At 44.6% G+C, this 72,089-nt stretch overlaps 1 non-coding gene and 1 pseudogene across 1 annotated transcript; both read right to left on the bottom strand.

The window, feature by feature from the left end:
• Positions 1 to 41,793: 41,793 nt before the first annotated feature.
• On the bottom strand, positions 41,794 to 71,661 carry LOC113197430 (ADP-ribosylation factor-like protein 8B; annotated as a pseudogene).
• Trnaa-ggc (transfer RNA alanine (anticodon GGC)) lies at positions 67,808 to 67,880 on the bottom strand. The gene has a single exon. It is a non-coding gene; the product is annotated as a tRNA-Ala (tRNA).
• Positions 71,662 to 72,089: the final 428 nt, after the last annotated feature.

Here is a 72,089-nt window from a genome sequence, read left to right as displayed (position 1 = left end):
GCATACTGTGTATTTATACACTGACATTCTCTCAAATAGGGTATGTGAGGCATACAAGATGATCCACTGGGATGGAAGAATATTTGGATTCGTGTTTATGGTTGTGTTTATTTTAAAATAAGACAGACATTAATTTTTACTAGTATTTGCTACGTGGCACGATGTGTGTTGGGGTCGGTGAGCTTGGGTGGAAATGCCACAGAGCAGTGGACTATGGCCCTCTGACGCCTTTATTGGCCTTCGCATATCACCAGGCACTGCATTTTCCTTGCTGCAGAAAACCATCAACAGGGTGCATTTAGATTTTTACATGGTAAATTTTTTACCATACCTTAAAAGTTGGCTGTATATTCTTTCAGATTTTTTCCCTAAGCTCTACTAACAAATGGTTATTTTTAAAAGCAGAAATAGGTTCATATCTACATATGCATCTTTTTTTTTCTCCTTAACCATATGGTTTGGGCATCTTTTCGTGTCAGTATATATAGCACTACCTTGTTTTTTCAAAACTTATTCCTTTAATATTTGCATAGAATAGTCTTCATGCTCATTATGAGGTTAAGTCATTCCTAAAAATATTCAGATGGGGAATTTTTATAAATGGAAAAGATAGTAACTATTTGAACCTGATGGTAACCATTACTGCAAGAAATCATAAGCAGAACATAAGTATGATTCTTTAAAGTTATGATATTAAAAACATTTAGAGTAACAGAGACAAAGGAAACAATGCAAGTAATGTCTAGACGTTGTCACTACCACAACCAGCAACTTAACTGCAAGCCCCTCCATGCACTCCTGTGGAGATGACTGCATAGTGGCTGCTCTGGAGGTGCCATATTGGTCCTTGTCAATGCAATGGAATTCCTCAGAAACCAAAGAGAGGCTGTAAATTGAAACTCTTCATCGAGTCAAAATCTTGAACTTCTGTAGGTAGCTCTTGGGGTAAGACTTTTTTTTCAAGGAAATAAATACACATAATTTATTTCCCAACTATCTATTATCTGGGCATTTGAGTGTGATAGTCAGAGAGGGTTGCCAAAACAAAACCCCACTGTCTGAGTGGCTAAACACCAGAAGTTTACCTTCTCACAGTTCTGGAGGCTGAAAGGCCAACAGCAAGGTGTCAGGTTTGGTTTCTCTGGGGGCCTTCCCTGCAGTTTGGAGATGGCCACCTTCTCAATGTGTCCTCACATGGCTTTTCTCTGTGCAGGTGCATCCCCAGTATCTCTCTCTCTAAGGACACCAGTCATATTGGATTAGGTCAATATGAGGTCATATGAGCCATGACCTTAACATATCTTTAAAGGCCTTATCTCCAAACACTCACATTCTAAAGTACTAGAAGTTAGGACTTAAACATATGAAGAAGGAGGGATGATTCCATAACAGGAATGTGCAAAGACTATGTTTCTCATAATGTTCACTAGGTGTTTCCTTGCCTCCCACACCCCTCAGTCCACACCAATCTCATTTCCATCCTCAGCACTCCACTGAATACTTCCATCCTCTGAATTCCACCTGGTCCAATTACAGTTGTCCTGTAGACAACTACACTAGTCTCTGAAGTGGTTTGGTGGCATTTTCCCCTCACATCCACCACCCTAGATCTCCTCTCCACATAGGTATGGTAAAAATGTATTTCTAATCTAATAATGCCATTCCTTATCTTAATACCCTTCTCTAGTGTGTAGCTTTTAAATTAAAATGATGGACAAGGTCTTGCAGGTTCAGACTTCTGTCTACCTCTGTCACCCTCCCCCAGCCCACTGCCTTCCAGCCACACTGGCCTGCCTCCAACCCTCAAAAGAGCCAAGTTTTTCTCACTTAGGGGCTTGGGTTGTTTCCTCTGCCAGGAATAACCTCCCACATACTTCACATCTCAGGTTAAAAATCTATCCTCCAAGAAGCCCTCCTTGACCCCCACTGGTCAGGTCGCCATTGTCCCAAGTACCCACAGAACCCTGGGGATTACTTTGCAATGGTTATCACACATGACCCCAAGGAACATATTCATTCCCACATCCATTTTGTTGCTGTTGTTTGCTTGTTTTGGTACCTAGGTTGAACTCAGGGGTGCTTACCCACTAAGCCACATCACCAGACCCCTTTCTTGTTTTGTATTTTATTTAGAGACAGGGTCTCACTGAGTTGCTTAAGGCCTTGCTGAGTTGCTTAACCTGGCTTTGAACTCGAAATTCTTCTGTCTCGGCCTCCCAGAGCCGCTGGAATTATAGGCATGCACCACCGCACCTAGCCTCACACCCTTTGTTCCTGGTGCAAAGTAGGCTCTCAATAAATATTTACTGAATGAATAAATAACTCAGTTTGCTGTTCCCTCTATCTAAGAAGTTTTTTTCATTCTTGTCATCTGTCAAATTGAGGTCAATAGCTCCCAATCTTTCTGATTAGACCATGAGTTACTTCATGGCCAGGTCTCTGTACCCAGAGCACAGTAAGCAGGTGTGGTAGTACACAATAATCCTGCCAATTAAAGCAGAACATTTTGACTTTGCCTTGTATCCAGGCCCTACATTATCACCCCATTGAAGATCTTTGAGTCAGGAAGTAACTCAAAATAGTATCGACCTTCTATCTGATTCACAATGACTACCACTGGTAGAAAAAAATCATAAAAAAAATAAAATTGACAATGGCTAAGATTGCATCTGCTAAATTTGTTTAAAAAACTCAGAAGAGTCACATCTTGAGGGTAACATTACAATTTGCAAAAATAGGGAAATCAGAGATAGTTGAAATAATCATACAAATTAAAACAGACTGCTGATATTAAACATCTACAGACCTGAAAATTTTTACCAGAGGAAAATGGAACTTACTAGTGCCAACTCTCCCCAGCCTAAGACCACCAGGAACACACTTGTAGTTGAACAAGTTGAGTTTATTACTTGTTACTTGGAGAGTGTACACCAAAGACAAACTACAGAGTGTCTCAATATAAAGGTGTCAGAAATTATTATTGAGTGTGAGCTCAGTTTGGGTAAGCAGGAGAGGGTCTTATGGAAGATGGGTTGGGTCTAGATTGGATGTTGTCAGGAAGCAGAAGCAAATCCATTCTTGTGAATCTAAAAAAAAACCTAATCAATAGGAAAATGGACTAGAACAAAGATAAAATTGTAATTGGGAAAAAAAAATTGGTAAACTGCTGGTGAAAATGAGGTTCCAGCCGTCACTCATTTTCACCAAGAGAGGGGGATGTTTGATATTTTGTGGGTGGCCCAGTGACCATGATTTTTGTCTGTGGTTAAACAAAATTACAAAGTAGACTTGTTTTTTGGTAATGCTGGGTTTGGAATCCAGGGCCTATCACATGCTAGGCAAGCCCTCTCCTACTGAGCTCCACCGGCAGCCACTGCTTCTTCATTTTATCTTGCCCTTAGAATAACCTTGCCTGAGGTTGGAATTCTGTGATGCTGTTTATGTCCAAAATAACATGGCTGAGCTGAGGCAGGCCAGCTTTGGAATGCCAGAGTTGCTCTTTCTCCTTAATTTTTTTCAATAAAATGAGGGTGAAATAAGAAACCTCATAATGACGGAAACCAAAGTAAAATTCGACATACAAATTACTGAAGAAATAAAACTTCATTATGAAACAAATGGGATTGGATAGTTTAACGATGTTGTATAAAATACTGATCAAAGAATTAAATTGGCTTAATGACATTGGCTCTGGAAAATTCTTTCTAAGTAGTTCATCACTGTTGATATAATCCTAATTAAAATTATTGGATTCCGGTTTTGGTGGAGATGTAAATTTGTTAGTGTCTTTGGAGAGCAATTTGGCCATATCCGTGAAAATTAAAATTGCATTTGTCTTTTGACACAGTAATTTTAGTCTTGGAAATTTATTCTACAGAGAAAATTGCATGTGTACATACAGGTATATACAAAGATATTACTATATTACACTAGTACCATTTGTAGAATTGAAAGATTGGGGGGGAAATTAACGTCCCCTAGTTAAGAAATCAGTTAAATACTTCATGACATATCTGTGCTGCATTAAACTAAGCAGTCTTGAAAAGGTCAGGGAGACGTTTGCGCCGAGACCTGACTACGTTCACCCTGTTGCAGATCCACCCAGCAGTGCGAGGCCGGGAGGTGAAGTCACGAGGGACCCCGGGAGGCAGCCCCCAACCGGCTGTCCTTAAAGTTTCCGTGGGGCCCCAGTGTAACGCTTCCGTTGCGGTCTACCACCCACAGCAGGTGGAAAGGGTGGCGGCGTGGGCGGCCACACCACTCCTGACCCGGTCCTCTGCCGCCTGCGTCACCATGGCAACCGGGGGCTGCCAGGCACTGAAGTGGGAAAACGAGGACCAGAGACAGGCAGCTTTCTGCCCTGTCCGCCCTCGAAATTCTAAGCGCCCAGGGAGCATCTCTGCGAGCTCGAGCCCCGACTCCTCGCCGGTCGGTGGTTGGGGTCAAACAAGAAGCTTCCCCTCGCCTCCGAGGAAACCGAAGGCGCCTTGGCGGGGGCACAAGCGCCAGATGAGGGAAAAGGGCTCCTAGTCCAAAAAGGCAGGTTAAGGGAAAGCGAGGAGTTGCCCCCAACCCTAGGAGGCAGGCGGCCCGACGAGGGCTGGGCAAGACCCCGCGCGGCCTCGGACCCCGCCCCTTCCGGCGCTACTCCGCGGGTCCGCATCACCATGGCAACCCGGGAGGCGGTGCGGCTTTCCCGCTCCGGCAGCCGTGGTCCCGCCCCTTCCGGCACTTCTCGGGGTCTCGCCTCGTCTTAGCAAACCAGCGGCTTTCGGCCCGCTCTAGGTACCCGAGGCGCGTGCCTGCAGTCACGGGCCCCGCCCCTTCCGGCGCTTCCTCCGCCCCCCCGCGTCCTTCACCATGGCAACCGGGGGCGGGTGGCTGGGATGCTGGCGCGGGATGGGTGGGGGGCTGTGGGGCTGTAGCTCTAGGTCTCCTCGCCAGGGAGGCAAGCGGTGGGAGGCTGGGGGTGGGGAGGGACTCGAGGGCGAGAAGAAGGGTGTAGAAAGTGCTGGTGCCTTCCGCCTGCTCCTGCGGGGGGCGTTAGGTGGCCGCGGCTGTACTGGGCAAGGGCCTAGCGGCCCCAGGCCCCAGCTCCCGGGCGCTGTCTGGGAGAGGGCCCACGCGGGCTGCGGCTCCCGTTCAGAGTCGCGCAGGCAGCAGGGGGCGGTAGCGGCTCGCTGGGCGGAGAATCCCGGAGCAGGATGCAGGACTGGGGCGCCAAGGTCTGGGCAAGTCGTGGGCTTGCTCACATTCAGAACTGACCTAAGGCGCGGCCCTTGCTGAGCCGCCGACAGATCTCTACCCAGTTCCCGGTTCCATTCGCGGGAAGCCTGTGTCTGCTCCCCTGCACTTAGCGATGTCGCTAGTGATTTAGAGCAAGGGCTCTGGACTCGGGCTGCTTGAGCAGGCCGCCTTCTCAGAGCCCCGTTGGCTTCGTCTGAAAGTGGTGATAATAATAGTAATTAGCCTAGGGTTCCATTGAGGATTAAACGAGGTGATGGGACCCAGTGTCGTTTCTGGCCTTGATTTCTGGCACGTGGCAACTGCTCGATAATGTTAGTTGCTATTAGATGACCATGGCCAAGTTAGTTAACCCCTCTGTTCTTAAGGTTAACCTTGCCTCATTGAAAAATGAGGGTAATAACAGAAACCACCTGGCACTGTGGTGACTTATTTTTAGAGTTAATATTTGTAAAGCTGCTGGAATGGTGCTAGGCCCATAGTTAGTGTCATAGAAAGTGCTCTGTTATTACTCAGATCATAGTGTTATCACTCTGTTTGCCTTGTGAATTTAAAGGATTGATTTTTGTCCTGCAATCATATGGACTTTTAGCCTCTTTCTGGATTACATAGATACTTGCCTACATTTCTCTTTTTACCTCTCAAAGTTTTCCAGCCTTTTACATGGTTAGAAGAGGCAGTATAGTGTCTTTAAGAGATCTCTGGGCTTTGAGTCAGGTGGACTTTGAACTTATGCTACTGGTTCTTCATGTGACCTTGGGCAGGTTACTTGGTGTTTTCTCATCTATCTCTAGGGTGCCTGGTATCATCTTTCATGTATTTACCTCACCTGGTAAAGTAATGTATTCAGTAAAGATAGCACCTATGCCAGCAACTCTCTTAGAATAGTGAGATAAAGTGGCAAGTGCTTTGAGGAAATTATATGAGGTCCTATGGGATTCCAAGGAGGGAGAAGAAATTTCTTAATGTCTCATAAGTAGAAATACCAAGATGTTTGGGGGATAAGTGAGAATGAGTCCACCCCAATAAAATGATGAATTTCCCACCCTGAAGCCATCTTATTTCTCATTTGACAGCTGTGAATCTATATGCATGGTGGGGCCCTGAAGGTTCCCAGCCTTGGACCCCGGAAGTGACCTCCTCACTAACTGGAACAGGAGTATCTGCTAATAGAATTTTTTCCTTTTGTTTTTAGAAACCCTCCCTTGAGTCACCTTCCTTAAGTCTATTTATCCTCATGTTAATCCACTAGGTTAAAGGATAAGCAGTGTTTCCTGGAGGTGATGGGTATTAGCTTTGAGAGAGGGCATATAACCCTAGTGTGACCTGAGATAAATATTTAAGCATCAGTTTTTCCTCATCTCTGAAACAAGTATAATAGTACCCAGGGCTGTTGTGATGATCTGGTGAGATAATGCACTTAAAGGATCAACTTGGTGCAGAGCAAATACTTAAAAAAAGGTTCCCTGTTCTTTTTGTTACCATGATGATGACTATTGTATTACCAGCTTACAAAAGAGAGAGTAATCTTTCATAGTCTTTCTATTCTCTTTATTGCCTGGCACATTATAGGGGCTTAGTAAGTTTTTGTTAAATGAATGAGTGAATCCACTCAGGAAGCTCAGATAACAGTGAATTTCATACTGCAGCTAACATTTATTGAACACTTGTGCCAGAGATTATGGTAAATCTCATAACCTCCTTTAACACTCAAGTTCAACAACTTTATGTAGCCTTCTGACTTGATTCCCGAAGCATGTGTCACTGGTTTACAGAATGTGCGAGTCCAGATGCTAGGAGTGATGTCTGCTACAGAGTTCTCTATTATTTTCATAATGAGACTATGTGTTAGCTTTTCATTGCTGGAAACAAAATACCTGACAAGAACAACTTAGAGGGGGAAAAAACGTTCATTTTGGTTCATGGTTTCAAAGGTTCAGTCCACAGTGGGCTGACTTCTTTGCTCTGGGCCCAAGATCAGGCAGAACATGATGGGAGAAGGACATGTCAGAGAAGTGCGGCTCAGTTCATGGTGATCAAGAAGAGAGAGCGTTGCCAAAGACATGCCCCCAGGGACCCACTGCTCCAGCCATTCCCCATCCACCTACAGTCACTACCCAGTTAGTCCATTCAAATTATCAATCCATCAAATGGACCAATCCACTGATTAGGTAACAGCTACCATAGTTCAGTCATTTCACCTCTGAACATACCTGCATTAACATACCTCCATATCAGAACCATAACAGGTCAAGGGTACCATGATGCCTGTTAGCCTCTGGTAAGACAGGAGGCTGGTATCATGCGACATCAGGCACTGTGTTCTCATCTCCTGAGGATGAGCTGCTTTGATGCACTTTCTCTTTTCTGGACATTGCACTCCCGGAGCAACAAGGATCAGTCAGAACTTGGGAGGGCCCTGCTCCTCAGGGTGATGATGTTACATAGCATCGGCATCACATTTGTCTGTCCCTTCTGTGGCCACTTTCAGAGGAGTAGCAGCTCTAGAGTAAGAACAGGGAGGGTCTTTGTGCTGCTTTTGATCCCCTCCCTGTATTTGAGTTTGGGGTTAGAGAATCGTTTAGGAATCATCTATTAGGATTCTATGCGGTCTCAGGGTTCCAGGGCCCCATCCCTCATCAAGAGCTGCTCTGGGAAAAGAACCACCTGAACACACAGAGCTTGGGTGGGGCATCCTGGTTCAACCAGAGAGAGCTCTTTAGAACATTGATGAACATGTTTCTCTTTATCCTCAATAAGAATTTTGAAAGCAAGTCGACACTTTGAACAAGTCATCATTTACTGAAATGTATGCAAGCATTTGTTCATTCACTGATTCAGCACATTTCCAGACACTATGCTAGGGCACTGGGGATCCATCACTAAACCAAATGAAGATCCTGCCATCAAATAGCCCATATTCTAGGGCAGCCTGTGCCATGCAGTGCCTTTCCAGGGAGGTGACATTGGAGCGGAGAACTGATAAATGATGGAAGAAGGTTCCAAGCAAAAGGAATAGCTGTGCAGAGTTTCTGAGGAAAAAGGCTAAGGCAGCTGTGGAAGAGCACCATGGAGCCGGTGGAAAGAGAGAAGAGGCGGGGGTCTAGATTACTAGGACCTGGGACACCATGGAAAGGGCTTTAGATTTTATTCTGAGGAAGATGGGAGGACGCTGGAGAGGTGGCAGAACCTAATCGATAGAAGCATTCTGGCTACTGGATGGAGAACAGAATTGAGGAAGTAAGAGTGAAAATGGGCCAACTAGGAGGCTCAACAAAGACTCCAGGTGGGAGATGATAAGAACTTGGACTTGGGCGGTAGAGAAAAGTGAGAAGTACTTGGCTTTGGGAGAAATGTTGAAGGTGGAGCGGATGAGTTCCATGTTGGGTGGGAGAGAAATGAGGAATGACTCCAAGGCCTGGGACCTGGGCACTTGGCTAAGAGGTGCTATTTCCTGGCATAGCAAAGGAAGGAGGGAAAATGACTGATGTCTGTCACAGTTTGCCAGATCAACTATTTTTCATGATGGCAGAGGCATCACTTGTTAGATGGAATGTTGGAATATCTGATGTCAAAAGGTTGTTTCAGCTGAGGTTTTCCCACAGTAATGAGTTATTTGCCCAAGGTCACACAAGTTAGCATGGAAGCTAGATCAACTGATCGCCAGTGCTAAGGCCTCATAGTGCCTATTAACATCAACAAAATTTCATTTCTATTGGCTCCATTTCAGGTTCAGGCAGCTGTGCCCAGAGGCACTGGTGGTTTTTGATGTCTAGGTGGTTTACTGCTCCACGGGGAGTTCATGTAGTGCAACTGGACTAGCTCTTCTCCCAGTAGCGTACCTGAAGGAGAATTCACAGACTGGAGTGCATTCCAACGAGATGCTCAGAATGCCCTGGGCACTGAGCAGCAACCCTGCCCAGGGGCAGCTGGGAAGCTTACCTGGGGGATACCTCAGGTGGGACTTGAGTGGTCCTCTGAGACTGATGGGCTCTCCAAGGCAGTATCCCTCTTGATCCTGTGTGTTGACTGGCTCAGATTGTATATCATTTGTGGTTTTCATATAATTAAAGTATTATCCCGAGGCTCTTTATGGGTTTGGCCACTTCCTCTTGGAGAGGGAGGTGGATGCCCTGGTATTGAGGTCAGCTTTCTTGTCGCAGTCTTGCCAGTGTCTGTTTAAACTGGAATTTGAAAGTAGCTAAGGTGGTGGGTGTGGTGGAGGGGTCTCAGAAGTTTTTTTGTTTCCCTTTCTTTCTTTTTTTCTTTTCCTCTTCTTTTTTTCTTCTTTTGGTATTTGGGATCAAACCCAGAGCCTCATGCATGCTAAGCATGAGCTTTACTGCTGAGCTTGAACTACAAGATGAAATATTGTTCACATTGACCTTGAACTAGGGTGGGCTCCTTGCAGGAGCTGGAGAGGAGTTAGGGAGAAGAACCTGGAGGAGGCTGCATGCTCATTGGCTTTGGGCCTGAGGGCTGTTGTGTGAGGAGCACCTACAGCTTCGAGTAACAGAATACTACCTACAGTGCCTTTCAAAGAGCAGGGGTTTATTTTTCTCACATACCAAGAGATCTAAATTGGGCAGCTGCTGGTATTGGTTCAGGATCTCTGGCCTTTACATCTTCCCTTCCCTTGGCAGGGTGGCTTTTGTTCTCATGGTCACCAATCGTTTGCCTCAGCTGCAGGCATGGAACCTTCATTCAGGGCAAGAAGAGATAAAAAGGGGCAACTAGCCAGTGCCAGCTGTGTCTTTCTCTTTGTTGATTTTTTTTTAGTTTTGTTTTTCTTTTAAGATTTTTTTTTCCTTTTTGAGCAGTTGTTCATTCATAGCAAAATTGAGTGGAAGATACAGAAATGTCCCTTATATTCCCAGACTCCCTCCCGCAACACACATACATAGCATCTCTCGCATCAATATCCCCTTAGGGGTGGTACATTTGTTATAATTGGTGAACCTACATTGATAACATCATCATCACTCAAAGTCTGCAGTCTACATTAGGGTTGTTGTCTTTGTGTTGTCTGGTCTATAAATTTGGATGAATGTAAAGTGACATGTATACATTATAGTATCATTCAGGGTATTTTTCACTGCTTATAGCTCCAGCTGCTTGGAAAGCTGAGGCAGGAAGATTGCTTGAATCCAGGAGTAGGAGACCATCTTAGGGATGCCTGGGAAAAAAAGTGAGACCCTGTCTCAAAAACAAAAGAAAACCATAAAATCCTCTGTGTTCCATCTGTTCATTGGTCTCTCTTCCTTAACCCCTGAAAACCACCCATCTTTTTTTTTTAACTGTTTCTATATTTTTGCATTTTCCAGAATATTATGTGGTTGGAATCATACAGTGCATAGCCCTTTCAGATTGACTTATTTTGTTAATAATATACTTTTAAGGTTCCTCTGTCTCTTTTTATAGCTTGATAGCTTCTTTCTTTGTAGCACAGAATAGCATCCCATTGTACCACAGTTTATTGAACTATTCACCTAATGAAGGATGTCTTGGTTTGGGCAATTATGCAGAAAGCTGCTTATGTGCACATGTGTCTGTGTGAACATAAGTTTCCAACTCCTTTGGGTTAATATCTACGAGTGTGATTGTTAAGAGTAGATTTAATTTTGTGAGAAATCAATCACCAAACTGTCTTCCAAAGTGACTGCACCATTTTGCATTCCCACCATAAGTGAATGAGAGCTCCTGTTGATCCACACCCTCCCCAGCATTCCATGGTGTCAGTGTTTCAAAGTTTTGCCATTCTGATAGGTGTATTGGGTCTATCTCCTTTTACTAGAAGAGCAAAAGCTTTCTCAGAACCCTGACAACATTCTCACACTAGCCACCTTCACTTCACCTTCATGTGACTTGGTTTCCACTATGCCGTGTGACCATCCAGGATGAAAGACAGCCTGGAAGATGAATACTGTATTTAGTTTTGTAGAGAGATTACAGGCCAGAGAGAAAAGGGCAGCACCGTTTAATGGGATATGGTGGAGCTACATATATAATTGTATTTCTTTATTATTTTAAATTTTTTTTGGTACCGGGGATTGAACTCAGGGCACTTAACCACTGAGCCACATCCCCAGCCCTATTTTGTATTTTATTTAGAGACAGGGTCTCACTGAGTTACTTAGTACCTTGCTTTTGCTGAGGTTGGCTTTGAACTTTCGATCCTCCTGCCTCAGCCTCCTGAGCGTCTGGGATTACAGGTGCAGGAATGCACCACAGCACCTGGCTACATATGTAATTTTAAATGTTCTATTAGTTACATTTTAACTAGGTAAAAAGAAAAAAAAAACAGTAAATAAATGTTTAAACTGTTTTATTTAACCTAATATAGCTGAAATCATTTCATCATGTAGTCACAATATAAAATTTTTTAATGAGACATTTTGCAGTTTTTTTTGTATGAAATCTTCAAAACTCGATATATATTTTATATCAACAGCACATTTCCATTTAGACCAGCCACATTTCAAGTGCCTAGCAGTCACATGTGACTGTGACTGCCATATTAGCGGTATATAAGACAACATGTAGGATGAGAAAAACGACAATATCCTGCCACAGCTATTTTGTTGCTTCTAGTGAGGGAGTAGAAATATTTTAGGTCAATTTCTGTATATTTTTTTCTTGTTGAGACTTTGTGCTAACTTGGGCTGCACTACTAAACATGTTGTAGGAGAGTGCTCATGTAATGAGAGGGATCTTACTAACAGAGTAGCCAAAGAAAGAATAGGAGGCAACAAGTTTTCTGCCCTGAGGATTGTTCAAGCATAAGTGAAAGCCATGGTCTCAACTCTTCCTTACTAACATAGACGGGGTTATGATGACTTAGGAGAGGAGTGAGTTGCTTTCTCTTGTCTGCTCTCTGGACATAGCATAGCTAGATTGCTTGGTGGAAGAAATAGTGTAGAAAAATGTTATGTAGACCCAGGAGTAGGAATGATCTTTGTTTTATTCTGATCTTATGAACCCATTATAATACTTATATTTTTCTGACTAGTAGACCATATGAAGTTTCTATGTTGATTCTGAAATGTATTCTGTGCTATGCTTGCCTGTGCTCTTAGGAGGCAGAGACATGGTGATTTTCCTCATTTTCTCAAAGAATAAGTTCTTCTGAGGTAGACGAGATTCTCCTAAAAGATGGAAAATGTGTTTTAAAACCAACATCATGTTGTTTAGATCTTATATATCCATACTGATCTCTAGTAGTTCTACTGATTGCTGTCAGTGAGGCTACTGAAGCCACCAAATGTCATGGTGGATTTGTCTTTTTCTTCTTTTGGCACTACTAGTTTGTGCTTCTTGTATTTTTAGGCCCTATTGTTTGGTGCATATATAGTTAGAATTGTTATGTCTTCTGGTTGGTTGATTCTCTTATCATTATGAAATGTTCTTCTTGTTTCTAGTAATTTTCTTTGTTCTGAAGTCTAACTTATCAGATATTCTTTTAGCTCCTCCTGATTTTTTAAATTAATGTTTGCACGGCATTCTTGTTACATCCTTTTTCTTTCATCCTTTTGTTAAATTTGAGATGAGTTTCTTATAAGCAGAGTCTACTTGCATAATTTTTGTTAATCCCCTCTGCCAATTTCTGTCTTTTGGTTGATATATTTAGGCCATTTACATTTAAGGTAATTGTTGATATATTAGAGCTTAGGTTTGGTACTTTATTATTTGTTTTGTTTGTTTCTTCTACTTCTTATTTGTCTGCTTCTGTTTTGTACCATTTCTGTGGTTTTTAAGAACATATTTTAAGATTCCATCTTGCTTTATTTATAATGCTTTTGAGTATAACTCTGTATAATTTCCTTAGTAGTTACTGTCAGTTATTGTACATCATACATAAGTAATTTTACCACTTCGAGTGAAATATAGAATCTGCATTTAGGCTTCTTTACCTTCACTGCTTTTAAGTATCACTTACATGAGTACCAAATAGTGTTTTATTTTTTTGTTTCAATATCAAACATGATTTATAAAGCTCATGATAAGAGTAGTTGATTGCATGGACTCATATCTGTTTTTCCATTGTTTCTTCTCCCTTTTTTCTTCTTCTTTTTTTTCTTTTTGCAATACTGGGAAATCAAACCTAGGACCTTCCTCCTTTTCAATGCTCCAAGATTCCAAATTTTATAATTGTCTTTCTATTTGAAGAACTTCCTTGAGCCAGTCTTTAAGTGCAGGTCAGCAAGTGTCAGATTCTTTTAGCTTTCATTTGAGAATGGCTTTATATCCTCCTTTACTCACAAAGGACAATTTTTCCAGATATAGAATTCATGACTGACAGTTCTTTTCCTAAAGCATTTTTAAAACATTTGTACCATTTCTCTGTGGCCTCTGTGGTTCCAGATGTCATATCTGCTGTCATTCAAATTGGTTTTCCTCTAGAGATAATGTGCAGTCCCCCCTCAACCCCACCCCAGCTGCTTTTAAAATACTTTGTCTTTAGTTTTTAGAAGGTTAGTTATTATGGGTCTTGGAATGGATTACTTTGGACTTATCCTCTTTGGATTTAGCTCAGCTTCTGGACTCTGTAGTTTTGTGTCTTTGCCAAACTTGGAAAACATTTAGTCATTATTTTATTTGAATATTCTTTTAGCACCTCCTCTCCTCTCCTTCTGTGACCCCAGTGACACAAATGCCCCAGAGGCTACTAGTCTACATCTTCTCTGTTGTTCACATTGCTCAGGTTCACTGATTCTATTCTGTTATCTTCTCTCTAATATCAACACCATCCAGGGAGATATTTATTTCTGCTATTATATTTTCAGTTTTATAATCTTCATTGGTTCTTTTTTATAACTTCCATTTCTTGCTGAGATTTTCTATTTTTTCATTAGCATCAAGAGAATTTGTAATTGATTGTTGAAGCATTTTTATGATAACTCCTTTAAAATCCTTCTTGAATAATTCCAACATCTAATTCATCTCAGGTGACATTAGTCGATTGATTGATCTTTCTCATTCAAATTGCAATTTCTTGGTTCTTCTTTGGATCCATGTTGGTGTGGCCCAGGGTGGCAGAAGAGGTTTCCCCAGACCAGAACCACTGGGGGTGTCTCAGCTGGGGAGCAGAGTCAGGCCTGGAGGATAAAGAAGACAAGGCACTTGCATGATAGAATCCCTTTTGTTAGTGCCACATAGCTCCCCCTATATCTCTGGGTGGGAGGGATAGAGTTTCAGGCCCATAAGGACAAAGAGGCTTCCTGGGCTGGTCTGTTAATTGTGTCATGGTTGCTCTTGTAGTGCCTTGGTACTACCACAGTGTGACTTGGTGGGGGACGGGAGACCCAGGGCCAGCAGGGAAGGAACACACTTCCTCTGGCCTCTCTTCCCTTCTCTTTTTGTAGGGTTTCTCATCTGTCACCCTTGCTGGTACTACTGGGCTCCCCGGGTGGTGCAGATGGGGAGTGGTGAGGTGGGGGGTGAGGTGAGGGGCAACTGATGTTAGATCTGGGGGAGGGATGAACCTGCCTGAGCTGCTTTCTGTTGCTAGGTTGGGGGCCAATTGTCCTGGGCCCATGTTTTGTCTTTTGTTTGCTGGAAGGACAGGAAGCAAGAACTCAAGTTACTTTTTGTAAGCCCCCCCATCTTCCTCCCTGCTTCCATTCTTCCCATGCTGCCTGTTGAGTGACCTGCACAGCGGACTCCACGTGCCTGGTACTTTATCTGTCCCTGAAGTGCTCGAAAACACCCTCTTCTGGTGACCTGGGGAGCCCATCCCCACTCACCTCTGAAAACACACAGCTCGTGGCTGTGTCGTGTTCAATCAGAAACCTGTGTCTGATGGCCAACAGTCCCACTTGAAAACATACCCAGAAAGCAGGAAAAAAGGAAAAGGAAATGAAGGTGCATCCCCCTTGTTTCATAGGTTCTTTGGCAGCCCTCTGGGTGGGATTTCCTTTTCCTTCCTAGTGGGAAGATTTCACAGGAGCCAAGAGGCTTCACCTACCCTCAGTTCTTGCAGGAACAAATATGGATATATCAGATAACAACTTGATAGTTTCCTGCTTTCGCTTTTTATATATTCTTATTTCAAATGGAAGGACTAGTTGTTCGCTATCAAGGCAAAGCTTCTTCCCTTAAAATAGTTTCTTCCAAATGTTAGCTTTGTTTCTGGTTTTTTTAAAGAAAGGGCTGGGGATGGGGCTCAGTGGTAGAGTGCTGGTCAGGCATCCATGAGGCCCTGGTTCCATCCTCAGTCTGTGACAGGTCTGTCTGTGAGAATCCTGCTCACCCTTCAGGTCTAGCTTGCACTTTTTTTTCCTTTCCTTTTCTTTCTTTTTTTTGTTTTTTTTTGTTGTTGTTGTTGTGGCGGGGGGTGGGTGTACCAGGGATTGAACTCAGGGGCACTCAACCACTGAGCCATATCCCCAGCCCTGTTTTGTGTTTTATTTAGAAACAGAGTCTCACTGAGTTGCTGAAGCTGGCTTTGAACTCGTGATCCTCCTACCTCAGCCTCCCGAGCCTCTGGGATGACCGGCGTGTACCACTGTGCCTGGCCCAGCTTGCACTTTCGTGGCAGTACGAAGCCTTCCCTTAACACTCCCACCCAGAGGTCCTGGCCTTTCTCTCAGTCCTAGCTGAGTACCCGAGTCGTGCAGGTACTGTTTTGCTGTCTCTCTTGCAAAGCTGTTTAACTCTTGCCTAGTGTTTTATTTAATCCCATTTAGAAAATAACAGCCAAAATCTTTTCATCTCTACAAGGGCCTGCGTAACCCCACGACTCCCCAATGTTTCCCCTCCCTCTCCCTCTGCCTCAGCCACACAGCTCTTCCTTTTCCTGGAGATGCTAAACACATTCACTGTCAAATCCCCAGGACCTAGAACCCTGCCTGCTGCCATAGGCACTCACATCAATAGCTGTTGAATTAATGAGTGAATGGGCTTAACTTTATTTTATTAAATTGTCATCACAAATGTAGTCTGTGCTTATTTTAGGACTTTGGGAAATATAAAAATGTAAAGGAAAATCCTACATAATTCCATGCTTGAGAGTCAAAACATAATTCACACTTAAAAAGTGTTCTTTCTAATCCTTTTACTATTTATGGTATTTTGGCTGATTTTTTCCTGGGAATGGAACCCAGGGGCACTTACCGATGAGCTACATCTCTAGCCCTTTCTATTTTTTTTTTTTTTTTTTTATTTTGAGACAGGCTCTGTCTTAAGTTGCCCAGCTGGCCTTGAACATGCAATCCTCCTGCCTCACTGCCTCCAGGTTGCTGGGATTACAGGAGTTGCCAAAGCACCCAACTGACTGATTTGTTTTATATGGTTAGATTCATAATATATTTTATGTAGAATTTTATCATTTTATATGTGAATGTCTGGCTTTTCCTATTATGTTTGTCTATTTGTACTGTTTTGTAGTCCAAAAAGGATTTCAGGCCCTATGAGATTTTCAAGTACAGAGTCTCTCTCTAATGCCTGCAGCATGCAGGCTCAAGCCCTGCTCCTAATGAGACTCATGAGAGAGCAGGGAATGAGCCTGGGAGGCTTGCTCTCCAGCAGAGGGTGGCCACATATGGGACTGTATTTGATTCTGAGAAGCAGCCAGAACCTCCCAGCTGTGGTCCTGGCAGGTTACCTTTGGAACTGAGTTCTGGCTCTGGTCTTTGTTTGTTCCCTTCTCTCTTCATCTTTCTTTTCTGGAGGGGAACATGTTTGAAGGCCTGGTCACAAAGAGTGGCCTTTCTCTAGACCAAATCAGACTCATTCCATCCCGCAGGAGTCTATTACCAAAGGAGCTCTGTGCATGTGAAGAATGCTCAGGAAGCCCCAGGCCAGCAACTGGAACGTGTCTGTGTTCCTCTTTCCTCCCATCCCCTGAGACACATGCCCCAAACTCTCCGATCCCTTCACCTTCCCAAATTCCAGGCTCCTCTGGCTGGAAGTTTGCAAAACAATGGTGTGTGGATGTCTCTCAGAAGCCAGGGTCCTAGGGGTGCTTGTAGCACCTAGCCTAAGTGATGACACTATACTGCCTCTTGCCACAGCATCATTGCACGAGCTGTCCCCTTCCTTGATACATCACACACGTCCACCCTGTCCCAACCTGCTCCCTCATCAGATCTCAGTGTTACTTCTTCAGGGAAGTCTTCCTCTGACCCTGGGCTTAAGCTTGTGCCCTATTAAGTGGTCACGTAGAAAGGTACCGTATGTCCTTCCTTTCTTCCTTGTACCCATCAGATGATACTTCTTCATTTGTGCATGTTTTCATCACCCATTGGGCTGTAAATGCAATGAGGGTGGAGACCACATCTGGTTTTGTTCATTATGTCCCCTGAGCTTAGCACAGAGCCTGGGAATTTGATAGCATTCAAAATATTTTTGGAATGGATGAATGAATGATGGACATTTGACTTAAGGCAATTAAGAGGTTAGAGCCAGACATCCAGAGTTCAAAACCAACAACGTGACTTCGGGTAATAACACAGTCTCTCCATGCCACCCTTGCCCTCCGTAAAATGGGAATAATACCAGATCTCTCATAGGGTTGTTGCCTGGAATTGTTGCAAAGATCGAACAAAGCACCCTGTATACAAAACTTCAAGCAGAGCCAAGCTCATTATAAATCTTCGATGTATATTGGCACTATTATCACATCCACCATTTTCTAGGATATTGAAATACGTCTGTCATGAATATTATTTTATATGAATCTTGATGTACTTTGATGAGTGTTTCAGTAGGTGAGAGTCCTAGAAGCTGGATTATTGCCTCAGAAGATTGATTTATTTGGAAGTACTTTTTGCACTTTGCTAAATGGAGAGGCATGGGAGGCCAACAGTCCTGTTAGGTCCTGGGTCAGCAGAAGTTGGACACTCAGCGTTTAGTCAGTGGTAGTAAGTATTAAGTAAAGGGTGCATTGATGACAAGTTGTCTCAGCTCTTCGATTTCACCTAAGGGCCTTTCATGCACTGGGGAAGCTTTCCAAGAGCAGATCAGGCCGTGTGGCCCAACTCTATTTACAAAATTCTTCGAAGTTCGGGAGCCTATTTCTAAACTCTGTTCTGTAGAGTATATTCCTACCTTCCTTCCTTCCACCCTCATTGTTCTTGTTTTGCAAGAAATCCTTGGCTTTGGTCGCATCCCAGAAAAGTGGAGAATCAACTTGTTGAAACTGTGTCAACTTGCTGGTCTATCTGCAGCACACACAGGCCCCCACACGCCTGCAAACCCAGGCACGCACGTGCGCACACGATCGCCCACAGGCTTCAACTGGGATTTTCCTTGGAGTTACATTGAACCAGTGGACTAATTTGGAGAGAATTAATTTCTTTTCAATGCTGAGCCTTCCCATCTGGAAACATGTCATATTGTTCCATTTTTTTTTTGGATTTTACTTTTTATGTTCTTCAGTAACATTTTTACAGTTCCTGTATAGATGTGGCCCACGTTTGGGATTCCTTGTTGCCACTGTCAATAGGGTCTCATTTATTACATTTTGTCAGTTGGTTATTACTGACTATAGGAACACCATCTTTTACTTTTGCTATTTATTCCTGGTAAGAGGTGAACTGAGAACATTTGAGACAGATGGCTAAGCTGATTTTAGTTGCCATGTTACAGGAGGAGTGATAAATCAGACACTATAAACAACTCCGAGGCAGGGATTAGAATGACCTATGGGTGGTTCACAGGGCGTGGAGTACATGAAATATGTCAATAACATCTTTACTTGGTTTGGTTGCTAGTTAGCATTGGATGCAGGTTTATCTTTTACCTCATAAACTTTATTCCCGAACAATCCAGGTTGGTTTACAGAATAACTTCAGGCAGCCTAGGCAAGATGGTATGGAAATATATTTTTAGGGGAGTCACTTTTATTTGTTTTTGAAGGTTTGGGTTTTGTTAGAGGGCCTTCCCAACAGTACCACCAGTTTTGTGTCATGTCCATGATAATGTATGTCCCAAGGTTTGCAGTTTTTCAAACTATCTTTTGACCTTTGGCCTTTATTGTCATGATGAAATTCTGGACTGTTTCTTTTTATTTTTACCATAACCATTTTATAGAGATAAAATTTGCATAGCATAAAACTCACATAAAGTATACAATTCAATTTTGTTCTGTTTTGTTTTAGAATTTTCAGAGTTTAGCAGCCATCACTACGGATTTGAGAATATTTTGATCACCTTAAACAGAAACACTTTCTGATTGGTAATCACTCCCTTTCTCCTCAATCCTCCTCTGACCTAGGCAACCATTCATCTGCTTTCTGTATCTATAAATTTGACTATTTTGGTACTCTGGAGGCTGAGGCAGGAGGATCCCTTGAGTCCAGGAGTTCAAGATTGGCATGGATAACATAGTGAGACTGGTTCAAAATCAATCAATCAATCAATCAATCAGCCTATTCTGTACATTTAAAAGGAACAATATAATACGAAGTTCTTTTTGATTGGCTTCTTCACTGAGCATCATGTTTTAGCATGTTTCAGTTCTTTATTCCTTTTTACTGTTTCATGTCCCATTGCGGAACTCTGTTTACTTCCTGGTCGGTGGTCATCTGGGTTGGTCCTACTTTTTAACTCTACTTTTTGCTAATAGAAAGTATCTGGGTGCAGGTTCTTGTGTGGATGAATGTTTTCATTTCTCTTGGGCATATGCCTAGAAGTGAAATTGCTGGATCCTATGCTAACCCTAGGATGAAACTTTTGGGAAACTGTCACACTCTTTTCCAAATGGGCTGTACCATTTTGCCTTCTCTCCGGCACTGTAGGAGTGATTTCCAATTTTTCCAGCTCTCATTACCTGTCTTTTTGATGAGAGCCATTCTAATGAGTACGAGACGGTATCCCCTTGTGGTTTTGATGTACATTTCCCTGACAGCTAAACCTTACAGTTTTTTTTTTAATCTATCATTTAAGAGTTCCCCTTTGCCTCCCCTTGGAGCTCCCCTGGCTAGATTTGTGATTGGAGTTCCATACTTATTTTTTCCCTGCAGATCCCAGAAAGCCACACAAGTAGATGATGTGCCCTATAACCACTGTTAACGCTGGCAGACAGGGTGGAACTGGACCAGGAAGAACCTCAGGAGGAAAAATTGGAATGTGTGTGTGGCTTATGGCCCCCAGAAGAAAATTAGTTACGTAGATATCTCCATCAACCATAGACCTTTGGTCCAGTTATTTAAAAACTCAGAACTAAATGAGGAAAGAAACTTTTTTTTCCTGGAATCCTTCATTAATCATTAACTCCTGATGACTTGTAGGAAGAAAAATCTAACATGTCTTATCTGACATGAAAATGTGCACACCTCTCCGTGAACACGTGCTGCTGGGTTAAAGATGAGATGCCAACAGTGGGTGGCGGGGAGGAAGCATGGAGAGTGTGGTAGGGCTACCGGGCCTACCGGTCTCACATGTCTTAGAGGATACGCCACATGGAGATTAGGAAGGAGGAACAAGTAGTGCATTACTAAAAAACAGGACCAAGAAATGGAAGAAAAGTCAATATTTTTGTCAGTGTGAGAGCCTCACAAATCTGAGCTTGAGAGATTGAGGAGAACGGAGACTCAAACAGCCTCGGCTGTGGCATGTCATGTTATCACAGTGACCGCCTTTTAGCCAGTACTCACCATGGGACAGGCCAGGCCTAGTGTGGGCACCTGAATAATTCCACTTCCTCCTCATAGCACTCCCCACCCCTATTTTTTAGATGAGGGAAATGAGATTATATGGCCTGTCCAAAGTGGCTTGGAAATATAAATTAAGATGGCTGCAGTTTGGCCTTGGGGGTTGCATCTGACAGGCTGCAGTTTATCGCAGACACTCTCTCCACCCCCCACCCCTAGGTCTTTAACTGCCAGATAAAGAATGATGTTTGGAAAGAATGACCTCATGTGAGATCCCTGTTTGTGACCGTTTCCAATCCTGGGACTTCTACTTTCTTGCTGGCCATCTCAGAAGACTTATTGCTCACCGATGACCCTCACAGTGGCCCCCTAGCAGCTAATCATATGAGCAGACCCTCAGCACCAATCCAAACTCATTCAAAACAGTTCATGTAACTAACAGGGCCTGTTGAAATTTGTTAAAACAAGTCAGTTCACCTCACCCCATTATCCCCCTTTGAAAACTCAATCCTCCTCCCCTCCACACTTCTTCAGTTTCTAACAACCTGTGTCTCCCAATTTATAAATCTATTTATAATCTCTTCTGCATTCAAATGAAAGCTTCTTTGCACTTATTTAAACCTCATTTATGAATTCTTGGTTTATACTCGACAGGTAGCATTTGAAATCAAGCCTTTTTGGATCTTAACCACTCAAAACTATGGTTGTTCTGAAAAGTAATGGAATATAGAGAAACTGTTATAGCTTAAATAAAAATAGAATCTGGGTAAAACTAAGAAGAAACTAGAGATTTTTTAGCGAACTACCAAAAGAAAGACCAGAGATTCCAGGCAAGGCTGAACTCAGATAACTCTATCAAAGAATAAAGAGTAAGGATTATCTTTAAAAAGACTAAGTCTTATAAAGATTTAGATGGTTTCTATAATCGCAGGAAACAATGACCTACTTTTATGTACAAGTTCGAAACTGTGTGTGAATAGTCCGTTCTCTATACCTTCCTAATCCAATAAGCTCTCCCATTTGTAATGAATAGGGTAGTTACTTTAAAGACAGGTGATATGAGGTTTTCCTGGGAGGGGTGAGGAATATTCTAGCAAGAATAAAGAGAAAAAAATAATGCGGCCAATGTTAAAGCTCTAGGAATGAGTTCAGTCCCTTGGATGATGGGGATTGGCAGTGAAGGGCTTGCCAGGCCTTGCTCTTAATACTGTCTCACAAGGTGTGGCAGCAACAACAACAAAAGCACAAAAAAAATTAAAAAACACCTGTGACCTGAAAAGACTATTGCCACCCCCACCCCCACCCCACACCTGTCAATTCTTAATGAAGCATCCTTGGTGATTCCCAGAGCAAAGCCAGCAGGAACTATCACTTGTCCTAGCAGCTCCTCCCGGAGACACACCTTTATGACTGGGACCCCCTGGAGCCAGGGCCTGGCTGGAGAATGAGCAGACTCCTGGACGGGCAGGCGGCTTGGGGATAAGGAAGATCAAAAGTCCTAAGTGCTTCATTCTTCACTCATCCTGCCCTAATTGGGGCCACCCTGGATTCTGGCCAGGGGTGGAAGTTTCACCCCGAGCCTTCTATTTTATAGGCTTTTGTGACCATCGGTCTTTGTTTCCTAGGTTGAGATTTGTCTCCGGAGAATCCCAAACCACTTCAATGTGGAGCCATCAGAGTCCCCGCCTGTCAGAATTAATAGGCAGTCGTCGCCAAGCGTTTTGTTAATGCGCCAGGTGAGGCCGGCTGCAGAGCCGGTGGGGCTCAGTCACAGTGAAGCTGTGGATCGCACCTCTCTTGCAACATTTTTTTTTTTTTTTTTTTTGAGAAGCTTCAGGCTTTTCTTAAACACTTAAAGGTTACATCTTCATCTGGAACTGTGACAGAAAGAGACAGATGGGCAGATGATAAGGAGTACAGGAAGGACTGCACATTTAGATTTTGAATGGATCTTCTACCTCACCTCCACCCAGGAAAGGTGTGTCAGAGTCCCTGGGTTTGGAATTTGCTAGAAGGGTTCACAGCACTCAGCATATTGTACTCATAGCTAGGATTTATGACAAGGGAAGGATCCAAAGTGAGATCAACAGAGGGAGAAGTTCAGAGGGAACCAGGAGCCAGCTACAGAGTGTCCTCTCCCTGTAGAGTCACACAGGACGTGCCCAGTTCCTCCCAGGACAAATTGTGACAACTCATGTCAAAGGTCTACCTGGGATATTCTTTGGAAACTCATGCCCAGATGGTCACATGGGCACTTTCTAGAAGGAAGACAGATATTCAGCATAAATCCTGTTGTGTGCACAAATGACCCAGGCACAGCGAGCCACCTTTATGATGGGCAAGTTTCATATTAGTGGAGGGAACTGTTGACCCGGCGAGTTCCCAGGTGTCAATCAAAGGCCACCCTTGCAAAGCAAGCCTCTCTACAGAGCCATCCCTGGCCGCTATGTTAACGCCGCTACACAGACAGGCAGATGCTTTTGTTCTTGTTCTGTTAGAACTTGGGAAATTGCCAGCAATAAGGTCAAAGAGAGTTTATCAACCTGAATCCCAGAGACTCACATTTCTAGCAGGCCGTCTCTTCCATGGTCCCAAGATCCGTCAAATCTAGTGTGTCCAAGCCAAACTCGTTGTATCCCACTTTCTGGCTCTTTGAACCTTCTACTTAGCAGCTCTAGGGAAGTCATCCTTAACATTCACATCCACTACACCTGCACAGTGACTCGACACCCAGTCTCACTGTTTCTGCAACTTAATGTCTCTCGGTCTTCTTCCTTGGTCCAGCTGCTGCTTCCCAGGTTCAACTTCTGTCATCTTGCTCTGGGACAGTGGCTTTCTAATAGGTCTCTGTCTATAACAACTCTCTCTCTCTCATTTTTTTTTTTTTATCCTGTGTACCGTCCACATTAATTGCTCCCAGATGACTTTTCCATTTTTCTTTTTCTTAAAAACTATTCTTTAACTTTTTGTTGGAACATGTTTAAGTTATTCCTTTTATTTGAGAAAGTAATATAGGCACAGGGTAGAAATTCAAAGACTATGAAAGGATATGCAATGACAATAAGTTCTCTCACTTCATGTTCCCACAAGTGGCTGTGGATGTGGCTCAGTGGTGGATGCTGGCCTTGCTTGGACCTGGGTTCAATTGCTGATGCCCTCAAATAAGCAGAAGCCATTCCCAGTAAGATTTCTAGTACCCTTCACCGGAGATACTCACTGTTCATTATTTGTGTGTCTCCTTCCAAAATTTTTCTCTGCCTGTACAAGCATGTGTAGGTAGGGATACCATCCAACACATACTGCACACAAATGAAAATAAACTCTACATGCCGGTCCACGTTTTTCTCTTTCATTTAATGTCACCTTCAAGAACTTCCCTTATCTATACATGCTGATCTATCCCATTTTAAAGTGTCATAGTATTCTGTTGTAGGAATGCAATTGACTTACCCAGTTCGCTCCTGATGATAATTGAGTTATTTCAAGGTCTTGTTATTTTTGAAGAGTTACTTTTTTTTTTTTTCAACCTGAATGTGCTCATATTTATCTCTGGTTCAGACATCTAAACTAACCTCCCTGGTACGCAGCTCTCCTTCCAGCTGAGGATCAGCAGGTTGCCAGGGATCCCTTAGGCCACAAGAGAAACAAGGATACATCTTCCTAGAGATCCATGGAAAGATGCAAATTGAACTGGTAAGTGGTTAACATATTTCATATTGGATCAACACAATTCTACTATAGTATAAAATACAGAATTCTCACATATATTTCAGATGGTGGTAGGAGGCTTCTAAAGGAGTTCAGGGAGATTATCAGAGTGGTGTGACCCTTGGCAAGTTACTTAGCCTCTCTGAACCTCACTGACCTCATTTGCAGACACTAAAGGTAACATTGTAAGACTTTTGAGGTTTAAGTGGGGTATTACATGTTAAGTGCTCAGAATGATGTTCGATACATGTTCGTACTATATAGAGGTATTATTATTATTAATGTTATTCATTATTCAAGGTCCAGTTTCCAGGTAACAACTTCTGCCTCCGTCACATCTGCTTACACTTAGCACCTTATTTCACTTGCCTTCTCTTCCCCATTAGGTAATGTTCTGGATAGAGGGGGACCCTGTATTATATATCCTTATGCCCCTTGTGTTTGACACATACTAGATAATCAACTGATGTTGAACAGACGCTAAATAAATGAGATAATTATAATAATTACTACTATTATAATAACATCTATCCCCATTTCTAGGTATTATCCCTTTTTATGAAACAACTGATAATGTTGGGGTCTAGGGGCTTTTCACTTCCCCAATACGGTTTATATGTGAAAATTGTCACTATAGAAAACTTTTACAGTAAGCTAGCCTTTCTTAAACTATCTTGATGCTTCTAGGTATTTTCCAAAAGCAGGTGGCATGCATAAGTACACTGGAGACGTTCTAGATCCCCTGAAGCTACATACGTATCTTTACTAAAATATTTCTCAGGGCCCTTCCTAGGCCCATGTCCACAGGGTAAGGTTAGCGAATTCCTTAACCTTTTTCTCACAGAACATCGTCGGCAAGGGATTCATTGATAAACACAGCACCAACCAGACCTCGCGCTCTCTTTGGACTGATTGCCCTGAGCGTGGGAGCCATTCATTGATGGCCACTCATTGGTGCCATGTATTGCTATGACCCCAGGCTCTGAGAGCATCTCTACTTCTTTCCTAAGGCCCTCATCATTAGTGAGCCACTGTGGCCACTCGCTAATGTATTTGGTAAAGATTTATTGAGTTTCTGCTATGTCAGCTGATGGGGGAGAAAACAAGATCCATGCCCTGGAGGAACTAAGTGGGGACTCTGAACAGACTCACAGCACGTCCAACACCAGGCCGTGAATGTCAGATGGGCAGAGGGGGCTCTCTGCTGGCTGCACAGGAAGCTCTGGTCCGAGCATTTTTTTTTTTTAATTTTTGAACTTGACAATGGATCTTTATTTTTTTAAAATAAAGATAATAAAATAAACTTGCCAATGGATCTTTATTTTATTTATTTATATGTGGTGCTGAGACTCAAACCTAGTGCCTCACACGTGCTAGGCAAGCTCTCTACCACTGAGCCCCAACCCAGCCCTGAGCATTCTTGAGGAACCCAGATTTGGAGCTGGATAAGAATAAGCCTTAGTGATCCATTGCACAGAACAAGGGCCCTAATTGAGAAGGCATCACCTATTTCTAACTTGCTAAAGAGGGTAGATTTTCAGTGTTCTCACCACAAAAAAAAAAAAGTCTTGCTGTGAGATGATAGATTTGCAAATTTGCTTGTTTTAATTAATCCACCATATAAACATATATCAAAACACTACATTTTACCCCATAAAGAGACACAATTGTTATCTGTCAATTAAAAAGTTTTTAAGTTGCGCTTTTTTTTTTTAAGGAAAAAATTTGAGGAGGATGAAATTTTGTATTTCTGGTCCAAACCTCTCATTGAATAAGTGGGTGGGGGAGTTTGAAGGAGTAGGATGTTTTTTTTGTTTTGTTTTGTTTGTTCTTTTGTTAGTGAGCCACTCTTCTGAGCTCACACAGTGAGTTGGGAGCACATGGAAGCAGTATTTTTTCCACAGCATCATCTGACTCCTGTGTCTGAAGTGGAGAAAAACATACAGACACCCCAGGGTGTCCACAGGGACTGGTTCCAGGACCCCTGAAGACCCAAAACAGTGATGCTCAACTCCCTTATATAAAATGACAATATTTGAAAATACCTATGTAAATCCTCCTGTGTATTTTAAGTCATCTTCTGGATTATTTATAATAACTAATATAAATTCTGTGTGTGTGTATGTATAGTGCGTGTATGGTACTGGGGGTGGAACTCAGGAGGGCTCTACCACTGAGCTACACCCCCAGCCCTTCTTTTTTTTTTTTATTTAAAAAGGGTCTCACTAAGTTGCTGAGGCTGGCCTCAAACTTGTGATCCTCCTGCCTCAGCCTCCAAGTCACTGGTATTATAGGCATACACCCAGCAATATAATGTAAATTCTATGTAAATAGTTCTTATCTACGTTTCTGGGGATAATGACGAGAAAGAAGTCTGTACATATTGTGCACAGCTGAAAAAAAAGTTTTCCAAACATTTTCAATCTGAAGTTGGTTGAATCTAGAGGTGCAGAACCAGCAGATATGGAAGGCTGAGTATACATAGGAAAGGAAACTAGGAAAGGATTTCTTTGTTGAACTTGTTCAGAGTTCCTAATAATGACCTCTGACCATGTTCTATTTTCGTGGGCCTATCTTTTTATCGCTTTCATCTCAGGCCATTCCTGGAACAGGCGGTTGTACCCTGCAGAAGCCGTAGTCAAAGCAGGGCAGCTTTAGAAGCCAGAGGGCTGGTGCAGCTCCCTGCGGTTTGCCAGCCTGGTAATTGCTGGTGGGAGGACAGTGACACAGTGCGAATAGGGCTTTCAGAATGCAAGGGAGTTTGCGGTATTGTGGTTCCCAGTGTCCCATGCAAATCCTAAGCAAACAGGAATGTAATAGATGCACCACAGATAGCATGAAGAGGCCACCCACTCTGGCTGCAGGCTCTCAGCAGCCACCCCGCCTGCTCAGCGCCAAGGAACTAACCGCAGCTCCCACAAATGGCACTCTTCACTTCTCCCAATAATTCTTCTCTGCATTTGGAATGAAGCCCACATCCACTCTCTGAGCCCCCTTGGTCTTCCACCCCCAACTCCACCCTCCCTCTCTCAATTCCTCTTCTGATCTCCCTGTGTGCTCTCTTCTGCTGAGCCAAGCACATGCCTCATGCTTCCCCATCTTAGAGTCTTGGCTCACAGCTTTCTGCTGCCTCTGCTTGTTGAAATCCCATGACTCTTTACAATGATGTGAACCAGTAATGTTCAGGTTCATTTGCATTTAAGAAAGTTCTGCTGTACTGGTTGAACTAAATAGGGCTTAATGTATCTTGTACAACAAGAAGTTCAGGAGCAGGCAGTCTAAGGCTGGTTTGGAAGCTCCGGGATGCCATCCAGGAACCTAGTTCTTTTCATCTTCTCATTACAACTTCTTTATAGTGACACTGCTGTGGCTGTAGGCATTATAGAAGTCCCAAGTAGAAAGAAAGAGGTAGAAGTGGTAGAAGCTGCCCTAGAAAGAAATCTACAAATGTCTCATTGGCCAGAACAGAGTTGCTTTGCCACCCCCAGCTGCAAGGGAGCCTGGGAAGATTTTAAGCTTTCTAGCCTCTAAAGGCCAAGTAAAAGGGAACTGAAATGGGTGTTGAGTGATTTAACCTGTTTTAAATGTCACCTCCTCCCTGAAGCCTTTTTCAGGCATCTTAAACTTTCTTTGCTTCCATCTAACATGTGTAATCCTTTTCGGGAGCATTTACATTTTGCCTTGTGTTGGATATATCCTAGTCTTTCCTTCAGGATTATAAGCTTCTTAAGGATAATAGATGCATCCCTGGCTCCCGCCTTTCCCTTGCAGTTTCTTTTGGATTGATTTGTGATTTCTTCCCACGTGTCCTTCCTCCAGCTCTTCCTTTCCTAAAATGCACCTGGTAGACATTCCATAAGCCTGTGTTGATTTACTCTGAGTAGATTGAAATGGGAGAATGATGTCATGCTTATCTGGAATTAGGAAGACTGAATTGGAATCCTGGGTTTTACTGGGTGACTTTTACTTGGTGACTTTTAAGTCACGTGGCCTTTTTGGACCTCCGTCTCCTCATCTGCAAAATTAAGGGCTTCAACTGAATGACCTCAAGGTTTTCTTTTAGCTTTAAGAACTTGAGGACTCTTATGAGATTTGATTTAGCTGTTCTGGGGCATTCAATAGAGGTAGAGCCCATTCAGAAATAATGAGAGAAATGGTGGAACCCAGGTCCCTCTCACTCAGTCCCAGTTTATAGGCCCAGACCAAGTCCAGAAGGGCAAAAAGGAAAAAGGAGACCGCATATGGAGGCTGGAGGTTGGTCTGTCTTGGGGCCCAGAGCAATCTTAGGAGGTTAATTTCAGGGAGTGGGAATTCTTCCATTTTAGAGTCTTTCTGAGTCTCACCTCCTAATGCAGAAAAGGGCTGTCGCTAACACTTCCCTAGATTTGGGGAAGATGGAGCTCCACATCTGGCATCATCTGTAAATTGGAAGGAGTAACCAGTGTCTGTCTCACATGCCACAAGGGATGTGGACCTTTGGGTTGGAAACTCTGCCCTTAACGTTATTTCAAACAAGTCAATCATTCTGTCTGGGCTTTAGATCTCTCTATAAAAGAGAGGCGCTGCCATCTATCACTGTCTTTCCAGTCTTTAGCACCAGAACAAAAGTGATTAAACGCTCCAATAGGTTCCCCAAGTGGCAAGTCATCTTCTTGGCAAGAAATGCGCCATGGTCTGTGGAATCCCAGGGGCATCTCTGCAGATCCCTGTGAACGGGCGTGGCAATGGCTAGGGTAGGCGCCCTCTGAGCTCCCGCCCCGCTCTCTGGCTGTCTTTCCTGGTCATGATTACAGTCTTGTTTTCATGTTTTCCATCTATGTCAGCCTGGTCCCCAGTTTCGGTGTCAGATGGGGTGAAGACTGTATCACCATGACTCTGGGTCCCAAGTGGCTGGGTTTCACCTGGGTGCATTGCTTATTTCTGATCAGTCCTCATTGTTTTTATTGAAGCTTCTATTTTCCCTTCCCCACCCCAAAACAGGGCTTGGCTCTGAGTCTCCTATGCCCTCACTACACGCAATCCATTGTAAGGTATTATGACAAATTCAGCCATTCCTATCCCTCGTCTCCAGGTCGGTGAGTCACAGGTAGGCCATGAAGCTGGTGCTGAAAAGAACTCTCACACCTGGATGAGACTCTTGTTTCTACTCAAAGCTTCATCTCACAGGTGGCAGTTGCTGACTTTAGGTTTTTGGTTTTTTTTTTTTTTTGGTCATCTCTTGGGAAAAAGACCTTTTGATCCTGATTTCACAAGTGACCCGCCAGACCAGTTCCACTAGGGTTCTCCAAGTGGAGACGACAGCCAAAATTTGGATTCTTCCTCCTGCTGCTTCAATTTATTAATAATAATGGTAATAATCACAGTGATGGTGGCACCTGGCTACCATTTATAGAATTTCTGTAAGGTGCGAGACTCAGAGCTGGATGCTCCATATATATATTACCTTTAATCTTTATAATTTAGGAGGTAGATATTATTGTCCCATTCTTCAGATGAGTAAGTCTCACAGAAATGAAGTCCTTGGCCCAAGGTAGCCTGGCTAGTAAGAAGCAGAACCTAGATTCATACCCAAGTCTGTCTGGTTCCAGTGTTCATTTTCTTTCCATCTCCACATAAAGAAACTTATCTTTTTGGGGTGTTGAGGTTTGTGTCCATTTTGAAAAGGCTTCAATAACTTCAACATGATACAACTTTACCTGGAAATTAAGAGAGAACAAATTGTAAAGTCAAATCTGATTTCTGAGAAGACACCACAGATCGACCTTGGCCCTTCTTCACATGACCTTGGGAAAGTCTTTAAAACTCCCTAAGCCTGTTTCCTTGTCTATGTATGGGAGAATCGGGGCCTAAGTGCAGAATTTACTGCAATCAGGACATCACTTGCTCACCCGGGAAACACAGTCATCTGCTCAAAGATTTTCTTAAATAAATATAAAGCTCAGGATGCAAAATTATAATAGCTAATTTAGATCTGTAAAGTGTTTTGCCTTTTACCAAGTTCACTGTTATCTATTACCTCATTCCATCTTCTCAATGGCCCCTTGAGGAAGGTGTTACAGTCAGAAGCTTTGGCTAACAACTAAATTGCCCTGAGTTATTCCAGGGAAAGGACACAAAGCAAAACCAACAACGGGAAAATGTATGTGGGGCAAAGTCCGGCAGAAACCAGGCCCAGGTTTTCAGGAATTCTCTCCCATGCCGGGCACAGTGGGGCACAACTCAGGAGGCTGAGGCTGGAAGATCACAGATTCAAGACCAGCCTCATCCATTTAGCAAGACTCTCAGCAACTTACTGAGACCCTGCCTCAAAATAAAAAGTAAAAAGGGCTGGGGATGTGGCTCAGTGGTTAAGTGTACCTGGGTTCAATCCCTGGTAGCAAAAAAAAAAAAAAAAAAAAAATGGAACATGCTAATTCTTCCAGGAAAAAAAAAAAGTGACATCATCAGATGTAACATCTCGTCTATCAGGAAATATCACTTGAGCCTAGATGTCCAGGGTGTTCATCGGAGCTGATCATATAGGCACATCAGCCTAGCACATACAAAATTCCAGACTCCCAGAGGAAAGCAAGACTTTAGCCCAAACCACACTGTTAATACAAAGAGTTCAGCACAATAAGATACTCTTATCATCAGGGAGGAGTGGGGACCGTCCCAAATCTATGTTCCCAAACTTCAGTCAACGCCAAACCCCAAGCAGATCTAAGACCCCCAGCCTCTGGTCTGCTCTGTAGTCACTCCTCAGCCACCACTAAGGCGTCTTTCCAGCAATACTATCCCCACTAGGGTCCCCTGCAGAGGTCAACACTGTTATATCCTCCAGGGGTCCTGGACTCAGCTAGTGAAAGCAAATCCCATGGACCATAAAGACCTATCTAGAGAGCCAAGTGGCTCTGCCTTAAGTTTTTGCCTGAACTCCCCACTGCCCTGGGGCATCCACTTAGGTTTAAGATGGTCTTAGCCAGTCAGTGGCAGCTTACCTGAGGGCCATCCAGGGCAGAGAGATGGGTAATAGGAGGCTACAGGTCAGCCCCACGGGCTCCCTGAAGACACAGCAGAGGGCAGACGGTAGACAGAACAGGTTGACAGGACTCCCAGTGTGACCTCCAAGGGGGTCCTCCCACCATAGGCCTCTGGTTCTGTCTGATTAACTCAGTTGCATCCCCAGTCCCAGCACTGCCTCGGGCTGTCTGTTACAACCCATTGCTTGTAGGTGACACCAGTGTGGCTGACATGTGGAGGTGCTCTGCGTTGGGGACGGGTGGAGCGGTACCACCCCCTGCTGTCCTGGGGTCCGCTGTCAGGCGCCATCACAGGCCTGTCAGCCAGTGGAGTTCAAAGCGCTCCCAGCAGCTTGGAAAGGCAGCCGGGACGTTTTCCTTCAGGAAGAAAGGAAGCTTCCAGGAAGAGTTCCAAAGACAAAGACTGTCAGGTAGCCAGCTATTCGCCTAATGTCAGGCAGGGAAAAGGCAGTGAAGGGCACCTGAGAACCACCGGGGGCGTCCCTGACAGCCAGGCACCTGGAAGGTAAGGGCTGCGTAGCTCAAAACCCCCGCAGCCATCATCACATCCCCCGAAAAATAAAACAAAATTTAAAAACGTTGTTTCTAGATCCTGTTGCACCCCACCAGGTGGCCTGGACCCTCCCTTATCACCCAAACAATGTCACAACCCCTAAACACTGAGACCCTCACAAAGAAAACTTTCTGAGGGCAAATCCATTAAGGGGACAGGACACCAAGGCAAAAACAGGGGGACTCAGGTCCTTAAAGTCTCCAACTCTGAGCACCACACCGTCCTCTTGGGAAGACGGTCCATGCAGTTCCCGTGCTGTCAATCAAAAGCCAAGAAGTGGACCTGGTCTGGCTCTCTGGAAACTTCCTGGGGACCCCCAATAACACAGGAGCAGGAGAGGCACACCCTCCTCCTCCTGTCTGAGAGGACCCACTCTCTCCCCCAAGGGCGTCTGCTTTTCTCTTTTCCTATCTCTTCTAATAAACTCTTGCCTGTTACTCTGAGCGACATCTCTGAAATCTTTCTGGCATGATTGCAAGAAGCAGGCTGAAGGGCGGGCCTGCACAGCCGCCTGTAACCCGAGGGACTGCCTAGGAGCCGAATCCAGACTCAGGCTCTGGAGGTGCAAGTGTGGACATCACCCCGGGGAACAGCCCTGGGTGAAGGCGGCCTCATGCTCCCTCTGCACATCGCAGCAGGCTGGGACTCTGAAACAAAGGTCCCCTGTACCTCCCCAGGTGTGAGGCTTCTGTTTCCCCTCAGTTGCTCTAAAATCAGTGGGCTGGTTTCAGTCCCTGGCACAGGAAGCAACAACAACAACAAAAATGTAGCCATCCGAACTGCACATTTTCAAAATCATCCCTGCCATCCAGACCTTCTTCCAGGAAGAGGTATATACAAGAGGGATAAAAGCATATTTTTTATACAACTTAACATTTTTATGCAAAGATACATCATGTTCAGGAAATCGATCAAGGATGAAATCTTGAATTTTCAAAAAATTTCAACATGAGCCAGATACGGTGGTGCACATTGGTAATTCCAGTGACTTGGGAGGCTGAGGCAGGAGGATCATGAGTTCGAAGCCAGCCTCAGCAACTTAACAAGGCATTTAGTGACTCAGCAAGACCCTGTCTCTCTCTCTCTCTCTAGAAAAAAAAAAAAAGAAAGAAAAAGAAAAAGAAAAAAAGCATAAAAAGGGCTGGGGATGTGGCTCAGTGATAAAGTACCCCTGGGTAAATCCCCAGCACCCCCCAAGAAAAATTTCAACATGGGCTGACAAAACCTTTCATCCCTTTTATTCTGAGCAGCCTGAAAAAAAGCCCACTCCCCTCCCAGGCCCAGTGGCATTTAATAACCAAATCGAGACAGTGAAAAGCAGCACCCCTTAAGATTAAGGGAGTAAGACCTCTGAGAGTGGAACAGGTACAGTGGTGCATGCCTGTGATCCTGATGGCTGGGGAGGCTAAGGCAGGAGGATTACAGGTTTGAGGCCAGCCTCAGCAATTTAATGAGGCCGTGTCTCAAAAAGTTTAAAAAGATGGGGACAAAGCTCAGTGGTAAAGCATCCCTGGGTTTAATCCCCAGTACCAAAATAAAACAAAACAAAATTCTTGAGAGTGGAACGACACAGTGAGGAGCCACCAATGGGCAGATGTGGAGCCTGGGAGCTGTTAACAGCATGATCTGTGCTTTTTCCCTGCTCTGTCACTAAGGCATGGCTTGCTAAGTCTTCAGAGGAAGCTATGTGCTTTCCCCACCCCCTCTCTCACTCACTCTGCAGCTGTCTGATCAGCCTCAAAAAAATAGGTGCATGATTGAAGCCAGGATCTCCTCCCTGTAATTCACCAACAACAAAAATAAAAGATAAAACTGTTGCAGAATCACAGAAACAGCAAGTTCTCAGGGCCCTTAAGCTGTTACTTGCTGTGATTCCTGTTCTCTTCCACTCCCCACCTGTGTGTTCCTTTAACAGCTACAGCAGCTCATCTGCATCACAAGGCACAGGAGTTTGTGCCTGAGATGAAATAGTGGCTCCAGCCTGACAGGCTAACCACCCCTCCCTCCCTGGAGGTGACAGTGCTCACCCAGGGAAAGAAAAAGAGCTTTTGAAATGCACCCAAGGCCAATTGCAATCCTCAACTCCAGCCCACCCCTACCACCCTTTCCTGAAATAAAACTAGCTCTATCCTTTGACACTCTCTTGGTCAGTGCTCTCCCTTCTGCTTGAGCAAGAGTCTCATTCCTGTCTCAGTTGTGCCTTTATGTGATTCTTCAGATGGACAGTGTAAGAACGCCCTCAACCAGTAACAAAACCACCCCGTGAAGGCATGTGTCCCAGAGCGAGGCGAGGCAGGCGGGCTGCCAGGTCCATTGCTGGAAATTGAAGCTAACAGGACAATCGACAGCAGAGAGGCATCTCCAAGAGGTGGATGAGAGTCCATCTGTCGGGAGCAGCTGAAGGGATCACTGGTCTCTGTGATGTGCGCTCCCTACCTGCAGCTTTCAGGAATGATCTCAAGGTAGAAAGCAAGTGGTCTCCGTATCAGAAATGCAGAGCCTCCCAATGGTGCGATCTCAGATGGTCCCTTGAGAACACAGTACCTTCCTCTGGAGGTCTGAATGTGACCCAAGTGGTCCAACTAGAATCCACGATGTTCTCATAGTTTAGTGACCCCAGGAGTGTCCTGTGTCCTCCAAGTCCCGAGTGCAGAACCTAGCAGGAACCAGCTGAAATGGCCAAGCAGGAGGTACTGGGTCTCAGCTCAGAACCGGGCCCTGGCAGGGAGCATCAGTGAGCTCAGGACTGCAAAAAGACCAGGGGCATTTATTTGACAGCAGAAAGGCAATGTTGCCAAAAGCTCAGTCCTTGTCCCCAATGCCAATCCAATAACGAAGACTCGGCTTTGAGAAAAAGGAAAGAGAAGGTTTATTGCTTTGCTGGCATAAAAGAAACACAAGAGATTCCTGTCTCAAAGGCTGTGATTCTGCCCAACTGCAGAAACGAGGGGCTTCTATAGAGATGATTCAGAAAAAAAATGAGATTAGGAAGGAGAGATAAGAAAGGAGAAGATTAGAGAAAAGGAGATCAGGGAGGAGATGTTTAGGGAAAAAGGAGATTGGGAAAAAGAAAAACAAAAACAAAAACGTGGTTTCAATGTCAGAAGGGATATAGTCAAAGCATCAAGTGAACCCCTGTTACAGCAAGACACCACAGAGCACCAGAGGCTTCCACTCCCCACCTGTGTGTTCCTTTAACAGCTACAGCAGCTCATCTGCATCATAAGGCACATTTCCAAGCCTCTGTGACTTTTATTTTTCTTTTGCCCTTTATGTTTTTCATTCTTTTTATTTTATTTTATTTTTTAGTGTCAGGGATTGAATTCAGGGGCATTCGACCCGTAGCCACATCCCTAACCCTATGTATTTTATTTAGAGACAGGGTCTCACTGAATTGCTTAGCACTTCTCCATTGCTGAGGCTGGCTTTGAACTTGCAATCCTCCTGCATCAGCTTCCCGAGCCGCTGGGATTACAGGCATGTGCCATGGTCCCTGGCCTATCTTGTCATTCTTAAAGTCCAAGTTGACCCACTCAAAAATATGCCCAGCAGGTTGAAATCATCAGCTGAAAAGGTCGAATTTAACAAGATCTGATATGATTTACAAGGGGTCCTTAGCAACTATAAATCTCCTTCTTAAAACTCCAAAGGACGCCTTCATCTGTTGAGCAGCTCTATTTTCCTGTTGATTGCCTTGTCTAGAGGCTCCAAAAAGTTCATAGTAAAATATCATCCGTGTGGAGATTTACTGTTCCTAATACTCAAGATTTAATACTTAGATTCTAGTTTGCTCATTAGTGGTGAAAAAGCAAGGAAGTTGTACCTCACAATTTCTTTTTCTGCGTTCCCAGATTGGGAGGAGCACTCCAGCATTTATGAAATTAAAAAGCCTTTAACACTTGTCATTGGTTCTTACTATACATACAGATGCAAGAGCTACAAAATAGGAAGTCATTTAAAAACAGCAACAAAGTCAGGCATGGTGGTGCACACCTGTAATCCCAGCAACTCAGGAGGCTGAGGTAGAAGGATCTCAAGTTCTAGGCCAGTCTCAGCAACTTACTGAGGCCCTAAGCAACTTAGTGAGACCCTGTCTCAAAATAAAAAATAAAGAGGACTAGGGATATAATTTAGTGGCAAAGTGCCTCTGAGTTCAATCCCCAGTACCCAGAGTAAATTTAAAAAACCATAAAAATTCCTTTCTCTCCCATTGCAAATGTTTTCAAACCCCTACCAGTGAATTTAGCATCTGTAGCGTTAGTTAATATTGCAGCTGCCATGCATCTTAGTGGAAGGAAGGGAGGGTGTGACGAAATGGCCACACTGTCCCCTTCCCCTTCTTTCCTCTCTGGATTCAAGTTTTCTCCTAGGAACAGACTGTTTCCCTCTTCATCTTGGAGGAAAAAGCAACGCACATCATTAATGTCTTTGGCCCACCCAAAGCATGCTTGTTAGAACAAGTCGGGGCCCTGTTCCTCCCCACCTATAGGAAAGAAAAAAACCAAAAACATCAAGCAGACTGGATTTTTCTCTCTCCCCGACTTTGGCCAGCCAATTCTTCTGGAGTTGGGAAATAGCCTGAATTTGGGCCCCGCACCCACCATCTGGGCTGGGAATGGCCTCCTTATGCTGAGGAGGCTGTGACCCCCTCCCAACCATTTCTCCAATCTAGTCCTCCATCTCCAAAGCTCTCTTTAATGATACTCTTAAGTTCTAAAGAAAACCCCCTAAAACACCTTTTCTTCCCCCAATTAAAAATTCAACATGTCTATCCAACAGGGAAATACGGATGCTGGCCCCTCTTGATTACACCAGAAAGATTCCAGCACGTGGCTCAGGGTAGAAGGGATAAGAAAAGGGAAAAGGGGACACCCTTGAGGGAGAGAGTGGGTCTCCTTAGAGAGAGGAGGAGTGTGTGTCCCTCCTGCTCCTGTTTTATTGGGAGTCCCAGGGAAGCTTCTAGAGAGTGCCACCCAGGTTTGATTGACAGCATAGTAACTGCATGGACTCCCTATGGAAGAGGACTGTGTGGTGCTCAGAGCTGGGAATTTTAAGGAAATCGAGTTCCCCTGTTTTGCCTCAACGTCCTGCTCCCCCAATGGATTTGCTGCCCTTTGAATAGCCCCCAGCAAACTTTGTGAGGGTCTCAATGTTTTGGTTGCCAGGGTGATTTGAGGTTTTGACAGTCAAGTTTGGGTGATAAGGGAGGGTCCAGGCCACCTAGCTGAGTGTGATATGGTCTCAAAACCACCCTTTTTCTTAAGGGGATGTGATGATGGCTGGGGGAGGTTTTGACCCACCCGGCCCCCATCTTCCAGGTGCCTGTCTGCCAGGGAAGCCTCCCCGTGGTTCTTGTCTTTTCCGTGCCACTCTTTCACGGATGGCCAGCTGCCTAACACCAAGACAACCCCAGGTTCTGGGGTTCACCTGGAGGCCTCACGAGACTCAGCGTTGAGCGAGACTCCTCTTACTCACAGCTATGATTGTGACAGAGAGAGGACCCAAGGCGAAATCAGCAAACGTCAGGAGGCTTCTCCTGGCGGGTTCATGGAGCGCTGAGCTGGATTCCGCCAGGCACGAGTGGTGACAGTGTGCGTGAATGTCGTCTGTGGGTCACGGTACCCATCTTCGGGCTGCGCAGGATCTTTGGCCGAGTCTAGGAACTGAAAGAACACAAGATAGATAAGAGGAGAAAAGCACAGGAGTTTTATTAATTTTTACACATACAGGGGGGTAACTGTGGTCCACTTTATGCTTTGAATGTAGACCTCGCTTCTCTGCCAGCGGCAGCTTATTTTTGAAACAGACACACTTCTCTCTCTTCCTCTCTCCCTCCCTCTCCCTAATCTCTCTCCATCCCTAATCTTGGGATTCCCTTTCTTCCCCAGTTATCTGTCCTTGAGCACACACCCACCACCTCTTTGCCCATGGCCAGGGTTCCCTGCCACTGTCCCCAGTATTGGCTCTGCCCCCAGGGCTGCCAGGGGCCCAGCTCCTCTTTCACATAATCCTTTAAATTTAGGGTATATTGCTTTCCACCAGTCAATCTTGCCTTAACTTCGAACACTCATGAAAGATCCTGTGTGTTTTGCCAGGGTCGATAGAGTGGTGTTTGGAGATAAATGCAGGGTGACACATTCTTTTCAATCTAATGCTTTTAACGATACTACCCTAGGCTGGGTGTGGTAGTGCATACCTGTAATCTCTGTCACTCAAGAGGCTGAGGCAGGAGGATTGCAAGTTTGAGACCAGCCTCAACAATTTATTGAGGGCCTGAGCCACTTAGTGAGATCCTGTCTCAAAAATCAAAAATAAAAAGGACTGAGGATGTGGCACAGTGGTAAAGTGCCCCTGAGTTGAATTCCCAGAACAACAACAAGAAACAACAAAAAGATATTATCCCATGACTCCATTTATAGAAAGTTCTAGAAAGGACAAAAGTATGGTGAAGTTTCCAAAGCAGATGGTGGTAGCCAGGGGTTAATAAGAGGATTGGTTGTAGAGAACAAGGGCGTGTTTGGGGGGTAATGGAAGGAACTATTCTGTCTCATCATTGTGGTGTATGTTTTTCAAAGTTCCTTGAATTCTACACTTAAAATCAATGACCTTTATCGTATGTAAATTATAGCTCAATAAACAGTATGACTTACCTCTAAAAGGAGAGAAAAGGAACATCCCTTCCTCTGTCCCCTGCCCCCAAATTATTCTCCTGTTGTTTGAAATGTAGCTGTGAAGAGAAAGCATGTTCTGATGTGCTTTTTGTGTGTTAATTTTATTGAGGCATAGCATACATCCAGAAAAGTGCATAACAGTAACTTGTATACAGCTCATTAAATTTTGACAAAGTGAACACATCTGTGAAAATACCACCTGCACCAAGAAGAAAGAGTTGCCAGCATCCCCAAAGTCTCCACTCGTGTCCCCTTCTAGTCATTAATTCAACTCCTCAAGGATAACCACCTCCATGACTTCTAACGTGGTAATTTGTTGAGTCATATAGAATGTTCTTTTTTGTTTGATACACGTGAGATTTGTCCATGACGTTGAGCAGGGTTGTTCCTTCTTTTGGCCGCGTGGTATTCTAGTTGTGTGACTAAACAGCATTCTGATGTTGATAGAAATGTGGGTCCTTGGCTATCTTTGGCTACTCTGAAGAATATTTTTATGATCATCCTAGCACCCGTCTTTTGGTGAACATACGCAATCCTGCTGTGTATACATCTGGGAATGGAATTTGCTGAGTCGTGGGAGTGAATATATTCATTTTGCTAGCTGCTGCCCCTAAAAGCAACATGAGAATTTTGGTTGCCCCACATCCTTGTTAACACTTAATAGTTATCTTTTTCATTTTAGCCATACTGGTGGATGGGTATGGAATTGCACTGTGGTTTTCATTTTCATTTCCTGGCTAACTAAATTGAGCACCTTTTTGTATACTTATCCGCCATTTGGATATCCTCTTTTATGGAGGGCTTGATCAAATCTTTCCCCCTTCTCCTGCTGGGCTGCCTGCCTTTGTCAATCTGCTGTAAAATAGTAGTTTCCTCCCAACATGGTGGTGTAGAAGTGATGTTTGTAACCAACTTTTTCAAGTATAAATCTACAGCATCTTTATTTTTTCTTTTTCAGAAAAATATATCAGAGTCCTAGGACATGATGACATGATGACATTTCTTCTAATCCTAGAAGACAACTTGGAGATCAGAACATCCTCATTATAAATTCTACTCAGAATAGTTTTGTGGGGGACATACTGTGTCTCCAGCATAATGTTGGGTTTTAAAGAGGACAAAGTGCAGAAGAAGGAGCCAGGCATCCAGTCGAGTTAGGTCTAATAAACCAAGAGGGGGGGGAACTGAGGACTAGAGAGAGAAGTCACACACCCATAGCAGATTCTTTTTAAAAAAGCATCTGAAGCAGCAGATTAGATTTGGAACACACTTTACTGGAACCCAGGACTCCAGCTAACCTAGCCTTACTCATCAGAGCCAAAGAAGATTTGCCATCAAAATCCCTTTCTTGCCAGGTGTGGTGATGCACGCCTGTAATCCCAGCAGCTCAGAAGGCTGAGACAGGAGGACCTCGAGCTCAAACCCAGCCTCAGCAACTTAGCGAGGCACTAAGCAATTCAGTGAGAGTCTGTGTCTAAATAAAATACAAAAAAGTTCTGGAGATGTGGCTCAGTGGTTGAGTGCCCCTGAGCTCAATCCCTGGTACACTCCCACTCCCCCCCCCCAAAAAAAAAAAGTCCCATTCTTCCTTCAAGATCAGCGCAGGTGTGGTGTCTTTTTGAGTAACCTTTCCTATCTTTCCTGGCAGAATCAGTCTCTTTCCATTATCTCTGTCCTGGATTGGGCGGTTGAACTGTACCCAACTCTCTCTTGGACTGTTTGTAGTCACGTCTTATCTCCTGAGCTGTGTGGTAAGCTCTGGGGAAGGCGGACTTGGCACATTTCTTTGGGATGAGGATCATGGGAGAAAGGCTTACATAAATCATTTGCTCATACACGTCCAAGTTAAATTGTAGTGCCTCTAAGGAAAAAAGGACCTCAGGAACTATGTGTTCCAGGCAGCCATTGACAGGCATATTTATATCAAGTTGACAGATATCTTTATTTTGTACTAATGGTTCCTGCACTTTGGAGAATGAAGTCATGAGTTCATGCAGATGGAAGGGACCCTAAAGGTGACTTTCCTTGGTAGGGTGGGAGAGCTGCTCTGTAGTTCCCTGCCATGTCCTGAGTTGGTGGCTAACTTCTTTCCTGCTTTTATCTCACTTTATGGTCCAGTGTAGATTCCAGAGCTGCCATGGAGGCAGCTGTAAGCAATGAGAGACCTAGAGATTTTTTTTTTTTTTTTACATTCTTAACAGATTTTTTTTTTTATTGGTTGGAATGCTGTAAATTCATGAAAGCTTTTGAGAAAATCTTCAACTCCCAACCCCTTAAAAAAATTGTGTTCAAAGGAAAAAAACAAAAAACAGATACAAGACAGTATGCTCCTCTCTTCCTAAATCCCCACTGCCATTTGCTGATAAAAAATTCTCCAAAGTAGAATGTTCTTAAAATTCATCAAGTAGGATGTCTCCAGTATAAAGAACCAACCTGGATCTGGTGCCTCTGCTTACTCTTTGCAGGTCATTTTTTAATTCCTAAGGTGTCGGTATACATTTCACATGCATTTGGGTGACAAGATAAACATTATGCTTATATCTCACATGAGTCAGGCTCAAGGGTTTTCTCAATACTGTGTGTGGCACTAGAAATTTCAGGCTGTATCAAGTCCATATCAGTATTAAGCTACTGGACTCTATAATGAAATATTACAGATATTTTACGGAAAACCAATATCAAACACTGGCTCAGAAAGACCAGTCTGGAAATATGCAATTTTCTTAAGATGTGTACATGTGTGTATGTGTGTATGCATGCACACTATTTAAGACAATTATGTGGGAGAATCCCTTTCATGCATGCCAGCTTCATCAGGACAACTCTGATTCTTTATGAAGGGTTAGGAATACACATCTTCCAGCGGTGCATAGAGAACTAAACTCTAAAAAAAGGCAATTTCTTGGGTTTAGGAAGGACCATATTCTGGCAAGTACTTCAGAGGAATGGACAATAAATCTAGGATCATAGTCAAGAAGGACTGGAAGACTTCCGGAGATGTTTCAGCTTCTTCTAGATTTTGAATGTGGAGTAAGCCCTGAAGTATGATACCTATAGTATCCTTTTCTTTGCAAGAAATTGAATAGCAGCAAATTTCTCTACATGGAATAGCAGATAGGATATTTTTTCAATTAGCTGTTTCTCATTCAGTGTATTTGGAAGATATTGTTTCAGAGTCCTGGTACTGGAATTCCTTGTCACTGCAGTTTATCTAGATTATGTAGCTCCTTTCTAGAGGCATCTATCCTGTAAATGATGGCATTGACTCTTCTGCTGTATCGTTCCCACACGCTCCAGAATCAGGGTTGTCCTCCTCTGTCCCAGATCTCCCCGCCTCCCACCCAGTGCTGGGGTTTGTACCCAGGGCCTTGTGCAGGTGAGGCAAGCACTCTGCCAACTGAGCTATCTCCCCAGCCCCTGTGTCCCAGATCTTTAATGTGACGTTTAGTCTCTTTCCTCGTGTTGAAGCCCACTGTGGGTGGCCTATCTTCACTGAATGGACCGGACACGATGACATTGACGAAGGTGGTCTTGCCGCAGTACTGCAGCCCACCAGTGTCAGCTCCATGTCCTTGTAGGACAGCTAGTGGAACCAGTCCCGCAGGCGGGGGCGATGGAGGGTGCGCGGAGCTAAAGCGGAGCGAGGCGGACCGGACCGGACAGGAGCTCGGGCGGCAACGGCAACGCCAACGAAGACTCCCACGCGAGCCAACGAACTTGCACGCGAGGCGGCCTCGGCTCAGACCCACCAACAGCTCCGGGCAGACCCCAGCACATCAGGGGAGCACACCGGCCGGCCGCAGCGGCCTGAGCCATGAAGCTAAGCCTAGAACTCTTGAATTGAGCCGAGATGGACGCCGAGAGTAAGTATGCGATGGTGCGACGGTGTGGGGAGGCTGGGCTTCTCTGGGGTCCCCAGCTGGCAGCCGCAGCAGCCGTATGACCTCCGCTGCCCATGACCTTCCCCACCCTCTCCGCCACACCCCACCTCCCAGCACAGAGATGACCAGGGTGTGGAGGAAACCTGTCCTGTCCTTACTCAGGCACAGTGTGGCCTTGGATCAAGTAGGTACTTGGAGTCCCCAGGATCGCGGGATTATACATCATGTGCCCATTAAAGGAACAGTTTTGACCTCAGAAGGAATTTCTTTGGACTTCAGGGTGCAGGAAGGATAAAATCTAACAGCTTGTTAAATGATCCCTGCATCAGACTAAGAAGGCCCTAGGAGGAACAGAGATGCGTCCTTCCTCATTCCTTATACTTAGAGGGGAGGAGTTGACCAGGAAAGGAAAGAGGAAAAGGATTTTGAATTTCTCTCTTTTTTGGTTCATGAGAGTCATAAAGTCAAATGAATGGAAAGGAAATACAGAGCTAAATAACTGATTGCAAGAAAACCTTGGATTAGGGCTGGGGTCATGGCTCAGTGGTAGAGCACTCGCCTAGCCCATGTGAGGCACTGGGTTCCATCCTCAGCGCCACATGAAATAAATAAATAAAATAAAGGTATTGTGTCCAACTACAATATATATATATATATATATATATATATATATATATATATATATATATTAAGAAAACCTTGGATTAGAGCTCAGATCATGAGATATAAAAAGGGAAACAAAGGTGCGGAAATACTCCTGGTGAGCCCTGTCAGACCCTGTTCGGGGTTGGAGCTCATATTGCCTCATTTACTTTGGGTAGCAAGGCTGTGAAATCCAGGACATGCCATTTTATGATATTAATTTTTTTAAAATAAAGTCTCCCAATCCAACACTTGGCACATAGCAGTAAAATGAAGACCCAGATGGCAGTGGTCCCTGGCTTGTCATGAAGGACACTCAGGTCAAGGGGCCATTGTAACACATTCTGTAGTGATCACAGGAGTTCAGACCTATGGGAATCGGGGAAGGCTTTCTTTCTTTTTAAAATATTTTTTTAGTTGTAGATGGACACAATACCTTTATTTATTTATTTTTATGTGGTGCTGAGGATGGAACCCAGTGCCTCATATGTGCAAGGCAAACGCTCTGCCGATGAGCCACAATCCCAGCCCAGGGAGGGCTTTCTTGAGGAACTGTCAGGACCTGGAGTGGTCAGAGCGTGAGAGGTGATAATGGAGGGGGTGAGCAGGGAAGATGAGGAATGAGGCCAGGTGGGAGGCGGGTAATGCATTTGGATTTCACCCAAGACAGAACAAGGTGGAGGCCATTGGAAGGTTTTGAGGGATAGGAGGACATGTTCATCTTCTAAAGAAGACTTGACTTTGGTGTGGAGGATGGGCCGGGAGAAGCAGGGAGGGAGGGAACTATGGCAGTGGTCCGTGGCCACAAAGACAGTAGCCCAAAGGGTGACAGTGTCAGAGGAAATGGGGGAAATGGATGGATTAAAGAAATCAATTTAGGAGATAGAATCACCAGGACAGGATGACTGATGGGCTGTGAGGGTGAGGAGTTGAAGGACGACCAGGATGAGTCTCAGGTTTCATCTTGGACAGCGCTGTTCAGTTGTCCAGGTGACAGAACTGGATCACAGAAGCAACTTGTCCAAGGTCCACCAGCTCATAGCCCATCCCTGTTTAGGATCCTCCTTTTCCACTGAGTTCAGAATTTCCCTGTTCTTCATGGCCCAGACAGCAGCCACCAACAGCTTTGACCAAGGCACTGCGGTGCTTTCTGGGGTGGTGGGCTTCCAGGGGATAGTGCACATTTATACTAAGCTTTAGCAATTAGTTCATTTGGATTAGGAGACCTGGGTTCAATGAGGCCCAGCCTCCTCATTCTCAGAATGAGAAACTCAGGGTCCAGAGAAGGTAAGTGGCTCAACAAGACCAGGCTTGAACCCAGGTCTCCTAATCCAAATGAATTAATTGCTAAGGCTCAGTATAAATGTGCACTATCCCCTGGAACCCTGCCACTCCAGAAAGCTGTCAGTGGGACAGGCACAAGCCCCATGTCACCCTGAACAAATCATGATTTCTGGAGTGGGGGCACCAAGAAGAATCTTTGAATGCTCTCCAGTGATTCCAGTGAGTGAGAACCACTGTCTTAGAGGATACTGGGAAATCACCAAGGTGTGTGTTACTGTCCACAGCAAGCTAATGGGAAGGATTTTGACTTCCACAGAAGAGAGATCATCTTGGGGACAAGCCAGGCATTTCAGAGCAGGGAGGGAAACCAGATTTGGATGAGGGCTAATCCTGACTCATCTCTGAAATGTGTTCCTGGGACCAGAGGAAAAGGAGTAGGGAAAAGTAACTCCCCCCAAGTGCCAAGTACAGTGCTGGGTACTATGGCAGGCACTTCATTAAAAAAAAAAAAAAAAAAAAAAAGACTAATACTGTTAAATGGTGTGATCTGATTTAACAGCATTCTACCCAGAGTAAATGAGATAGCACAAACTCTGAACAAGTCATCCATAATCTGTTTTCCCCATCCTTGTTTCTATACCTTACGATCTGAGTTCTAATTCAAGTTTTGCTTATGATCAATTATTTGGCTTTTTAAATTTTGTATGTTCCATTATTTTGACTTCATGACTCTAATGAGCTAAAAATATTAAAATAAAGCTAATAAAGAATTCCAGCCTGTTCCCTAGGGAGTGTTTCCCCTTTCATTCCTTCAAAGCACCCAACCATCCTTGGGCTCCTCAGAGCCCCAGCTTGGGCATTGTGAGAGAGGACAACGGACCCTGGGGTTTGGGCAGTAACGCGAGATTACATCTGCTTGAGATGGGGCAAGACTCTGAGGTAGCAGACTCTGAACCAGAGCCCCTCTGCTCTTGACAATGGCTTAACATTCATCCGTGTCTGTCAACATTTACTGCACATGCACCCTGTGCCAATATACACCCCTCATGAGATGCAAAGAGCAAAGATGCAGACTTTGCCCTTTAAGCACCAGAGAGGAGGAGGCGTCAGACAAGCAGGGGCAGTCGGGGTGGTGTGGGAGGCTCTGGCAGCCATCAAAGCTAAGGCTCCCTAGTCCAGGAAGTCTTCCCCGGGGAGATGGTGCCTGAGCAGAGCATGAAGGACAGGCGCCAATCACCTAGGCAGACTGGGTAGATGTGTGAGGAGGAGCTGGTGGTGCCTTTACTGTGTTGTACATGGACTAAAGCCTTATCCATCCAGTATAAGGATTCAGCATTTTAAATACTTTCTGGATGAAGGTGGAAAATAGATTAATAAATAGTCTTTCCAAAATAGGGCTTTTGACCATGTCTGCCTGCTACAGACAGACTTCAAGGAAAGAATATTTTTATTAGGTAACTCATTCCCTGTTTACTTCTAGTTTGGCTGTCATAACCCAAAAATATAATGACAGAATTTTTAGTTTGGTCATGGTTGACTGAATATACTCATGACATCTTGGTAAGCTCTCTTATGACCACTCTTAGAAGGCATATCAACAGCCTCTTGATGTCCAGAGCTTAAACATGAGGTCAGCTTGATTTTTTTCAGGTAGGTTTTAATCAGGGACTCAAAGAGATGAGGAATAAGCTTTGCCTGAGCTCCCTAAAGCTTTCCAGTAGATTCTAACAGATCAGATATTTCCCAGGTAGAGAGGCCATTTATCTCTAGTGAATGGGAGTAGAATGTAGAGATTTGCAAAAGATATTATCCAAAGTCAAAATATTGTTCTGTGGATTGGCTTTTAAGAAAAATTTTTTGATATTCTTAAGCTTCCTTGTAACTACAACAAAATTGTCTCTAGTAAGGGGGAAAATCACAGATATATATTTTCAAGTTCTGGAGGTACCAGGAAATCCAAAGGACTTATGTTATTTCCTTCCTCTTTGCAAGTCTAGCTTTAATTCCTAAACATATCTTGTAAATTTGGTTCTTATCAAATGACAACAAAGTTTCCTGAACCATCATCAAATATATATGTGGACATTTGGCCTGTGTAGCCTCCTCTCAATGCTGTTGGCCTGGGGATTTCAGTGACTGGGTAGGTTCTGGGAACATTGAGACCAAGCCTTTTCTCGGGAGTGGTGGGGGAGCTCAGCCTGGTGGCACATTGCTGGACAGAGCCAAGCAGAGATGTGATATAAAGACAGCACCCAAGATGCAGCAGCAAAAGTTGCTATGGAAACCGCACAGAGGATGCTGCCTTTGAGCCTGAAGTTCATCAAGCAGAGGAGACTGAAAAAGCGAGATGTTCCCTGAGGTCATAGTTGTCTGTACAGAGAGCCACGCGTCTGTCCTATTCTTGAACAAGATAACTGCTGTTTGGCTACCCTGTGATCTTTGACTATAATGCAATAAAATTAGAAATGACAAAAAAAAAAACAATGTACAATAAACCATGGAACAATAACATCAAGGTATTCAGTTTGCAAAATAAGTGCAGAATAGGGTTTATAATAGTTTCCATTTGCGTCGAAAAAATAGGCATACATTTGAAAATGCGTTTTTAAAGCCCTAGAAAAATACTTTAGAAAATGGTGACACTAGTGACCTTCAGGGAGAGAAACAAGGCACCTGGGTTGCAGGAGAAAGGAGGGAGGCTTTGGTTTTTAATTTGCTTCTTAAAAAATTAATGTCTAATTTACATACAGTGCAAACCACTCTTTTATTTATTTATTTTAAAGATAGAGGTGGGGGAGAGAGAGAGAGAGAGAGAGAGAGAGAGAGAGAGAGAGAGAGAGAGAGAGAGAGAGAGAATTTTGATATTATTTTTTAGTTCTCGGCGGACACAACATCTTTGTTGGTATGTGGTGCTGAGGATCGAACCCGGGCCGCACGCATGCCAGGTGAGCGCGCTACCGCTTGAGCCACATCCCCAGCCCAAAAAGCCACTCTTTTTAGTACACATTTCTCTAAGTTTTGACACATTCTCTAAGTGTACAGTCAAGGAAGGACCGCCACAATGCAGGCATAGAACAGTTCCTTCGGCTCAGCTCGCACATTTTCTCTTGTCCCTTAGCCACGCCCTCCCACCACCCGCAGCCTTTTGCCCCAGGAGTCAGAGTCTCTATTTAAAAACCAAATACAAGTTTTACAAGGTAAAAAAAAATTATTCCATGCACAAAGTCTGTGGTTGTAGAGAAATCCCAGTGGAAACTATAAAATATTTAGGACTGAATTATAAACAGAGTATTAATGAACTATGATTAATGAAATCAATTTTGAGACCATCATACACACTGGGACTATCCAAACCCATGAATGCAGCAAACTTGATACTTGGAGGAAAATTTATAACCTTAAAGACATTTATTAGAAGACAAACAATTTTTTAAAGAGCCTAATACATTTTATTTTAAAAGCTAAAGAAATAAAACGAACCAAAAGAACCTAGAAGTATAAAAAAATCAAGCTAATTATGAAATGATGAATAAAGACAAAAATAGAAATAATAAACATGCTTATGATTTGTATATTGATACCCAGAATCAACTGAGGGTGGCAGAATGAACAGCAGGCTTTATGTCTGAGCCTGTTTCTCCACTTTTTTCAGATGGAAATAATACCTTCCCTCTGCCCAGCAGTAGGTGGGACTTACACCAATAAGGACTTTGCCAGTGTAGCTCTCCCTTCTCTGTATGCAGTAGTATAAGAGATAATTACAATGGGATTGTGGTGGAGCCATAGCAAAATTTATCTTCAAGATACTTCCCTGCTTCTGATGGACTACCTGATAAACCCATCATGAACTGAAAATATAAGTTGAAAACACACTTAATACACCTAACCTACCACACATCATAGTTTAGCAATATAGTATGTTGTAGGGCATTGGCTGCTCTCACCCGTGATCCCAGGGTTGGCTAGAGCTGGGGCTGGCAGCTGGTGGTGCTGCCCATCATAACAAAAGAGGATCATACTGCACCTACCAGCCCAGGAAAGGATCAAAATTTAAAATATGGTTTCTATTGAATACACGTCACTTGTACACTTTTTTTTTTTTTTTATGGTACTAGGAATTAAACCCAGGGGTCCTTTACCACTAAGCTACATCCTTAGTCCTTTTTTATAGGGTCTCACTGAGTTGCTTAGGGCCTGGCTATGTTGCTGAGGCTGGCTTTGAACTCGAGATCCTCCTGCCTCAGCCTCCCAAGCCTCTGGGATTACAAGCGTGCGCCACCATGCCCGGCTCACACTGTCTTAAATTTAAAAAATTGTGAATTGAATGATTATGAATTAGGGGCCACCTGTACTCCATGAGTTTCTTCTTACTACTTCTTAAACCTCTTCTTTTCTCCTCCACTGTTAATGAGGTACTTGCAGAGAAGGACAACCTGGGGCCGCTGAGCTAGGTCAGGCAGGTGAAGGTCACAACTGGACTCCTGCTAAGGCCCTAGTGGTAGAAGACCGAGCTGTAAAACCAGATCCACCACATTCTAGCTGTGTGATCCTAAGCAAGCCTTTTATCCTACTTGAGTGTAGTGTCTTTATCTGTCAAGTGGGATTATAATACTGCTCGTATCACAAAGCTGTTACGGGAATCAAAGATGATAATATGTGAAAACATTTTATAGATTGCAAGTTGCTATAAAATATTAAAGTTATTATGGTAATTATTTTTATGAAAACTTGTTCACCAAAAGTTCACACAACTCCTTTGCCTGTGGGGATTGGGAATGTGGCGATTCTGATGAGACATTACACTTCCTAGGCCAGCCAGCCCTCCTGTTAGGGTCACCTGTGTAGATTTTCAGTTACGAGATTGAGGACCCTGCATAATACTCACAGGAAAGGATTATGGCAGAGAAAAGAGAGGAATTTTTGTTATTGTTGTTATTGAAAAGAAAATTATTACTCTTAACTTTGTTTCCTGGGTTCTTGGCTAGTCAGATGAAATTATTTTTACTGTGAAAGGTTGACAAATCAATATATAATTCTTTTTTCAAAACTTCCATAGATGACCTTATAGGGCTGTCTGGTAGAACTGAAATGCAAGCTGTTGATAAAATTTTAAATTTTCTTGTAACCACATCAAGAAAGTAAAAAGAAACTAGTTTAATTCATTTTAATAATTTATTTAACTCAATATATGTAAGCTATTAGCATTTCAACATATGATCAATGCAAAAACTACTAAGGAGATATTCTTTTTTCATTTTCCACAGTAAGCCTTCAAAATTTGAGGTTGACTTAAGGTTCTTCCCAATTTGAACCAATCACATTTCCCGTGTTTTTTAGCCATGTGTGGCCTGTGGCTCTCTTATTGGAAAGGGCAGGACTAGAACTTCATAAGACTTGAGGGAAGTTCCTTCAACTCAGAAAACACAGCAGGAATCCAGGTAGCTTCCTATAGATTGTAGCAGAGAGAGAAAAGTGAACAGTAGAACCGAGTTCCTTCAGCCTTTTATTAATTTAAGTATTTATTGAGCTCCTACTTTGTGCCAAGGGGTGTGATCTCGGCTTTGCCATCAACTGGGTAACTTTTGGCAAGTCACATTCCTTCATAAGGCCTCAGTCTCCCTGCTCCACTTTGGAAAAAAATGAAGATACCCATTTAGGAAGGAAAAAAAGATTTGCAGCAGTCAGAGGATAGTGCCTCTGGAAATCATTTGCTTTCTGGTAGAGTCTTCAAAGGCCATTGGCACCAATCACTTTCATTGATTCTGTGGCTGGAGCTCTCACAATCTATTATTAATGTCAAAACCAACCAACTCTATAGGATTTTACTAGAGGAATTATACCCGTGGAAACAGTGATTTGTCATGCTCATGGTGTCACCCAGAACCCTATTTCTTCACCAGTGTCTTGTTCACCATCCTTTTAGGGAGGTTCTAAGGAAGGACTGATAAAACAAGTCATAAATTCCAGGAGCTTTATATGTGCTAAGTAATCGTCGCCATCTATCAGTAGATTGAACTGTGGGAAGATGTCTAGAAGGCGTGGCGAGGAGGGTGCAGGGACTTCTTACCGTCATTGGGCCTGGAAATAGAGAGCCACATTCATGAATCTGTAGGTGGCCATGACTTAAGAACAACAGCAGCTTCCACAGAAAAAGGAAACAGATTTACACTTCCAAAGCACTGCCTGACCTTCACCATTCCATGCAGGGGGTCAGACGAAATCCGTTTTTCACTTCCATGCTGGGAAAATGATGTCACAAAAGTATTTAGAAGGGGAGAGAATGACTGGGGAAATAAGAAGTGTTGGAAACTGATTAAATAGATAATGATCAGAAAATCAGATCCTATCACTTCTGGTTCCAGACGAGCCAGCATTAGTATTTGTCCTGCACAGAGACGGGTAAGACATCACAATCGCTAGTGCAACTTCAGGGGATGTACACGGAAAAATAAGCCCTGATTTGGGGACATAGTCATTAGCTTTACGAAGTCCTCTCACAGCGCTGTCTGGAGGGAGCTGCGCAGCAGCCTTGTGAGGTCAACAAGCTCTGTGTGAGGATACTCGGTTCAGGAAAGGAGATGGAGTTTAGGGCTGGGGACTAGTGAATGACAGCGATGTCAGTAAAAGCCATGGCTTTCTGCTTTTGAATAGCATCCGCACACCTGGCTGCCTTCCTAAGTGTCCCCAGCACAGAAAAGCCATGTGGAGCTTCTTAGAAGAGGGTGTGCCTAGAGAGGTCCCAGCCATCCACAGACTTTCAGCTGATGTACGCATAGAGGAAGCAGGCCTCCATCCTTCCTGAAGGGAAGGAAAATGGCTGTTCTCATTTGCTCTAGAGATGGTCCCGACTTACAGTGGTTTGGCTTATGATGTTTTTGCCAGAGTCCAAAAGTGATTTGCATTCAGTAGAAACTGTAATTGGAATTTTGAATTTTGATCTTTTCCCAGGATTATGTGGTACCACAATCCTTCTCTCTCCCCCTCTTTAGCCCTTTTCGTTTTTATTTTGAGACAGGGTCTTGCTAAGTTGCTCAGGCTGACCTTGACCCTGCCCTCCTCCTGCCTCAGCCTCCTGAGTAGCTGCGATTACCGGCATGGGCTAACCCATCTGGCGGTCCTCTCTTTTGATGCTGGGCAGTCGCTGCCAGCCACAGCTTCCAGGGAGCCCAGCCATCATGAAGGCAAACAACCAGAACTCCACAGGTGCTGTGTGGCTGAGCTCTGATGCTCAGTAGGTTAGGAGCGTTCAGTGCATTTTGATTTATGGTACTTTCAACTCACAATGGGTTTATTGGCATGTAACTCCATCATAAATTGAGGAGCATTTGTATTTGGGGTGCTATCAGACACAAGAGAAGTGAGATCATTTCAAAGAAAAACTTCCCTAGAACTGGGCATGTGATCTTTACTAGAAATGAAAAACAAAAAAATACTTTCTGTCCCATCTTATATATAACACCCTGTGTTTCCACCGTGCACTTTGGAGTTCATATAAAACTGTTTCACAGTCATATCTCCATCAATTCATGCACAGCAATTCCCTCAGGTGGAGAGCACACAAATGCCTTGTGCATTGTAGAGAGTCACATATTTGTTGAGTGAATAAATGACTCCGTTTTACTGACAAGAAAACTGAGTCCCAAAGAGGTTGTTGAGGGGTTTGTCCCAGTGAGAGAAGCATGATTGAAACCCGTATTATCTGAGTTCAAGTCTGATCGTGTTCTTACGTAAGTTCTCCCTTGACATCTGGTTTTTGTACAAGCACCATGGAATGTTACCAGGGGAGACAGTTGTACTTTCTCTGCATGGTTTTCCACGAAATAGGGATTTGGGAGCACCTCCGTTCTCTCTAATCATTCCTAATCACTTACAATGCTATAAATCTTATCATTATTCACTTCCTCTGGAGCCCAAATACCAAATTGGTATTCTGTTTCTCAAGTAGCCCAAGGCTGAATGAAAAACAGTAGGGAATAGTAGCCAAATTTCTAATTATCTCATCAAAAAAATCAATGCAGAAGAGTTAATCTAGGAACAATATAAAATAATGCCAACTTGGCCGAGAGAGTAGAAAATGTAGATACTGAAAATAATAACCCAAAGAGCACCTGGTACTGAAATCCCAATCCATGAGCCTGATGTCTTAACCGAGGGCAGAGCTTATTTATTCTCTGGGAATTTCAAGATTGAAGGAGGAAATCGGAATCTGAAGAAATGGCTTCCAAGGTGTTTATCACTAAAGCCCCAAGGAGCAAAGAATGAAAGTCAGTGGCGAGGGAGAGGAAGTGGTTCCTATAAATGCAGCAGCGTTTGGAGAAGTGTACAGATTTATTTTCTCTAGGAAAGGATGCAGGCACCCCTGGATCACATCTGCTAAGAAGGGCAGGCACCTTCTCACCAGGCCTTTTCCAGAACTCAAGCCTCTAAATTGAAGGGGACCTCAAATTGACCCTGTGGTACAACACCCTGGCCCTAGCCAGCCTGCCACCTGTCTCCTAGACATTTCTGTCTGTGTCATTGAGCTGCCATTTGTTCTTCAGTGGTAAACAAAGCCACCATCCCTTGAAGTACAATTTCCCTTCATCCAAGTTCTATAAAGTTTTGCCCTTATGTCAATTCAAACTGGCTGCTCGGGTCCTTCTACCTGGGAGCTCCTTCCAAAGCTAATTCCTCTTCATTGTGACAGTTCACCAACTACTAATCATGATGCTTCTGACCTCATCAACACATTCTCTCCAGTCAGAGGCTAGTCACAACGTTTCCAGAGCCACCACCCTCAAGGCCATCCTTCTGGCTGAGTTTTAGGACCCTAGAGATAGGCTGGGTGACAGAGGGCACTTTTTCTAGGCTAGCAACTCAACACTTGCTTCTGCCCTCAAAAAAAAAAAAAAAATTAAACTAAGTAAAAGTAAATGCCCACCAAGCGGGAGGGAGTGCAAGATGGAAGGGTGCTCTCTGTTCTTGGGGCCAGATGCTTGAGTCCTGCAAGTGCCCCTGGCCAGGGCTGTCAAGGCTGCTGACAGCAGCATGTCAATTCCTCAGTACCAGAACCTATTGGGCTGGGCCCTGGCCTACCTTGTGGGTCTGGGCACAGCAGAGGGTCAGGAGCAACTGACTCTCCCTCCTGCAGTCAGGCCACAGCCCGACAGGCCCACTCTTGCCGCAGCAAGTTAGTTGTAATTTGTGCTCTTCCAGCAGCAAGGCCCACCCATCCAGGGCCTGGAGTCTCCTGAACATGAGTTCTCCAGCCCCCAGAGAGAAAGTGGGCCCAGTAAACGGTCAGGGATTAAAAACATGATTGGGAGAGAGGGGGCACTGCGAGGCATGGCGATGTCGGCAGTGCTCTGGCCTTTGACACAAAGCTCCTTCCCATGGAGCATCCTTTAGAGCTAAAGGAAGCATCTCAAACCCGAATTCCTCCTTTTTGCAGATGCATAGACAGGCTCAGAGAGGAGGAGTGACCCACCCAAGGGCACACGGTGACACAGAGGCAGAGGCTGGGGAAGGACCCAGCAACCAATCCTGGAATCTGGGCAGTCAGCCTTGTGTTTTTCTAGAATCTTCTGTGAAGGTGCTGTAGAAGGAAGACTCCCCCTCCTTCATGGTTCCCCATAGCCGGGACACAGGCTCGTGCTACAGTTTGGCTTTCTGCTTTGCATAGCTTAAATCGAGTGAACATCAACTGTGGGTCAACCAGTAGAGCAGGTAAACCACGCTGGACCTCCGGGACAGGAGACCACGGCAAGTCCTTACCTTGTAGCGTCACTTCCTGGTTCACAGTGTGGCCTGGGGTAGCTAGTCACCAAGATCTCTTTCTGCCCCGACATTCTGTGATGGCTCTGCCATCAAGCACCCCAGGAATCTGTGGACCCAACCTGGCAGAGAGATTCCATCCAGTGTTAGCAGAAGCCAAAGGAATCTGTACCTATGCCAATTGTCCCTTTTACTATGACAAAAGAAAGAGGGACAAGGATGGGATTGGAGATGGAATCTGAAAATGGCTCTGCTGTTTATAATGGATATGGGGGACGGGAGGGGTCACAGGTGTTCAGGAGGCATGCTGGCACCTTGTAGGAACTGGGGTCTTCACATACCCTCCCTCATCAACACCACCACCACAAGGCCATGGGGTCACCTCTCCACTATGTCTTGTTCTGATGCCTTGTGTGCCTCAGTGCCTGGCAGGTGACGGACACTTACCTCATCCTTCATGACTGATGAATTGCGCAGAGCCCATTGGGACCAGCAGGCAGGACAGGAGTGAGGCCACGGTGTGTCTGGGAATGCCTGGCTTCAGCTTGTCATATTACTTAGGCAAGTGTCCTGCTTGCTCCCTTTTTATACCTCAAGTCTGGTTGATGAGTATTTTCCAAACTGATTTATAAAACACTGGTTTCTTGGATGTTTTGCATGGAAACAAGGGTCCCTGGGTGATTTGGGTGATGTGGCTGTCTGCATCTGTCTTTGGAGTTTCACATGCACATTAGAATTTGAAAGGCTCGGAGCTGTCCTACAGTAAAGGCATCTATTTAATTTTATCTAAACCATCTTCCTTTGACTCTGTTTGGTCTTCTCCTCAGGCCTGAGGAGTTGGGGTTCTGAGACATGCAACCTGGGAAATGAGTCTCTTTGTAAACTCCTTTATCTCATCTAGAAATGAGATGTCCTGGTACGGTGGGGGAAAAAAAAAAAGTGTGGGTTTTGGAATCAGACCTGCGTTCAACTCTTGGCTTTGCCATTTAGTAGCCACGTGGCCTCAAGTGAGCTCCTTCACGTTCCCCTCTTGGATTTCCTCATCTGCAGCATGAGCCTGATGATATCTATTTGTTGTGGTTGTCGGTTGTTGAGAGCATTGAGTGAGTGGCAGATGTGAGGTGTGTAGAACAGTGGTTGGCCCGTGTAGGCCCACGATGCACGTTAGTTCTTCTGCCCCCTTCCTCCTACACTCTTCTACCCCCCACCCTCCTCCCCAAGCTCAGAACCAGCTGCTATCAGCGCAGAGCTTGTAGCAGAGGCAGGCCATGTCTGAGTCCTCACACGGTCCTAACCATGGTCCCATGGAAGGACCACACCCCAGCAGGCCCTTTGATGGGGAGACCAAGGGGGAGGTGGCAGAGAATCCTGCCCTTCTTTGCCAAGCACGTGAGTCCTCTATGCCTGGGTTGCTGAGTCCTCTGGTTGCTCTTGGTGAAAACAGAAGATGAGAGAATGCTCCTAAGTTGTTCCAGAATGGATGCCCATGATCATAAATCCACTACTTAAAATAGCAAATCCGTCCCCAAGACCCAACTTGTGGGCAAAGCCCTGTGTTTGTCCAGGCAAGAAGCAAACAGGAAGGTAGGGCCTCGGGGATGGTGAGGGAAAAGGCTGGATCAGGCATCTGAAAGAGCAGGGATTAGGAAGGCTTCCAGGAACCTCCACACCAGGACAGCCTGGCACAAGCTGTCCCTGGAATAAGCCACCACTTGACAAACACAGAAAGGCATCAGGTTTTCGCCAGACGTGACTTCACTGTGCTAAAGGAGTCTGCTAGGGAGGGGAACTGGGCACCAGAGCTGGGCTCTTTGTAGGGACTGAACGAGTTGAACCAGAACGATTGAATCTCTGTGGACTGATCTTGCTTCTGTATTGCTCTTTCCTTTCTCCCTCCTCATTCTAGGGCAGGGCTGGAGGAATGGGCACAGGACTTGAAGACAAAAGTGGTTTCGAGTCTTGTTCTGCCCTTACTGGTTTTGTGATCTTAGGCAAGTTACTTAACCTCTCTGAACCTTAGTTTCTTTATATGTAGGCTAAGTACAATAATCCCTACCTCTAGGGTGCTTACAAGGGCTGAACAAGGTGTCATTGATGGACCCCAGAGTGTGACATATTACTCTTGATATGTTTGTTTTCATATGCCTTTGAAAACAATAGCATGCCAAAGCCTTTTATGGACGTCATCAATTAGTACTGGGCTTAGGTAAACTCTGCAAGTTGAAAAAAAGAGAAAAGGAGTTGACTTAAAGAAAAACATTCAGTACATCATGGGATAATTGGTGTGCAAATATAGCAAAGTTCATGAAGGTTCTGGGCAAATAACTGAAGTCTGGAAAAGTGAATTTATACTGAATCAAGCCCGGGGCTGAGACATGGCGGGTGCTGATGGTGTTTTCTCTTTCCTTCCCTTCCATTCCCAGGAAAGAAAGGATGAAAGTGGATCAGGGAAGAAATAAAAGTAGCTACAAATCCACCCCCTCAACTTGGAACTCTACCTCAGCCCTACTTTTTCTAAAATGTATTTTATTTTTTATTGGTGCCTATCAATTATACAGAATGGTGGCTCTTGTTGTGGTGCACTGTACACCTGTGACACCATGTGACCAACTCACTGTCCAACTCCCCCTCCTTGCCCGGATCCTCTTCTGCTTTCTTGACCATCTTTTTCTTTTCTCCTCTCCCCTTCTTCCTTCCTTCCTTAATTTTCTTTCTTTCTTCCTTTCTTTCCTTTCTTTCCAACTAACTTCCACACATGAGAGGAAACACAAGATACTTTCTTGCTGAGTCGGGCTTATTTCACTTAACACAATGTCTCCAGTTCCATCTATTTTCCTGCAAATGATAACATGGTGTTCTTCTTTATATCAGCCCTGCTCTTTTTGTTCACAGATTCTCTCTTTGTATGATTGCTTTATTGCCTCCATTTTCTCCCAGCTAAGGGTCTTAGTTCTCCTTTTGAACATTCTTGCTTAAGTCCTCTGGTATGATGCAGGCATCCGAAACTCTAACCCATAGCATCAAATCCTTATCCCCCCACACTCCAATGCATCTTCCAGAGATTTTCAGGTGGGAAATCTGAGAAGAACAAGGAAGGGAAGGTGGTGGGAAGAGCAGGGTCAGATCATCAGATCACGATTCTCAAGATGTCTTCCTGTTTCCTAAATTGGCTTTTCTTTCTCCGCGGAAGTAGAAATCTAGAAAGAGGAAGTGACTTGCCCAAGAAAACAGCAAGAACCCAAACATGGCAGCCTCCATTCTTGGTCCTGTTCTTTGCTTTCTGTCATAATGGGGAGTCTGGGCTTTACAACCCGAGGAGAATTCAAGCAGTTGCCCTTTAAAATAGTTCTGTTTTTTAAAACAGAACAAAAGCAAAAGCCACGAGGCTAAACAGCTTTAAAATGGAGACCTCATCAGGTCAAGACCCAGCCTGTACCTGACGCAGAGGAATGAGCACTGGGGCAAGAGCCACCTGCCTGTGGCAGTCTCCTCCACACTGATCTGGGGAGGACTAAATGTCACAGGCTCCCCAGAAGATTAAGCAGATTGCCTTAGATAAATGGTTTTGCATTTGCTCTATGGCCTTAGGACAATTACAGAGATTTTAAATGGTGGTGTTTGCAATTTTCAGCAGCTTAATGATTGTGGCTGGGAGAAATCTATTGATTTTATCACGCCCTCATTCGCACAGGCACTTCTTGTGCTGTGACTTTCTCCTTAAGGTGTGAATATGTGAGTGTATACGTATGCAGACGCACACATGCATACATACATGCATATATGCATACGTATATATAACCTTATATATACTAAAGCTCTTATGTATACTTAAGTAGGTATCCTAACGTTTTTACATATGTGTGTATATATATATATTATGAGTATACACACACACACAGTTGTTCTTTTCTGAAAGGACCATACATGTCTGACAGACACTGCACATTACTAAATCCCTATCCCTTCTCTCCAGCCTTACTAAAAGAACCTCAACTTTGCAAGGATAGCACTATATCCAATTGAAAAGAAAAAAGAAAAAACCCTCTACTTCCAGCCTCTCTTGCAGCTTGAGGGCATAGCTCAGTTCTGAGCAGAACTGAGATGTCAACAGAAGCTACTGAGATGGTCCCAGGAAATCTCTGTAAGAAGCAAGGAATGATCTGCTGCTCTTTGCCCTTCTGTCTTCTTGCCTAAAACATGGGTCTTGCCTAGAGAGATCGCAGCTCCCTGTGAGCTTGGGGTCAGACGGGGCCACAGTTCACGATGGTGTTGCAGACAGCCAGAAGGAATCTCTCAGCAACCTGCCCAGGTTTTTCATTTAGTAACAAAAACTAAGACTTTGTATGACTAAGTCACATTCCTCAGGTCTCTGACACACAAATGAAATTCCTAAAGTAGTATTTGTTCAGTTAAAACAGAAACAGCAGCTCTGCAGTGAAGAGTTGGCCTCTTTTTTCCTTAACCATGAGGCTCCTAGGTCCCTTCCTCAGAGAAAACCACTTTTCCCAGATAGCATCTGTGTATGCAAGCATAATTGTGGCCATGCCCATATTTTAAGGCTCTTTTGATCATTTATATCTAGAATCATAAAACTTAAAAGAGTGAGGGGGAGGTATGAAAAACACTTGACATCATTTTCTTCAGAGATTCTCAGTGAGGATCAGAAACAGGTGAAGGCGCACAATAAGTGTCGGTGAGCACGTGGGGGAAAGGCACACTCATTCACTGCTGGTGGGACTGAAAATTGGTGTAACTACTCTGGAAAGCAGTATGGAGATTTCTTGGAAAACTTAGAATGGAACCACCATTTGTCCCAACTATCCCACTCCTCAGTCTATACCCAAAGGACTTAAAAACAGCATACTACAGGGACACAACCACATCAATGTTGATAGCAGCTCAATTCACAAGAGCTAAACTGTGGAACCAACCTAGATGCCCTTCAGTAGATGAATGGATGAAGAAACTATGGTATATACGCACAAAGGAATATGACTCAACCTTAAAGGAGAATGAAATTAATACATATGGTAAATGGATGGAGTTGGAGAATATCATGCTTAGTGAAGTTAAGTCAATCAAAAAGAAAAAAAAGAAAAGCCAAATGTTTTCTCTGATATGTGGATGCTGATCCATAATGGGGAGAGGCAACATAAGAATGGAAGAACTTTGGATTGGAAAGAGGGGAGCGAGGGGAGGGGAGGCGGTAGTGGGGTGGGAAGGTTGGTGGAATGAGACGGACGTTATTACCCTATGTACGTGTGTGATTGTATGGATGATGTGTCTCTGCATAGTGCACAGCCAGAGAAATGAAAAACTGTGCTCCATTTGTGAACAATGAGTCAAAATGCATTCCGCTGTCATGTATAACTAATTACAAAAAAGGAAGAAATGGGTGGATGTGGCCATGCTCCTAGCAGATCACTGTCTATTGGAAGATGCTCCTGACCAGTGTGTGTAGAACAGGAGATGGTGTGAAAACTAAAGGAAAGGTTGAAACTTCCCCATTTCAACCAAACCCTTCGTTTCCTAAGGTCTCCAAGTGACTTGCAGACAGAGCTTTGACTAGACCCTAAGTCCCCAGATAGCCATCATAAAGCTCCAATTTCACCCAGATGACATCAGTGAGGACCAAGACTCAGAGCCAGAGGAAGTCCTCACAGCCACTTTGTTGCTGGAACGATGCCAAGTGTTTGGAGCTAGTTAGAAGCAGACTGGAAATTACTTGTTCCTGTGTTGTAATGAACTCAACTGAATAGCTCCATGTCATCTCATGTTCCCTGTGCAAGAGTCCTATAAGTACTGCCACATTGTGACTTTCTAGACTTTTTATGCTCCAGAGGGGTGAACAGAGCCGTTTCCCAGACATCTCCCCATGCCTACTGTCCAGAGAGTCTGCCAGGAGACAGGGTTGGAACGTCATTTGCAAGTCATTAACATCCTTGCAGTGAAGGCCCATGTTATGCCGGAACAAGCCTGAGCCCTCTGAAATTTATAGCTCTCTTAATGGATGCATGAAACTGAGATCAAAATCTACTGCCTGGGAAATTCCTACTTTGTCCCTGATAATTAAGGAAGTGTTTGTATGGGATCAATTTGGTGAAGACGAAAAATCCCAGTCAAATCCAGGCAGTAGCCGACGAATTCCCAAAAGTATGAAAGAATTCATTAATTCAAGTTCTCTAGTGCTGAATCCGTTTTTGTTTACCTCATTCAGTTTGCAATGAGAACAAATTAGGGGGAGAAATGCACCCCTTGCACTTACTCACGGCCACCTTCTTTGAAAGATACTGAGGAGCCCGGGGAGGATACGTTATGGAGGAGGGGGTCTGGCAGGTGTGATGGGGGAGTTGATCAGGGGCCACTTGGTGCCATAGGGGTGCTGCTCCCAAGAGGAGCCAACACTCGCCCCTTTGCCTTTTCTCTGATGAGAATGCCTTTCCTCCAATTCTTTGTTTGTTCCTGTGTATCTTAAGGCATGGCTCAAATGTTCTCCCTTCCATGAATCTTTTCTCAATTCAGCAGGCAAACTTACTGAGCCCTCTTGTCCATGTTAGTTCTGTGCATTCTGCTCTCCTCTCCCAGAAAGTTAGAGACAGACCCTTGACTACCCAGAGTCCCCAGGTACCTAACGTAGGGCTCCAACTCCACCCAGATGTCATTGGTGAAATTAAAGGCAGGACCCTATTTTAGCTTAAAAAAAAAAGGAAACTTACTTTTATTTCTCATTATATAATTTATGCATATCTATGATAAACACTAGAAAATATAAAATTAAGGAGCACAAGCATTAGTATTTTGTTGTACAATATCTAGCTTTTTAAAATTCCTACATTTGCTATAAAGATATATCAAAACTGGATCATACTAAGCTATATAAAGTTAAGTATACTTTTTATACTATGTCATTATCATCTCTCTAAGATAATATGGTCATTTTTCTTATTATAAAAATACGTGGTACACACCTGTAATTCTAGCAGCACAGGAGGCGGAGGTAGAAGGAACGCAAGTTCAAAGCCAATCTCAGCAACTCAGCAAGGCCCTAAGCATTTTAGTGAGACCCTATTTCAAAATAAAAGTAAGACATAAAAAGGGCTGGGGGTGTGGCTCAGAAGCACCCCTGGGTTCAGTCTCTAGTGCCAAAATAAAAAGCAAACAAACAAACAAACAAAAACCAAAAGTGCTCATCATAAAAAATTGAAAAGAAATGTAGAATTTTATAATCAAATTGTTTTAATTTCAACACATAGACCATTATTGCCATTCTGGTGTATTATATACCCTTTCATATTTTCCACTAGAGTATGTGTAAATGTATCACATTCCACATATTTAAATACGTTCATTGGTATGTGCAGTTTGTTTTATTTCATATATCATAAACATCCTTCAGTGTCAAGTAATTTAGCCACAGACATCACCCTTTTTAATATCTGCATAGATAATGTGTGAATCTGCCATACTTTAATAAGGCATCTACATTTTTTCAAAATACCTCTGTAACCAATTACCTATCACCCTAGGACACACTCTGGCAGAGGTTGACTTTTACAGGTTTTGATACAAGTCGCCCTCAATGAAATGTGTTCAGATTTTAGTTTTCCAAAAATGTCTAAAGAGAGAGAGCCTTGCCCATAACGACATAATAACTGTTGGCTGAATAGATGAACAAAATCCAGAAGAAATTATTTTCCATTCCCTCTAATCTTTCTTTTATTAATGTTGAGACATGGTTGGAAAATCTATTTATTCTTCAGGCACCAGGGGAGGGGAGCCGTTAGAGGTAGGTCCTGTGTACACTGATCTTCTCTATTCTCCTACTGTTTTGGTAAACTGAGGAAATGGAAACTGAGAGGAAGTGCCGAGTTCCAAATCTGGGGGTGAGTGAGCCACACGAGGTGGGGGCAGAGAATAGTCCCTGAGGCCATTGGACCACAGGCCAGCCCAGGCCTGCCCCACTTAGCCTGGGCAGCCCTCCTCTCTCCCCTGACCTTTCAGTTTCTTGATAAATCACATTTGACTCAAAGCAGCTTATACTATGTCAGATGGCAAAAATGAAGCAAAGCCTTGTATTTAAAGTTACTCAAAAGCACGCAGAGAATTTTCTCCCCCTGATATTTATCTACTATTATCACCTTATATGAGATGGATTTAAAAAAAAAAACATGAAATTTAAAATCCAAAGTTTCCAATCTGAGCCTGGCTTTTGCTAAGACATGCAACCTAGGCAGGCCCAATTTTTTCCCCCGTGACTCGGCAAGCTTCCGAAGGTGCCCTGTGATCTGCTTCCCAAGACCCTCTTAAGGATCGGGGAGGTGGTTTTGTGATGATCGTACAGATGCCGGACGATGTGAATAGTGACATGCTGCTGTTGGTGACGTTGAAGATCATGTCCCTGACTTGCAGGGCCAGCCCCCATGGGCCTTTCTAAGATGTGTTCCTCAACTGACAGGAAGGAAGTGACTAGAACAGCATTGCAGAAAGAGCGGCGGTCCGAGAGCCAGAAAGCCTGCATTCTCCTTCTGGATACTTTAGGCCTTAGTATTCTTCCTTTTAAAAAGGAAGTTGCAGGAAATGACTCCTGCGCTCTCCCCTGCCTCTGGCGCTCAGGTCAGCAATTCTGTGATCTTAGGCAAGTTGTTTCTCTGCGGGCCTCGTTTTCGTCATCAGGCAAATGAAGGGATTAAGCCGACTGGCCTGTCTGGTCCACTTCTTTTCTGAGGATTGACACGGTCCAGGTCAATCTCCCCGCCCCTTATCATCTGGTGCATTCTTAACCACACCACAACTTGGCCCCCCAGGCTGTGGCCTCTGGAACCACAGATAGTGGGCTGTGGTTTCCTTTGTCCTCCCTGTTTGTTTGTTTCTGCTGTGTGCTCACAAATAAATGGCCAAGGGACAACTTGGCAGAGTCAACTGATTCTTCCAACAAGATGCTTTAGACACGCAATGATCTGAGGCTGCAGGCTGGTTGGCCTTCCTCAAGCCTGAGGATTAAGTGTCACGCTAGTGTGTCAGGGCAGAGTCAGGCCTTTCCCGTCTCCCCAGTGCCCTGGGGTTCTGGGTCCTCTCAACGCATGTGCAGCCTTCTCCAGGGCCAGGCTGCAGCCCCCCACCCCACTTCTCCTTCTGCCACGCCTCTCTTCACGAGCTTTCTCCTTCAGGGTTTGTGTGAAATGCCTCCTTCTTAATAAAAGCCCTTCCTAATCTCCATGATCAATATCCATCACTCTTTCTGGATGCTTTTCACAAGTGGTATGCACTTCTTTTTAGCTGTTATCAGTTCATCTTTTTTTTAAAAAAAATTCTGTTGCTGCTTATCTGTCTTCTCCACTGAGAGCCGGGCATCTGTTAGAGTCCGGCAGGCCTCCTGCAAGCAGGCAGTCAGTGACATGAGCACCTATGCAAGTTAGCAGGACTTTTGGATACCCACTCTTACTCCAAGGATTTGGTTTGCTTTATTTTTTTGGTCACAAGTAGAAGATTTGCGCATGAACACAGGAATGTTGAAGCTGAAGTATCAGTCTTCTAGGGACCCTGACGTCCTGGTCAGCCCTGGATTGTTCACATCACATCACCACGATCAATGTCCACAGTCTCTTGAATTAAGTCAAAGCTGGTGCATGGCAGAGGCCAGCCTAACTGAGGCTCCATCCTCAGTGACCTGGAGGATTCGTCAGAGACAGAGCTGCTTAATGGTTAGGAACAGGGCCTCTGGTGTCAGACAGATCTGGGCTCACATCCCGGTGCAGCCCCTTGTTGGCCATGTCACCTTGTCCCAGTGCTAAGCTTATCTGGTTTCTTGCTCATAAAATGGAATAGTAATGCCCGCTTCCCAAGGAAGTTAACTGAGGTGCAACTCTTAGTACAAACTCAGGAATGGTGTCAGCCACGTGGATGCATATACTCCCCTCGTGAAGGGTCTCATACTCTGAGATGTTCCTTGAAACGGCACTCACAGATTTAGATCCCGTATTCTTGAATATGTGACAAGTGACACCGGATAACTTCAAAGAGCTCAGAAGTGGGCAGATCAGTGCACTTTGCCATTTACAAAGGGCTTTTGTGGAAGTCATCTCCTGGTTTCGTACCATATTCCAGAGATGGGCCAGACAGGTGGCATCAGACCTATGTTGCAATGACACAATCGGCTGAGAGGTTAAGTGACTTGCCTGAGGTGGCTCGTGCAATTAGAATGTGCCCCTGAGACTTAAGCCTCAGTTTGCCTATTTCCTTATAAATCGTCTTTCCACAAACCACAGGAAGGAGCAGGAGAAGAAACTGGCTTTGGGCCGTGACAATGATGATGCTTACCACCTAAGGAATAGGGCAGGTGTTCCATGGAGGCCCAGCTTAAAAACAGGTGGAAAAACGATCCGTCACATTTTGCCAAAGAAGAGAATCCACTTAAGAGTTGCAGAAAACATGGAACTAAGGAGGAACATATTCTGAAAGGCTCCAACTGCCCAGCTAAGGAATTCAAGCTGATTGGGCCATGGAGATAGGGAAGATTTCAGAAGGGAGTAACAAGATGATGAGACGCTCCCAAACCATGACTCACCAGAAATGATCTTTAAGGAAACAGGTGTTTAACCTGGTAAAGAGAAGACTTAGGGAGAGAAGAAAGTGTTTGTCAGGCCTGGGGGAGAACGTGATCGGCATTGGATAAAGGAAGAAGCAGGCTTATTTTGTGTGGTCTCCATGAGTGGTTGGGGCTGGTGGACAGTGATGAGGGTCAGTGGATAGAAGCTCTAGGGAGAAATTTTCAGTTCAAATGAAGAAAAACTTTCTGGTTCTTTCAATGCGCTTTAACCAGAATTAAAGGCCTCAGTCAGAACCACCCCAAGGTCTAATGCTACAGCCAGAAAACTTCTCCAGTATAGCCTGGGCTGTCTTGAGAGGCATAAGATCCCCTTCCTTACAGTTGTCGAGAGAAATGTGTCACCCACCTCGTGCTGGGGGTGGTCTGGCCTGGACAAATTTCTCATAAGCATTTGTGCATCTGCGTGGGTTGTGAAATCTTCAGCAACCCTAAATCCCTTAATTAGAGGGAGAAAAAAGTCAAGTGATCAATTAGGCTCTCTGTTTAAAAGCCTACATTTACATGTTCCATCTTAACTGAAGTCTGAGGAGCAGAGACTGTGGCCAAGCAGGAATTTCATCCTGCGTGTAGCTGGGTGACTCCACCTAGGAATTGAAAATCATTTAGCTGAAATTGTGACATAGCCAGCAAATTATAGTCTGCCTTCAGGTTGGGGCTGCGGCTGCCACTGTGACGCAATCCTCTGGCAGGGAACACAAACTCAACTCAGGGCAGTCTCCCTGCCTGGCCCGGCTGCTGCTCAGTTAGCAGGCTGCAGGCCAGCCCAGCCGGGGCAGCAAAGGAGGGGAGATGGGAAGCCAGCCCCCGACCTTCGTAGCAGGAGTCTGTCTAAGGGGGACCTCAGAGCTGCAATCACACCCTAATTCTGAGCCTCACTACAGCCTGGGAGATTGGTGGATCAGGCTAATGAGGACACTGAGTATCAGAAAAGTGAAAGGATTTGGCCAAGGTCACATCGTAGGCAAGTTACAGCGCCTGGCTTTGAGTCCTAGTCTTCTGAATCCAGCTCAGAGTATTTTTCTAACTCCACCACACTGGGGTCAAAGCTGATCAGCACAGACCTATCCAAGGGGAGATCAATGAGTAGTGGTCAGTCACCAATATCCACACTGTGCACACTGGAAAGCGGAATCCCTTAAGGATATTAAGGATCCTGATAACATCAATACCAACTTCTGACGCTGGGCTGTGCCAGGTGCTGTACTAATTAAGCACTTTATATTCATCGACTCCTTTAATTCTCGAAGAAATTCCACCTCAGTTCTATAGATAAGTAAGGAGGCTTTGAGAGGTAGAATTTGGACCCAGGCAGATCGCTGTGACCTCAGTTTCCTCTCCGAGGGCAGTGCCACTTGTCTGTCATTTCTTCAGCTTCCTCTGTCAAGTCGTTGAAAGGAATGCCTAGGGTCCAGTTCCTCTTGGCTCCCAGGCCAACCGTAACAACAATCATAATAAATGGTCAAGAAGTTCTCAGGCTTCCTGGTGGGACTGACCCTGCGTAAGGCAGGCCTTGCCAAGAGTCAAAGCTGGTGCATGGCAGAGGCCAAGGCCACCCTAAAGGCCACCCTGAATCAAGGTCCATTGCTCTTTGCCATACACCTCTGCTCCCTCCTTAGGCTCTCTTCCTAAGCAAGCGGGCTCCAGAGTCACTTACACAGGGGAATGAATCTCACAATTGTGTGTCCTCAGGTTACTCCGTTTGTCCCCATTTTACTAGAGCAATAGCAGTAGCACCCAGGTGACAGGGTTGAAATGCAGTGGCTGGCTGGAGCTTGCTCACAGGAAAAGCTAAGTGGACGGGAGTGACAATCCCCAGTCCTAATGTTATTGATTGGTTTATTCAAACGTGTGTGTGTGTGTGTGTGTGTGTGTGTGTGTGTGTGTGTGTGTGTGTTCCTGCTATAGGTCAAGGGCTCTGCTAGTTTTGGAGCAAGGAATGAATTAACCCACAGCCTGTTCCTTCAAGTCTAAGGATGGGATTCACAAAACATGTCCCAGTGCAATGTGATCCACATCTTAAACACCCATCTATCTTTCTTCCTTCCTTCCTTCCTTCCTTTCTTCCTTTCTGTGCTGGGGTTTGAACCCAGGGCCTCATGCATGCTAGGCAAGCATTCTACCACAGAGCTATATCCCCAGTCCCATGATACATATCTTACTACAGGTCCTTAAATGTTCCAAAAGCTGTAGGAGCCCAGAGGATAGGGAAAGGACATTAATTCCTCTTTTCCAATTTTTCTAAGCCTCTTGTCTATTCATTCTTGTCTTCAAGACCCAGGATTCCCACCTTCTCCCTAAAGACCCAATCTTCTCATCACAGAATTCAGTCCTCACTCTTCCACTCCAGCGCTGGGGAAGTCTTGCGAAATAGTGGCTGTATCAGGACTCCCTGAAATGTGACTATTAACTCCCCTGTCTATCACAGGAAACCTCAATACTTGTAAATATCCATCATAGGATCTTAAAAACAAGCGAACAAGGCCTGGGTTGTGGCTCAGTGGTAGAGCCCTTGCCTAGCACATGTGAGGCACTGGGTTCGATTCTCAGCACTACATAAAAATAAAATAAAATAAAATAAAATAAAGGTATAGTGTCAATCTATAACAAAAAAATACTTTTTAAAAAATAAGCAAACAAGCAAAAAAAAATGTAGAGTGTCAGAGGTTCTTCTCACCCATATTTTTTTAAACCAATAAAGAAGCAGAGGGTCAGTGACTACCCCTGCAGTCTTTTTTCATTTTTCGTCCCCACCCCCCAACCCCGTAGTGGGAAGTGAACCCAGGGGCTTTAAACCACTGAACCACATCCCCAGCCCTTTTTAATTTTATTTATTTGTTTGCTTGTTTGTTTTTGTGGTGCTGAGGATTGAACCCAGGACCTCATGCATGCCAGGCAGACACTCTACCACTGAGCCACATCCCCAGCCCTATTTTTTTTTTATTTTTTATTTTGAGACAGGGTTTCACTCAGTTGCTCAGAGCCTCACTAAGTTGCCAGGCTGGCCTTTGAACTTGTGCTCCTCCTCGCTCAGCTTCCCGAGCCTTTGGGTTACAGACGTGCAACACCAGATCCCACTTCCCCTGCAGTCTTACAGGTAGCATGTGGTAAAACCAGAAGGCCAGTGGCTGTCAGTCCTTCTCATGAAAAAGAATAATTTTTCCCCTAATCTAGAATCAAACTGCCACTGGATTCTTGATGATCTCTGGTTTAGTCCGCTGTGGTCCGTGAACATTCGCTTTCCACTTGCGTCATCACTAGGACTATTCCTCTGCCTACGTGAGTTGAGAAGGGTGGGCACGATTGCCCCTAGTCACAAACAAGGCTTCCAGCTTTCAAGGCTGAATGATGACCGCAACCTGGCCAGCAACAGATTGGAGAGCTTCCAGCTCCAAGTCCAGTGCTCTTTCTATCACACCACAGCCCTGAACAAATGGACAGTGATGTGTTTCACACCCCTTGTGCAAGCGGATATGTGCACACTGAGAAAGGACTTCACAGGTTTCTGCTCCGGGGGGTTCAGCTGAGATTTATTGACCCAGAAAGAACTTGCAGTATCAACTCCCTAAGCCTTATGATCCAGGAAGTTGTTCACCTTTATTTTAAAAAATAAATCATAAAAACAAACTATTTGACGTTCTTATCTCACCCCTTCCTCCCAAGCTGGTCTTGCACAAGCGTGATGACCTGCCATTGGGCGATGAGCGTGTCGTAAGTGAACGTTTACAGGCACTACAGGAATGACCTGGTGCCTCGCCCACCTCATTAGAATTCTAATTGGGGTGTGTAGGAGAGGCTTCTATAAATGGTAAGGCAATCCCTGGCACCACATCTCCCCACACTGTCCCTGACATTCTCAGCGGAGCCCCAGAGGAGGCTGAGGAAGGCGAAACATGAGAGGTGAGTGTGCAGCCTCTTCTCCAGCAAGCCCTTGCTGGAGGCCGGTGTGGGGCCTGAGCAGCCCACCCGGACGGCTGCCTGCCCAGGGCACTGTTGAAGGCTGGATCTCAGTATTTCAGGGTTTTATTCGGAGGTGGCTCTTTTCAGAGTGGCTGCCGGCTCCCTCTAGCACCTTCTAGGTGTGGGTTGTAGTTCTGAGTGATGGGCAGGTGTTCTGTGCAGCTGAAGGTCAATGTCCCCTTAGATAGAGGACTAGCTTTATTGTGTTGGTGTTTCTTTGACACGTTTTGTCACCACTACTAAAGTCAATCAGAGAGCACTTGCTCGTTGTGTTTCCCGGTGTCTGTTTTACCAGCTGTCAGCAGCAGAGGCGGAGAATAGCAAGAAGTCTCAGAGCCCTCAGGGGGTGAGTGAGCCAGAGCAAGGAAGCTTAGTTGTAAAAAGAGAACTTCTTGGCATCGCTGGAATGCTCCTAAGTAAACTATGCATCCGGAAGCACCAGCTCCTTGTCAGAGATTTGATGTGCTGAAATCCAGTAGCAGAAGGTGTACCACAAGATGCTAGTGTTCCTACCTGGGAAGGGGAGCAAAAGAGAACAAGAAGTGCAGGTTCTTTAACTCTGTAGTTACTGTCGAGGATTTGGGCCCTTTGTTAATCAGAGACCCTGCTAAGTCCCTGATAATTACTGCCTGTCATGGGTGTTCAGCCTTAGACATTGATAGCAGTGATGCCAAACCCAAACAAGGCATGAGTCAAACCCATAAAATACTGTGAATGGCAGTTAGGACCACAAGAAGGTTTACCACAGGAATCACTGAGCCAGATGCAAAAGGTGAATGCTGTCTCCTCTAGGAACCCCCAAGACCAGGTCAGGGTTGCTGCAAAAATGTGCCTTCCCCTGCCTTCCGTTTTCTCCTCTGGATACGCAGGATGGCCAGGATGCTACTGAGAGGGGCCCTGAGTCCTTCAGACTTTGTCAAAAGGGGATGGTAGCCGTCATGAAGCTTACCTCTCTTCCCCAGGAAGTGACTGAGCACCTGAAATGGGCAGACCTTTGTCAGAGTCACACAACCAGTAGGTAGCAGAGCCCAACTATGGCCCAGCCACTGTGGGATCTGTTCATTGTGTCCTGTTGCTCGAGCTGAGCTCATACACAAGTGCAAGTGACATGTGGGACACAGGAAAGCAATCCTGATTGTGGTTTCTTATTTGGTCTCTGTTACCTACTGCTCCCCGTCACTCCTGAGCCTTCAGTCTGCAAGATGATGAGCTTGAAATAGGGGGACTCTGAGGCACCTTCCAGGAGTGATTCTCCATGAAAGGAACTCAAGGGCAGAGAGCCAGTGGCCCCAGGATGTGCCCAGCCCCTGGGAGTATGAACCACATGAGTAACGTGCGCATAGTGGTCCAGCTGCTTGACATCGCTAGGGTCTTAAGATTCCTGGGCACTGAGCTCCTAGAGCCCAATCAAGTTCACCAGAGACATTCTTAGGTCACAACAGAATGAGGGCAGTGGCTGGTTGGGAAAAAATCAGTTTGAATAAGAGGAAGGAAGAGCAGGTGAATGCATCCAGTGCCTTAAATTTGTCACACATGTAGTCACTAGCTCAGTGTCTAGTCACTGAGCCAGGAAGGGGTTCATGTTTTGTGGGTGAATGGATTTACTTGTGGGAAAGGGAAAAGGGACTATGCCAGGTGCAGAGGGGATCAGGAGATGAATGGCATGCAGGGCCTGCCCTTGGTGAGCTTTCAGTCTTGACGACACCAGTTCATTGGTAAGATACATGCAGGGTGGACTGTCGCTAGGCTGCGTGACAAATGCAAACCAAGTGCTGTGGGGACCAAAATGAGGCAGAGATTAATCTTGGCTGGAATGTGGAATATGGATGGCCCTGGAAAGTCAATGGCACTTGGTCATGGACAGTGAGGTGGGCTTGGTCTGGAGTGGTTTGTGAGATTAAGAGCATTCAGACAGAGGGAACAGGTATAACACTTATATTTAGGTGGGACCCAGGGGACTATCAGGATGACATGTGTGTTGAGGACTCTGCGTCTAGCTCCTAACTTGCTCCTCTTGCTGGAATAAGAGTGTGTCCAGTTATTCTGCCTGTCGGCAAAGAAGGTCACCTGGACCATGGATGGGACAATGGTGGCTCAGGAAGAGTCAGCACTATCCTACACACAGCAGCGTCGAGCACCCTGGAATGAATAAGGAGTGCAGACTGTGTGCCCAGGTGTTGGGCCCCAGGTGGAGGGGAGCACTGTTCCTCATCCCCAGCGCCTCATACAGGCAGAGTCCTTAGGGCGCAAACCTAAACCTAAGACCTCTGCTGCAAAAGACCAGAACCTCTCGGGGACTATGTTTCTGTCCTGCTGGGGGCCATGAGCTTTCTTACCAACCACTTTCCTGAACGTGGCACTAGCCTTGGCTTCAGGCATTACCTTCTCTTGGCTCTGTTTCCCCATCTCCCGAGGGTGTGTCACATTCTGGACTCATGGGTCAGTCAACAAACATCTCCCTGCAGCTGGCCCATCAGGGGCTCCTTGTCCCATGATAGCAGCCAGGCATTCCTGCCGGGGTGCTACCTGCTGCTTTCTGTGAATCTTCTGGGACTTTCTAGACTCTCCTTGCATTCTTGATTCAGTCACCCGGACTCTGCTCACTCTGAAAAGTAGATGACCCCTCTGGGCTCCAGTGAGGACCAGCTACCTCCTTTGTGCCCCAGACTCACCGTCTTGGCTGACATGGACAGCAGCTGCTCCCTGTTCATCAGAGACATGTCCCCCCTGGCCTGAGGGCCACCCATACTTCGGTTTTTGTTACCATGGGACTGTATTCAGGGGCAGGGAAACCAAGGGTTACAAGGGCAAGTCAAGAGGTGCTCCCTGGACTGACTGTCCCCTATTGGTGGAGTGAGTGGTCTCGGACAGGTTGGATAACTTGTGTGTCTGGGTTTCCTCACCTGTACATTAGGGTTATTGTGCTATCCACTTCCTAGGTGTCCCCTAGGACTGGAAACTTCTTTCATGAGTCTGTTTTCTCCTCGCTTTGGGATCTTATGAGATGAAGTTTATTTCCTAATCAAGGATGATTCCCAGGGGATCCCCCTGTTAGGAACATCCCTAACACCTGTTGTCCTCTCCCCTCACCAGTCCCCTTAATACACTCCTGGAGCCTTGGGTCCTGGTGTCTGCATGAGCTTCTTGTCCACCTCAAATGATTTCTCCATGCTAC

The sequence above is a fragment of the Urocitellus parryii genome, chromosome 6 (genome assembly GCF_045843805.1).
Source record: "Urocitellus parryii isolate mUroPar1 chromosome 6, mUroPar1.hap1, whole genome shotgun sequence".
Classification (NCBI taxonomy): domain Eukaryota; kingdom Metazoa; phylum Chordata; class Mammalia; order Rodentia; family Sciuridae; genus Urocitellus; species Urocitellus parryii.
The sequence above is the reverse complement of the archived record's forward strand: the minus strand, read 5'-3'. Positions and strand labels throughout refer to the sequence as shown.